Source organism: Lygodium microphyllum, chromosome 1 (assembly GCF_053477565.2).
Source record: "Lygodium microphyllum isolate KBCC chromosome 1, Lygodium_microphyllum_v1.1.10, whole genome shotgun sequence".
Taxonomy (NCBI): Eukaryota; Viridiplantae; Streptophyta; class Polypodiopsida; order Schizaeales; family Lygodiaceae; genus Lygodium; species Lygodium microphyllum.
In genome coordinates this window covers 59833083-59905171 of record NC_141135.1, presented here as the reverse complement: position 1 = coordinate 59905171, position 72089 = coordinate 59833083, and the positions used below count along the sequence as shown (strand labels likewise).

General features: G+C 40.0%; 1 protein-coding gene across 1 annotated transcript; it reads left to right on the top strand.

Annotated features, from left to right (window-relative positions):
* The first annotated feature begins 23654 nt into the window (after positions 1–23654).
* LOC148041164 (putative inactive purple acid phosphatase 27) lies at positions 23655–54714 on the top strand. Its single transcript, XM_087678675.1, has 13 exons — positions 23655–24007; positions 41838–41925; positions 43424–43690; positions 44669–44777; positions 45247–45358; positions 46550–46682; positions 52477–52664; positions 52853–53039; positions 53152–53219; positions 53451–53562; positions 53657–53845; positions 53933–54013; positions 54195–54714. Exons 1-13 carry the CDS (start codon positions 23655–23657, stop codon positions 54249–54251), a joined length of 1944 nt encoding a protein of 647 aa, XP_087534801.1. The 3' UTR covers positions 54252–54714.
* Positions 54715–72089: the final 17375 nt, after the last annotated feature.

Sequence of the window (72089 nt, the reverse complement as noted above, 5' to 3'; positions counted from 1 at the left end):
TGATCAAGGGCCATAAGCAAAAAATAAAGTTTCATGGATTAGGACCATTGAGGGTCCAGCATATTAGTAGAACCAGCAATGTGGACTCAAAACCCTAGATGGGGAGGGCATATGCTTCTTTAATGAAAGTCGCATTAAGAAATACTACCCACCTACACACCCACTACACAAGCCCCCTATGCTGATGCCACTCAAAAACATACAAGTAGTATCAATTACTAAAGTTGAACCTTGAGATGAGGAAACCATTGCACTAGCCTACTTTGGGACTATGTGGTACAACCCAAAAAGACCATATCCTTGATGCATTGATCAATGAAGGTGCTGATAATAATATACTCATGCACAAAAATTGGGCCGAGCAACCCCAATTGATCCTAACCTCGGCCAAAATTAAGCTATATGGGGAAAAATCATACTCCGTGCTAGGAAATTGCAGAGTCACGATCACCATTGAGACTAAAAGCCTTCCTGTTATTTTTTTATGTACTTTCAAATGCAAAGTGAGTGGGATAGGAAATATTGTTGGGACGAACCTTCAAGAAACAAAATCAATACAATGTTGACTACATTGACCCAACGTATCCACCTCGCTCTCACAAATGTCAGAATAATAACAGCTTTTAGCAAGGGCACCTAGGCCTCAACCAAGTTTGCACTGCCACACTGAGATTTTGATTTGCCACCAACTCTAATGAGAGGGATAAACAATACTACATGACTTGCAACAAACTCAGATGGCCAAATAGAAACGTGTAAGCGAGCTAAGCTCTGGTCAAATTATCCATGCCAAGTGTGGTTCTGACAGAGTGTTCTTCCTACAAATTTCCAACTCTAGTAAGAGGGATAAACAAATACTACATGACTTGCAACAAGCTTAGATGGCCAAATAGAAACATGTAAGCAAGCTAAAACGTCCATGCCAAGTATGGTTTTGACACATAGTATTCTTCCTAAAAAACTCCAATCTCAAAACCACCTAAGTCTCGAATCCACTATATGAAAACCCAACGAAGAAGTTGGCGCTATGGCAAATGAACACGTGTAAAGCTGTGATGGGTTCTCAAGGCCTTGCTATGCACATAAGGGTATTATGAAGGCAACTTTTGGGTATGGCTACCAAAGAATCCCACCATGAATCACTTTGACAAATGTACAGACCAAAGGGAAGTCAATTCATTCTCATGTTGCTAGTTACATCGGTGCTAAACTAACCATTGTGCTTCCCTTTAGTAGCTAGCAATGCAACAAGCCACCTAATCCGATGCCCAAATGGAATGATTCAATGATGTTACAATCAAGGGCTAGACAACCTTTGCATCATCAACCACCACCATCTACTTGCAAATGGACATCTAAGCACAAGGATCCTGCTACCCTCACACCAATATCAATGCAAGCTACACGAACAGATACCAACTATCTGGACCTAAAGGTAGCTTCTTCTCCATCCCAAGAAGATTCAACAATTGTCTTCCTTTCCAATCTGATTACCCCACAGGGATAGTCCTCAACTACCCCATAACTACTTTTGAGTGCGCCCAACCGAATGACAACCAAGCAAATCCTCCAATAAGGTCAAGTATAGGTATATCATCGTTGAGTCATGTTAAACCAAAACCTCCTACTGATTTATTGCCCACATACTTCAGATCTTCCATAATGGACCTCGTAGCAAACATGGTTATCAATACAACAAGTGATAGTATAGTTGACAGCATCCACTGTCTTGACAATACATTCACCTTGTTTGCTTGCAGCTATGACTGCTTGGACCTAGGTATGTTTGCTTGCAACTATGATCACTTAGACCTAGGTTTGTTAGATGAAGACATTGCAATGATAGTAAGAGGCCTCCCTTGCTCTCAAGAAGAGTATGAATTCATCTTCACCAAGCACACCTCTATTGTCAAAGAACTCATAGCCACAAAAATTAGCAAAGAGCAAGCCATACATGGTCAATTAATCACATCTTTTAAGCATAGCCACATAAAAGCCTCAAAAATAGAAATAACAAACTTAGAGAAGCTCGCTATGTCAAAAACATACATTCCTTCACAAGCGGTTCACTTTGCATGCACAATGGTAACAACTTGATTATCAAATAATGACTAACGCAAAACAACGACGAGCCATCGAGTCCATTGAGTATGACCCCACTTACACTACACCCACTTCCTTCTAGGTGCTAGCCATCACCCGAAAGACCCCTCTGGAAGATCATGTGATACTACATCCATATTTGGATAGATTACTATATGTAGAGGAGCTACATATTGCTAGCCGCCTAAATATGGGAGATTTCCTCACATATGTTCTCATGTATATAAGACATATGCGCATCGGAACAACTAACATGGCCCATTATGCTATCATAGAATAACACTTTATGAGGGAATTTGGGAATTTCCATGCACTTTGGGAACCCCCAATACCTTCATTATTTGGCCACATGGTTAAATATTGTTGTCTTACTTAAAGGTGGAGTCAACCCTAAATACTATATAAGCTACCTTCCCAAATCCCACTTTCAAATATGGATCAAGATTTAGCCACGTGGTCAAATATTTATCACTTATTTGAAGTTGAGACTTGGAAAATTTTTTAATTCTCTAATATGGTGTTGAATGCAATCCTCATTTTTATGATTGGTTTCTATAGAAGGGTGGGACACCATCTCCTTAAACTCCACTATCATGTGCATCTCTATCAGTCACCATAAGACATATAAAAAATGGCAAGAGGCGACAAGAAGTTTGTTCGTGAGAGATACGAGAAGCCACAAATCCCATTTACATATATAGAGCAAGTGGAATACAACATGAATGCTAATATCTTAAGAAATTGGTGCGCAGATCGGTCGATGTATGCTCGCGTAGTGAATGCCGGAAGGTCCCCAAGAACAATGAACTCTACTTTTTGCACAAGTTACAAGGTAAAAAGGATGAACGACAAGAGCAAGAGACCAATTGGGTGCAATCTCCCCCCATGCCTTGTGTGAGCGCTTCACAAAGCATGTATTTTATGTATATTTCTTCTTCATGCTCAATAATAGCCCAATTTGCAAAAATATAACAAGCTTTTAGCTTTTGAGTTTGCTTTTACACAAAAATAGGAATAAAGCTAATGGACGGTGCCCATAGAGTCTGGCACGCCCAATACAATGTCCAAATAGAAATAACATAACCGTGCGCCCATGCGCATACAAAATAATAATAAATAATCGATGCCTCAATAAATAGCATGACAAAATATAGGCGTGGCGCCTATCAAAATATAATCCATAGATCAAATACTCGCTATCCTCCAATGCTTTCCTCTGCCACTGCTGCTATCTCTACACATCAACTGAAGCATTCACAATCGTTAGTAAAATAATACAATTAAACCGACAAAAGTGAATACCTAGCAGTCTTCAGCTACATAAATAAATCAACTGGTTAGAAATAAATCCTAACCTTAATTTATTACGAGTGCGCACTCTAAACTCATAAACGTTTATTAATTTAATATGCATTTTGCGGAATTACCCGCTATGGAATCACCCATGTACACACTAAATTAATGAAACGCCCGAAAAGGACAGGCGTCCCCATCAACTTCTCGCACAAAGAATCCACTTTGTGTATGAGCCCCGGTCATCCGTGGAATATGCCTCCTGGCATCATACCCCTGGGGTGGGATATCAATTGACCTCAATTGCTATTAGCTCAATGTGGAGCTAACAGAGTGGGGAAAGCATTTAAGTCTCTAGCATGCATCCATTGTGCTTCCTCTATAGGATGATTCTTAAATTTAACTAGATATCTAGAATACCTTCAGCCAGTTCTAGTGGTCAAAAAGTCAGTGTCTATGATAGCTTCGGGTTCAAGTATTTCAGTCTCTTCCTCTAATAAAGGTGGGTTTTTCATAAACAGGGTGTACATGTAATTGGCCTCTAAATGGTCTCAATAAACTAATGTGAAATGTATTGTGAATTTTCCAATGAGGTGGTAATTCTAACTTGAATGCATTGTCATTAATTTTATTAATGATCCTAAATGGTCCATAGAATCTAGGGGCTAATTTGACAACTGGATGTCTATCTACACTTTGCAGTCGACGTTTTTCTATTCTCAGCCAAACATAATCATCAACTTTGAAATTCATTGCTTGTCTTTTCTTGTTGGCTTGTTTAGTATATGATTGCTGGGCTTTAGCAATCATATCTTTAACCTGATAAAAAATACTGTTATGCATACTAGCAATATCATCAGCACTTTGAATTCTATTAGACAAAGATGCAACAGGTGTAGATAATCTATATCCATAAATGACTTCAAATGGTGCTTTCTTTGTAGATGTGTGTGGTGTATTGTTATATGCAAACTGTAATAAATGCAAATGTGTGTCCCATGTCTGAGGTTTAGAAATAGTATATGCACGTAAAAGATCTAGAATTGTGCTGTTAGTGGCTTCTGTTTGTCCATTTGTTTCTGGATGAAATGCAGATGAGAAATCAATCTTTGTGCCTAGGTTAGCAAACAGAGTAATCCAAAAATTGTTACAAAATCTAGAATCACGATCTGAAATAATAACTTTTGGCAATCCATGGTTAGTAAAAACAGTTTTCAAAAACAATTGTACTGCTTGTGATGCTGTTAAAGTTTTCTTACATGAAATGAAATATGCTTGTTTACTAAATCTATCTACAACTGTCCAAATCATATCATGGTTAGATTTAGTATTAGGTAAACCAGTAATGAAATCCATAGAAATTTGTTCCCAAGGTTTAGATGGAATAGACAAAGGCATAAGTAATCCATACTGTTTACCATGATGTCTCTTAACTCTTTGACAAATCAAACATTCAGAAACAAAGTTAGATACATCAGCATCCATATGCGGCCAATAAAAATCTTCAGTTAATGTACGTAAGGTAGATATGATACCTCTATGACCTTGATATGGGGGACAATGAATTTCATTCAAAACAAAAGATCGGAATGGAATTGTAACACACAATCTCTTTTCATAAAACATAAATCCATCATTATATGACAATGAATCAATAGGAATCAAATTATTTTGAACCAATTTATTCCAATCAGCATGAAAAGTAATATCCTGATGATATGTATCTTTCATAGCAATCAAAGAATCAAAAGATATGACAGAAATATTATGAATGGCAGGTCTTCTACTCAATGCATCAACCACTACATTTTCTTTTCCGGGTTGGTATTGAATGATAGGATGAATACTTTGAATAAAGGAGGCCCATTTGATATGACGGTCAGAGATTTGAGGTTGGCTAAGTAAATGTCTAATACTTTGCTGATCGGTCTTAATCATAAATTCTGAACCCATTAAGTAGTATTTCCATTGTCTTAATGCTTGTACAACTGCTAATAATTCTTTGTCATATGTGGAATATTTCAGTTCAGAGGGTTTCAACTTAGAACTAGAATAGGCTATAGGATGATTGTCTTGCATAAGTACAGCTCCTATTCCTGATCCACTAGCATCGGTCACTACTAAAAAGAATGGTCTATTAAAGTCAGGCAACTGTAGAACAGGGGCATGGGTTAATGCATGTTTCAGTAAGTCAAAGGATTTCTGTTGATTTTCGGTCCAATGATAAACAATTCCTTTCTTCAGAAGTTTGGTTAATGGTAAAGCAAGTAATGAAAAATTACGTACAAACTTCCTATAAAAACTAGCAAGACCAAGGAATGAGCGTAACTCATGCATGTTTTTAGGTACAGGCCAATTCAATATTGCATCAAATTTCTTAGGATCAACTTTAATTCCATCAGATGATAGAATATGACCTAAATACTCAATTTCTGTTTTAAAGAATTCACTCTTTTCAGGATTTGCATACAGTTGATTTTCTTTCAATAACTGAAAAACCAATGACAAATGCTCATAATGTTCTTTCTCATTTTGACTAAACACCAAAATATCATCAAAGAAGACAATTACACAATACTGATATTTTAGAAATATACGGTTCATCATTCTACTAAACGTAGCAGGTGCATTAGTCAATCCAAATGGCATGACTAAAAATTCGTAATGACCAAACTGTGTTCTAAATGCAGTCTTGAATATGTCAGACTTATCTAGTCTCACCTGATGATAACCAGACTTAAGGTCTATTTTACTAAATATAGCAGATCCTTGCAGTTTGTCCATAAGGTCATCAACTCTAGGAATGGGATACCTATTCTTTATAGTGATCTTATTTAAAGCTCGATAGTCAATGCACATACGGTAGGTATTATTCTTTTTCTTGACTAACAGAACAAGTGCACCGAATGGAGAACTGCTAGGTCGAATCAATACTCTATTTAGTAATTCCTCAACTTGACTCTGGATTTCTTTTTGCTCTATCTGGTTATGCCTATATGGTGCTTTGCAAGGTGGTTGTGTGCCAGGGATCAAATCTATCTTATGGTCTTCTGGACGTGAAGAAGGTAAACCAGGTGGTAGGTCTTCTGCAAAACAGTCCTTAAAATATGCAAGAAATTCTTTATGCCTAGGATGCATATGACTTTCTTTTACTTGCAATTCATTCACCCAAATGAGATAAGATTTACTACTCTTGCATAATGCACGTTTAGCTTGAGTATGCGAAAGCAATGGAAAAACATTAGATGCATGCATACCATATAATGTAATAGATTTTCCTTGAAAATTAATATTCATCGAGTGTGTGGAATAATCTATATCTGGGTTATGCTGGTGACGCCAAGGCATACCTAAAATAATGTCACTCGACTGTAATGGAACAACTAAGAAATTTTTTCTTTCAGTGTATGGACCAATTTGAATTTCTAAGTCTTGCACTTCTTGTGTACCATTATACCTAGTGCCTAAAAATGCAGCTTTTATGCGATAATGCGTAGGTACAGTCTGTAATTTCAATTCTTTTACTAATTTTGCTGAAATAAAATCATGAGTACTACCGTCATCATGCAAAATAGTTTTTTCCATTCCATGCACCAAACATTTCATAGTCAATAATGAATGTGGGGTAGGCATACCTGGTAAAGTATCGGAAGTGGTAGTAGTAGTGTCATCCTCATCTTCAGTGAAATCAGGCATAGCTTCATGTTCGTCTTCGTCCATTGCTCCAAAGTAGTTGATATGGGCTGGTGGCTTCTTTGAATGACAATTTGCTGCTAAATGTCCAGGCTGGTGGCATTTATAGCATACTATTGGCTTGGCTTTGGTTACATTGCAATGGCGGGAAATCTAGGCACATTAGGATTTGGCTGTGGAATAGGCTTAGGGTTTTGATTGAGATTGGATGGTAATGCAGGTGGTTTTGCCCAATTTTTACAGAAAGATGATGAAGAGAAACGTCCTGGATTAAATCTTCTAAAATTGGAATTGAATTGTTTAGATCCATAATTACCATTGGCTTGGAATTACTGTGGACGTCTGTCTCTACCTCGTAGCTTATCTTCAGTGTCGTGAGCTAGTGAAATAGCGTCTTCAAGGGTAGCAGGCTTGAACATGTTAACTTCAGCGTAGTAATGCCCAAGGAGTCCAGACATATACTTACGCTTGTGTGTCGCTTCTGGTACGTCTTCAAGCATGCATAATTGGAGTAGTGCATTCCAAAAATGCTCTGTATACTGAGGTATAGGCTCACGATCCTGTTGCTGGAGAAGATCCCATTGCTTAATAGCTTTCTCATGAAATTGTGGTGGAAGGAAATTCTGCATGAACTTCTTCTTGAAATCTTCCCAAGTAGCAGGACAATGTATGCTCTTGCGTACTACAATCCACCAAAGAGATGCTCTGTCTACTAAATGATTAGTAACACACTTGATTTTATCTTTTTCTGCATAGGTTTCCTCATGGAAATAGTCGTCAAACTAACTAATGAATGCTAGAACAATTTTTCCTTCTCGTATGCCATTGAAAGTACGGAATTTGAAACTTCGTTTACTTATCTTTGATTCCTTGCGGATGGTTTGAGCTTCAAGAGTTGCGTCGATGGTACGTCGAATCAGATCTTCAGCTTGAGGTTCTTCTTTGTCGGTAGACGTTCTTTGTAAATTTGCCAGTTGAGCTTGCAATGCTGGCCTAGCCCTTCGTTCTTCTTCCAATTGCATCATGATTAAGTCCAGCTTTTGCTCCATCGTAGGCTCAGGTAAGTCTTCTTCGGCCATAAGATCATCTGTATGTGGTTCCGTCATCCTGCAAAACTAAAAAGACCTTTCTCACTCAAAATCAGGTTAGCGGGATGAGCGTAGCTCAAGTTTGGGAATACAAGGCTTATGTGTTTTTGGGTATAGCTTTCTCAATCTTCGGAAAATCTGCGATTTATCCTTCTTCGTATGCTGAAAATGCTTCAGCAAACCTGCGTATGGGTAGAGTACCTTCCAACGAACAACTTTGCAGTTGGGAGTTTCTGTGCAGGAACAGTCCTTCTAGGAGTTTTAAGTACAAGTCAGTTCTGACTCGAGTTGACTAGTCTGACTTGCAGAGTTGCAAACTTATGTGACTTGCAGACTTGCAGAACTTAGTCGATTTATGGAACTTGCAGAACTTGATCAGAAAATACTTGCAGAACTTGATTTTGTTGGGTGTGACCTGAAGTTTATGACTTGCAGAATTGACTTGCTTTAGAGGACTAAGCTTGATTGATTAAGCTTAGGCTTAATGAAGTGAAAACGGCGCAAATCGTGGGGGGGAGGGGGGCCCGTTTTTTATGGCGCGCGTGATTTTCGGAGGTCTTCAGAGGCGTGACGGATCAAATTCAAAGCTTAAAGCTTCTCCTAAGGTCTCTAAGCTTTAAAGCTTAAAGCTTGAAAAGTGGGAAATTGATGACTTATCTCTCTGTGTAGCCATGACTTGATGAAGGAGATGAAGGAGTGGTCCTCCGCCTTTGTAGCTCGGTCCTTCGCGATCTAATGACAGAAACAGGGGTTCTTGATCGCCAGAAGTCTGCTTGTATCGACGGTTCGCGACGAGATTGACCGTAGAGCCCGATCGTTCCAGGAGCTCCGCCTTCACACGAGATGGGTAGCGATTGGAAGCTCTTGATCTCAGCTCCGCTCTGATACCACTGGTGCGCAGATCGGTCGTTGTATGCTCACGTAGTGAATGCCGGAAGGTCCCCAAGAACAATGAACTCTACTTTTTGCACAAGTTACAAGGTAAAAAGCATGAACGACAAGAGCAAGAGACCAATTGGGTGCAATCTTCCCCCATGCCTTGTGTGAGCGCTTCACAAAGCATGTATTTTATGTATATTTCTTCTTCATGCTCAATAATAGCCCAATTTACAAAAATATAACAAGCTTTTAGCTTTTGAGTTTGCTTTTACACAAAAATAGGAATAAAGCTAATGGACGGTGCCCATAGAGTCTGGCACGCCCAATACAATGTCCAAATAGAAATAACATAACCGTGCGCCCATGCGCATACAAAATAATAATAAATAATCGATGCCTCAATAAATAGCATGACAAAATATAGGCGTGGCGCCTATCAAAATATAATCCATAGATCGAATACTCGCTATCCTCCAATGCTTTCCTCCGCCACTGCTGCTATCTCTACACATCAACTGAAGCATTCACAATCGTTAGTAAAATAATACAATTAAACCGACAAAAGCGAATACCTAGCAGTCTTCAGCTACATAAATAAATCAACTGGTTAGAAATAAATCCTAACCTTAATTTATTACGAGTGCGCACTCTAAACTCATAAACGTTTATTAATTTAATATGCATTTTGCGGAATCACCCGCTATGGAATCACCCATGTACACACTAAATTAATGAAACGCCCAAAAAGGACAGGCGCCCCCATCAACTTCTCGCACAAAGAATCCACTTTGTGTATGAGCCCCGGTCATCAAAGTTTACTGAATCCACCGTGGGATATGCCTCCTAGCATCAGAAATGGAGATTTGAGGTATAGATAGATACAAAACCTACAAGTGTGGTGGACAACAAATAGAAAGCCAAAGAACTGATGGAACTATGTTCCTTGGTTAAGTATGTGGAGAAATTTGGGGACAGAGTTAACCACCCAAAATGCACAAATTTCCTACCAAATTTTGATGAAAACAAAAGAACAAGGAAAATCATGATGAAGATGCCTGAAGGACTATAGAAGCTAAAGATTCCACTCTTAGTAGGATTGTGTGCCAAGCCTTAGGTCTACAACAACACCCCTACAAGCCAAAGGCACAAGAAAGATGTTGTGGCCCAATTTAATTTCACAAAGTAGCAAATAGGCAATGATGGCATCAAGTTTGAGGCAATCCCCCACTCTGGTCTGTAGTAATAGACCAAGTTCATCCACGCATTGTTCTCAGGTGCTCACCACAAGACCGCAATGAACATGATCCACCTTAACGTGTTTGAAGATTTGGTCACAAGAGATTTGAAAGATGTGGACCTAAATGCATATATAAGATGGTTGCATTTGGAGAGGTACTAACAACCATCATTGAAGAAGCATTGAATGATCCCAACATACCAAGAGATGAGATAATAGGTGCTCAAGAGGATACAACCACATTCTCAGCATAAGACAGGATAAGAGATCAAGGATGACGAAGCAAACACAAGAAGAAGAAGGGTCCCAAACCACACTCAACAAAAAGAAACAAAGGATACAAACACAAAGGAAAAAGAAGACTAAAGAAGAGAGGAGAGAAAGAGTAGAAGAAGCAAGGAAAGTAGAGCCAGAAGCCATTAAAAAGTAGAAGGAAGAGAAGGCTAGGAATGAAAAAGAGGCACAAAAAGATGACCATGAGAAGAACAAGGAGAAAAGCTTTACAAAAGTGGGAAACAAGAAGGATGCCACTAAGAAATAAGGTCATCAGAAGAAGAAGATACATTGGAAATAGCCATGGAGGAGTCGAGAAAAGCTAAAGTGGAAATACAAGCCAAGGAAAAGAAAGTAGAAGAGGAATATCTCCTCCTATATGAAACTCAATGGAGGAGATGCGTAGAAGAGAAGAAACCCTAATGGAAGCCCCACCCATGACCAATCAACTAGGCATCAACTCAAATAGAGTGGGGAGCACAACTAGTGGAGAAGGTCACAAGTTGATCAAGGGTAAGGGGAAAGAGCCAATCCATCCCTTATCTATCACCACCACCACAGCCTACCCAAGCACTTGAAAGAACCACACTATCTATTGCCCCACTATCGTTGCCAATGCTTCCTAGGGCAAACGGAGGTAGTCAGATCTCAAGTGAAGGCCAGCAATGGGCTAAAGCATTCTACTCATTTTTATCAGGAAGTCCATAAATGGGATATGCCCTTATAGGGTCAAAGAGGCTTGTAGTAGCAGAAGAAGTTGAACCAAAAAGGAGGACAAAGAGGTGCCACAACTAGAGGACACCTTGTCTCAGGTCCTAGTATCACTCAAGGAATTGGACAAGACTTTGATGACCTTCTCAAGACTTTGAAGAGCATAGGACAAAAGAAAGAAGGAAGGAAGCAAGCAGTGTTAACCTTGGAAAGGGAAACGGAAGCTTATGTAATGCTACCGCGATAGTAAACTAGGGAGGTTTACACTCTCACAATAGAGCTAGCCACCTTGGCTAGAAAAATGATGGATAATGATAGGTATGAGGAATTAATGGCACAGTATAGATAGGAGAAAGGGAATAGGGAAAAGGTGGAAGACCACCATGAGGAGACCTCAAAATTTATTACAAATTTGGAAGAGAGACTTAAGGAGCAAGACCAACAAATTGTGCAATTATGGCTAGATGATGAGCAAGTGAAGCTGATGAAGGAGAGGACCCTCAAATTGGTAGATCAGTGGGAGGAAGCCACCAAAGTATAGGAAGATCTCAAAAGGACTATAGCCATGCTGACCTAGGAGAAGGAGCACCTCCAATGGAGCAAGGAAGGACACATTAGCATCTTAGAAGCCCTAACAAAGTGGCAAGAGTGAGGGTTGGAGCAAGCAAGGAAAAAGATTAACCAATGGGAGGAAGAAAGCTCAAGGCCTATGGATGACCTTGCTCGCAAACTTGCAAAGGCTAAGCATGGCAAAGGTGTAGAAGATAGAGCCCAAATGGTAGAAAAGATAATGAGAATCCAACAAAAGAGTTTTGTAAAGATTCTCACAGAAGTCACCAACCCAGAAGAAGAGGACACAATGGAGGGATTGAAGAGAAAACTCCAAGTGGCCAAGGAAGCCCTATAGAACATCTTGGGGCCACTACCACAACTATCAAAGTATGAGCCCACTCGAGATGAAGTGGCCTAGCAGCTTGAACAAGAAGGCCTCATAAGGGAGTCACTAGTAAGATTCGGATTCATGATTCATGAGAAGCATGGCACTTCATTACCACCAATTGATTGGGATGTGGAAGATGCTTCCAAATGATCCCACACACAACAATAGCCAAAGCACTCACTCAAAGAGTCATCCTCTTCAAGTGCAAATAGTGACCCAAAGTAGCAAAGGCAAAAACAATAGAGCCACAACAAGTGTTGAAGGTGTCCTTCTTGAGAGAATTGCAAGAAATCAACATACACTAGAAAGAAGAGCTCTTAGTCCTAGAAGAATGGAGTCATGGGATGCACGGATGACCTTTGTTTTCAACAAAACGGCAAAGCTCAAGCAGATACTCTCAGTGAATATCATAAAGTAGGTGATTGAGATTGATGGAGCAGTGTTATGTAAGAGATGGCTAGATCAAAAGCTGTAAGTTCCTGACTCATGCCAAAGAGAGGAGGCAAGGTATTGGCAGAACAAGGTGTTTGAAAATCCTAGAGTGGTGCTTGGCTTCGAGTGTCACAGAGTTAGCTTGGAGAAAAAACTATCTTAGAGGAGAGCAATGAGGCATGGATGGCATTCTACGGAGCACTACCTAAGGAAAGAGGGGATCCTATGAATTTACCTTACCCATGAAGGCATGGTGTTGACTACAATCCTAACACACATGCAAGGTACCACTTTCCCCTAATATTCAATGTGAAAGCTAGTCGACCTAAGGACTACCTCAAGTTTCAAGAGTGGGACATGGCACCTTCATTCAAGAAGTTTTTGGACACATTTCAAAATTTCCAAGATCTAGCCTTTGTGACAACTTGTAACTATCTAAAGCTCTTGATGTTGTTGCTAAGTCAAAAGAAAGCAATTGAGGGTTACATAAATGCAAGAATAGATGGGTATGCCTTGGACAGGCCCGAGCTATCATGCTACTTGCCTACTACCTAAACCTTTTGGAAGACATGAACGAAAGCATGTTCACCAATTGTAATCATCCCTTCTTGCCCTCAACAACGGTGAATACCTGCTTGTTGATTAAGGTATGCATGATGAGAAAGACCTTCCTTGAGAAATCCATGAGGCCCCTACTTCCATCAACCCAAGATCAAAGGAGAGGCAGGGAATAGTTACAAAAAAATAAAAATTAAAAAAATAAAACACTCTTAGGGATTCCCACATGGGAAACAGCCCATGGTCGTGATCCACTAGCCCCTTTCCAACCTCCAAAACCTCCTTCCCTCTTATTTCAAATCCCCACTTCCCTCACATTCGTTCAAGGTCCTCAAGGGCAAGACATCCCAAGAAATAGGCAGACCTATTGTTGGGGGTAAAGGCACCTCCGCCTAGCCGCTCGTGTATTACTATACTGACAGTCACCGCCACTACACTCTGCAGGTGGCGGGCACCCATCACCATCACTTTATTCTTTATTCTTTTAGTGACATTTTGAATAAAGGAAGGCCCGGTCACACACCGTGACTGTTGGAGTTCCCATTTCTTGTCTCTCTCTTTCTAGCTCTTGCTCTCCCGCCATAGCTCTCGAGTGCAAGCTTCGATCCTTCTCACCTTTCAACTGGTATCAGAGCTCAGCTTCCCGACTCTTGAGCTTGGCTCGTGGCATTCTTAGCTTCCCATCGACTCCCTACTCACATTGGGTCTCCTTCCTGGCAGCCATATCCGACTCCTTTGAGCTCCCGTCACTCCTCGGCTTTCCGAGCCTCTTCTCGACATTGTTGGGCACCTTCAGGGCATTATATTAGAGGTATTGCTTCATTCTCCATAGGGTTTTATATTGTTTTTAGGTCACACAGGTTGTGAACAGAAAGGGGCAGCCACCATTGAAGCTCTCTCTTCTTGTATCTCACTTGGTCTTGGAAGAGACTTGTTGGGGCTCATTGTGGGCCACCATTGGCCACTCCTCAAGCCCCCTACCACCCCTTTTATGGCCACGCTGATTAGCAGCCACTCCAGCCCTATCCACGCTGTTTGCACCTGATTCTAGGCTAGTCTCCATCTGCATCACAGGGTACTACTCAAGCTCTAGGCCATTGGGCACTTAAACAGGCTTCATTTGAGGCATTTGCACATGCTTTGATGCTTGATATCGAAGGTTTGAGCATTGACATTGCTTATGGTCTGATTTAGCACTGTTTTAGGATTGTTATAACAGTCCACAGGTAGTTTATAACAGTGCTATAGTAACATTTGATGTTTATGCTTGCCCGACATTGTCATTTGATGCCCGGTTGGTCCTATATGATGCCTACATGTTAGGGAAATGTATGCCTATTGTTTGGCAACCATTTGGAGCTGATTTTTCATGTTGAAATTTCTCAGTTTTGACAGTCATTCTTGGCTATAATAAAAGTGGGGTGAAGCTATTACACATGCCTTGGGTTATGCCTATTGGTTCTAGCCTACGTCTTGGATATATGCCATGAAGTATTGATCTTCGGGGTACGACTTCGAGCCAGGATACAGGAGTCGTGGGGTACACTGACTCTGATTATGCAGGACATGCAGATAGTAGGAAGTCCACTTCCGGCTATGTATTCACATATGCTGGAGGTGATGTTTCTTGGATGTCCAGGGTGCAAAAATGCACGGCCCTTTCTACTACAGAGGCCAAGTATGTTGCAACCACTGAGGCTTGCAAGGAGGCCATTTGGTTGGGTCATTTGGTTTGCTGAATTTGGTATTGATGCTCTCCCTATACTGCATTTGGATTCTATGAGTGCTATTCAGTTAGCCAAGAATCAGGTCTTCCATGCGAAGAAGAAACACATTGAGGTGAGGTACCACTTCATACGTGGGGTCGTTGAGGACAAGTCTATTGATCTTGTCAAGATCTCAACTGACTAGAATCCTGCAAGTCTGCTCACAAAAAGCCTCTCTACAGAGTGCTTTGCCTTCCTCAGGAGGTTGATGGGCGTGGGATGAGATGACGTCTTTCCTCATCCTATTGTACATGTGTACATGTTGTACTGTCTTTTTTCTTTTGCTTTTCACTCCTCACTAGGGCAGATTTGCCTTTAAGTGGGAGGTTGTTGGGGGTAAAGGCGCCTCCGCCTAGCCACCCGTGTATTACTACACTGACAGTCACTGAAAATGCACACTACAGGTGGCGGGCGCCCATCGTCACTTTATTCTTTATTCTTTTAGTGACAGTTTGAATCAAGGAAGCCCCAATCACACATTGTGACTATTGGAGTTCCCATTTCTTGTCTCTCTTTTTCTATCTCTTGCTCTCCTGCCATAGCTCTCAAGTGCAAGCTTCGATTCTTCTCACCTTTCACCTATTACCCTAAACACCACCTCACTGCCTCCAAACCTCTCACCAATTGGGTCCTCGAGTGTGGAACAGAAGTAGGCAATCTCAGTTCACCTAGTGCATACCCATCTCCCAATCACACATCCATCCACTTACACCCTGCTCACTACACACGACTTTTTCATGCAAGTATTTTGAAGAGCGAGAGAAACCACCAACAACCACCCCTTCCTTCCTCAACACGTGATCTCTTACCTTCCCTCTGACCATTCAATGCAAGTCCCAAGTGTCTTCACCTGGTAAAGGAACTAGCACTTGTCTAAGAGAGGGGGTAATGTTAACCTTTTTTGCAAAAGAGCTACAAATTCTTTGTAAAATCATTCTTGAGCATCATGCTCACTCCTGCAAATAATTTTTTTTACAAAAGAGCTATAAAAACAAGAAGTAACAACCAATGAGCATATAAAAAAAGAAGTAATAGAAGTAAAAAGTGGGATATGTGCAAGGATCAAGGACAACCCAAAAGTGGCAGCCTTGAAGATACACTGACTGCATCCAGTTGGAAGAGATCAAAGCCTTGAGTAAAAAGCACTCGTCAAGAGAGAAAAAATACAAAAATAACACGAAGGCATTACACACTCTAGAAAACTCAGGAATTAAAATCAATACTAAGAAAGTTTTAAAAAAAATTGTAAAATCATTCTCAAGTGTCAAGCTCACTCCTATGCAAATTCTAAATTAATGTGCATTTAAGGACACGTGAGTGGAGTGAGTTAGGATGTCTAGACAGGTCACAGGACTCAACATGCAAGCATGAGTAGACCACGAGCAGTGGGCACCCTTGAAACATAGGCATAGCCCAAATCTTAAATCAAAGGTCACATATATATGGTGAGAAAAACCTTATTGTAACCATTTCATCGACTAATGCAAAGCAAGCTTATCTCTTTTCTTCTTCATAGTCTTGTTTTTTTCTCTATGTGGCCATCTCTTGCATGTAAGATCTCAAAGAGACAGGGAGAGTCTTGTGAGAGCTTGTGAGTTTGCTCTTGGTTACTACAGCAAAACTCTATTGCTTCCCCTCACCTTCTTAGGATCTTCCTTATTTGAGAGGTGGAAAAGAAAGACTTTTTTGTAGAGACAGAGAGCCAAAGGAGGCTTGGGAGAGAGAGTGAGAGAGAGAGAAGAGGCAGACTTGCATTGACTTGGAGGAACATCCGATAGAGACCGACTCTTTGTGTACGAAGGACAAGAAAATGAGAAGTGTGGAGCTTGTGGTAGTGTGCATCTGCGAAGTTGGCAGAACTTGGGAGCTCTCAACAAACATCTAGACTACACACAATGAGTTCCCCTGCATCGACTATTTTTCTTTGGTTGTCTTCTTGCTTGACAAGTTACGGATTCTCATCCATGACAAGTTGAGTGAGTGAGATGAGATGGTAGGAAGCCTCACAAGGTGAGAGATTGTGAGTAGACTTGGCTTGAGGGAGCTCATGAACTGATATACATCTTTCCCTCTAGATTCGGCATGTAGGCAAAGTGAACCTACAACATTGCATGCCAAAATAGCCAACTTAAGACTCACTCTTGAGGCTCTTTTTCTAGATTGAGTGTTACCAACCACTAAATGCCAATTTTTTATGAAATTTGGATTTTCACAATGAACCACAAGCATGGTCTAGATGGATTGTTGGAAGAAACCATGTTCTAGGCTTTGAGGATGGATTCAACTACATATATATAAATTATTGGTAGTACTTACTACATTTCCACATGGTGGGACTCTACTTTAAGGAGGTCTTCATGCTTTAATGCAAACCTTTTCTTGTTAACTTTTAGGTTCATCTAATTTCATAGATAAGCTTACTAAGCTTATTAGTCTTGTCAAGCATGTTGTTTTTACCATTTTGAAGTGTGAGGGGGAGCCCATTATTTATAAGTTATAAGGCCGATATTTAGAGCAGCTACAATTATTGAGAGGGAAGGAGCAATTACTTATTAAGCCCCCTTTCCTGCACAACCTTCTTCCAAATCTTTCTACCTCTTATTTTTGAGATGGTTGCTCCTACATGGGAAGTTTTAGATATATTTTTTGAGTCGAGAAGATCATCTTTCAACTTCAATTGTTGCAAATGAATCTAGAAAGTCAACTTTGAAGTTAACTATAAGTAGAGAGGAAGTCAATCCCTCTTGTAGACTCAATTTGTGGAGAGAGTTAGAGGCCTTCAAAAAAGGAGCTCAATTTTCAGAGGCTAGAGCTTGATTTTGGACTATGTTCTATCCATCCTTTCTCAAGCTTGATTTTGAAATTGAGTCTCCAACTCCCCTCTTCCTAGGTTCAATCTTAAGATTGAGCATGTAGTTACTCTTCTAAGATTGAGTTTTGTGCTGAAACTTGTAACTCTTCTCCTTCACTAGATTGGATTTTAAACTTTAGCCATTACGAGGTCTCTAACTCATATTTTACCATGCTCAATTTTGAAATTTAGCCTCTACAAGGATTGTAGCTTCTCTTCATAGGCTTTATCTCAAAATTGAGTATGTAAGAGGGCAAGTCCTCTCTCTCTCTCTCTCTCTCTCTCTCTCTCTCTCTCTCTCTCTCTCTCTCTCTCTCTCTCTCTCTCTCTCTCTCTCTCTCTCTCTCTCTCTCTCTCTCTCTCTCTCTCTATCTCTCTCTCTCTCTCTCTCTCTCTCTCTCTCTCTCTCTCTCTCTCTCTCTCTCTCTCTCTCTCTCTCTCTCTCTCTCTTTCAAAATTGAGCCTATAAGAGACCCCATGCTCAATTTCAAAGCTAAGCCTTCCAGTTCTCCCTTCTCAAGCTCAAAAATTAAGCCCTAACCTCTTCAATTTGAAAACTGACTCTTTGATCTTGAAATTGAGTATCTAATTTCTTTGGCCCTTGAGTACACTCCAAAATTAAATATCCAATCATTATGAAAGGGTATCTTTGAATATGGCACTTGAATATATGTAAAAATTACTAAATTTATCTTAAGTATGCAAAAATTAGAAATGGCATATCATATTGTATGTCTAAGCCCAAACGTCATATAGAATTCAGCAAGTTGAAATCTGGCATGTGCCAATCATCTAATAATCTCATAAACATCTACAGTAGGAGACTCTATGATAATACCTTCCAATTAAGATCTCCCATTAGATACTTAAGCTCACCAGAGAAGAATCCATATAGATGTGGATCTTTATGTGTGTCGAGGGAGTTGAAAAAAAAGCACTCCTTATGGTTCAAAATTGTAACTAAACTCCAAGGGTGACTATAATTACATGATTATACACAAACACAATTTCCCAACTTAGACAAAACTCTAAATCTTTATTATTGCAATGTCACTAAATTTCTAATTAGATTGATAAGGAAGAATCGTGACATCAATTACATTAAGGTTAACGTATGTGAAATACTCCATATGTAACTTTCTTGTACTTCTCAACTAGAGAGATATGTGAAGGTCAATTATATGGACCCTATGTTGACTACCTATTACTAAGTATGGCCTATATATAATGTGACATGAAGCATAGGAAAGAAAATATTTAAAAACCATCTCTAACTAACACGAGCTCAAAGATTGACTTATCAAAAAATAGAGCACTCCTAAATTCTATCCATTTAGTGTGATAGAGAAGCTTATTGTGCATGTAATGTGCTCATTTGAGTTTTTCCATATCCTTACGGAGTGCTATTTCCCTATGACCATGTGCAACCACAAGCATGGTACTTAGGAAGAACTCAATCAAGAAATTCTCTACAGCTTTTTGAAGTGTTAGAATACTTATTACATGCCATTTCACATTCAATGTCAAATTGCTACAAATTTCTTTCACTACTCTTAAAAAAACTTTTCTTATTTCCCTTAGCACAACAATCTTTCATTTGGAGCTCTTCCTTTGACATTTTCCAAATTATATGTGCATGAGGTTGCCTTTCACAAAGTTTTATTCTCTTATCTTACCTTCAAAGGATGCTATTTTTACCCCTCTTGCTATGTATGTTTCTAATATTTCAATGTGGTATTCTTGTTCTTTCCACTGGTGGTTCACTCTAGCCATAACATGAGGAAATAGCAAGACCAATCTTTTCTTGTGGCTTAGAGAGAAAAAGAGTTGCACTGAGAACCCTAGACTTTGTCTATGAGATATATATGTGGGTGTATGAGAGAGAGAGAGAGAGGGGGAGAGAGAGAGAGAGAGAGAGAGAGAGAGAGAGAGAGAGAGGGGGGAGGGAGAGAGAGAGGGAGAGATTTAGGGATAGACACACACACACAATGATCTACAGTGAATAGATTCATTCTTAACCAGTCAATCATTTGCACTATATAGAATTCTATAAAATATAAGAGGACAATAAGCATTGATTGATGGATGTTAAGTATCACGTTGGGTCTTTAAATTTTTCTAAGCATAGATATTGAACATCTAGCATCAGATTTGATAATTTGGCACACTGTGTCTTATTACTGGTTTTTCCTTTGCTACAAGCATTGCCCCATGGTTTTTCAATCTCTCTCTCTCTCTCTCTCTCTCTCTCTCTCTCTCTCTCTCTCTCTCTCTCTCTCTCTCTCTCTCTCTCTCTCTCTCTCTCTCTCTCTCTCTCTCTCTCTCTCTCTCTCTCTCTCTCTCTCTCTCTCTCTCTCTCTCTCTCTCTCTCTCTCTCTCTCTCTCTCTCTCTCTCTCTCTCTCTCTCACATTAATGCTCCACCTCTCATGGAACTACCAACTACACTTTAACTACATAGGTAATTGTTGAATCTATTTTTGTAAGCAACCCATATGAGAAGAAGGCATTTATGAACCTATTAGATATCGACTTCATGAACATATGCATTGTCCACAACTCAAAGGCAACAAGCTTTATAAGAAGAAGAACAAATAAAAAGCAATGCACATGTGAAGGCACTTCCTTTGGAATCTTCTTCTAAGTACTCGGCTATACAAATTAGCCATCAAATTGATGAGCATGAGTGTCATTTGACTACTTCACTATGGCAATCGACACCTTTTCCTTATGACTTGGTCCATGTACATGGTATAATCAATGGACAATGAGTTTGCATTCTGGTGGGGGTGACAGATAAACTCACAACTTTCTTAATTATGTGTTGGTTACAAAGTTATATTTTCTTTATGTATCCAATACTCATACCTATGTAGTCTCTCTCATGAATGGGAGGATATGTCAGAGATGGAAGTATATGATGTTTCATTAGAGGTGCAAGGGTGTATTGTGGAACTAAATTTCCAAGTTATGAACATGACTGCGGTTTATGTGGTGTTAGGTTGTGAGAGGTTGGACAATTTGGGCATCTTAAAACGTAGCTATGAGCTTAATATTATTGCATTTGAGGATAATTTTGTGTATTTTTTGGTACTACGTGAGTGGAATATTCAATCATATCTCTTATATGCACATAATATTCCATCATCCCTCTTATATGTACATCTAAACTTAATTATTTGGCCAAATATAATGAAATAGAATATGTATATGTTTGGTATGTATGTCTTCCTTTGTTTCTTTGCATAAGTTTATGTCTTATATTGATGATGTTGTGGATATCTCTTTACCAAAATTTGTATCATGCTACATTTGAGACAACTTTTGCATCAAGAGAGTATTAAGTGTTTTACTACCCCAAAAGTATTTGAAAGGAAAAAAGGCTAGATGGGCTTCATTTCTTCAAGAGTTTAACTACATGCTATGGTATCGGAAGGGTCAATATAATATTTTCACACTGATGCTCTAAGTAAAAAAGGATAGATGGGCTTCACTTCTTTAAGAGTTTGACTACATGCTATGGTGCGGAAGGGTCGATATAATATTATAGCTAATGCTCTAAATAGAATTCCTAAATTGACACTCTCTCCTTATAATATTAAAGAGCAATTATTAGAATCTCTACAAGACAAATGTGAGCATGATTGGTCTTATGCAAATGTGTGTACCTCACCAATCCATGCACAAAATGTGAATTTCACACATGTGATGAGCTTAATCGATAAAAGAAATTTACCATTGATGATGGGTATTTGCTTCACAAATGTTGGATATTGTACCCATAACTCAGGCATTCGGTGCCAAACTCTTTATGAGTGTCATGACAATCGTAGTGCATATCATCCATGGATCAAAAAGACATATGTACATGTACGCAGACACTTTTATTGGTCTAGAATGCATAAGAATATAGAATAATATATTATCCAATATCAAAAGTCTCAAGTGAATAAAATTGAGTATGTAAAGGCAAGTGGGCTTTTGCATGCTTTAGAGATTCCTAATGGCAAGTGGGAAAGTCTCTATATGGATTTTATTGTTGGAGTACTTTCCTACTACCAATCATGGCCATGATGCCATTTGGATAGACTTATTAAGATGTATAGGTTGATTCCAACAACAAAGATAATTGTTCAAACTCACAAATGAACATGATTATTTGTAGAGAATATTTATCAACTATATGGGCTGTCAACCAATATCATAAGGGATTGTGATCAAAAGTCTAAGTACCATTTCTGGAAGTGTATATTCAAAAGATTAGGTATTATGCTCAATCTAAGTACTGCAACTCACTCTTAAATAGACTAGCAAACCGAGTGGGTAAACTAAGTTTTAGAGGCATGCTACAAGAATATGTAAACAAAAAGCAATCTAATTGGAAATATTATCTACCTATCTTGGAGTTGGCTTACAATAGTGTTGACTACACGATTTTCTTCATTTAGGCTTATATATGGATTTTAACCTCAATCACTAGATACATTGGGATTAGCCAACAAGAAAATATAACATATAAAGGAATTTCTTCAAGATCATTTTGATACGCTATAAGGAGCATGCTTGAATGTTAAGCAAGCTCAAGACCACTATAAGAAATATTTAGATGAACATAGATATATTGTCACTTTTAAACAAGGTGATAACATCCCCATCATGATGACCTACTAGGGGAACTGGCATCATTGGTCCAGAATGAGGACATGCACGAGGAGGTTCGGCAAGGTCTATTGAGCTACCCCTTTGAGAAGGTTAGGCTTCATGTTATGGCAAGTTTTGATGAATAAAATTCCAACCAAGGAAAGGATTGGAAAGGCAATAAATAAGGGTTCCCTCCGTTTCTCTATTCTATAAGAGAGAAGCTTAGACTATTAGGCATGTTTTTTGGGAATGTGTAGAGGTTAGAAGGTTATGGAAGCAAGTTCAAAGGGGTTGAGAAAGGTAGACTTGTTTGAAGCATGTGATGCCAAACTCACACTTTTTGGTGATAGGGTTACTAAGGATGAAGCTTCCATTGAGATATGGACATTATTTGTTAGGAAAGAAGTTTTGATAGCTTTGAGTTTTGGTGTGAAGGGCAAGGCCTATGACGTGTTCTAGAAGCTTCTAAAGAAAGCATGGTGCTTTCTTGAAATGGGCCTACCAATGGTACTACAATGCCCAATTTTTTATTTCTGCTTATAATAATATAAGGGCATTATTTATTAAAAATCGTTTTACGGCATAGGAAAATTCGTTTTAGATAATAGAGAGGAACTTGTCCGTCCGGATAGATCTGAGTCTAAGGTTCAGACGAGCAGTGGCAGATATATATCAAAGGGGCATGCTTTTGATGTGGCATCTCCCAAATGGTTGAGACTTCCCTTCTCTTTCCGCCAGACCTACCCTCTTTCTACCAGCCCCTCCCTCTCGGAAGAGCCTTGGCACTAAGAAAAAACATCTCTTTACCTTCTTGTATTACATTGTGCCTCCGGCTTTATTGTTCACACAAAAGAGGGGGAAGGTTGGGTCATAGTTTGGAGTGCTGCCACCTCCGTCTGAACCTAGCCTAACCTAACTTTCAAGGCTAATAGCGCGTAGTATCACCATGACCGACATTAGACAAATGCGCCGACCCACCCGCCGCGTGACAGCTTCTCTTGTTGAAGTCGGACGATGAGACAAATGCAATGGAGGAATCAGGATGTGTTTTCTCGGTTTGTTGCACCGGTCGGACAATGACAACGTCGGACGGTGGGGGCTATAAAAAGGGTGGGTTTTATTAATTATAAAAATATCTAGTAGGTAGTCTTCTTCTTAGCAGCTACCAGGAATACGCAGCCTAACGCAATCATGGAAGGTCGCCACCTTCCGTTCACGTCAAGTAATTGCAGCTGCCTGCTCATAGTTCTCGTGATCGGCTTCAGCTTACTCATACTGGAGCCGGCGAGCAGGCAACCAATCAAAATCTCCAATCGCCACCCGGTTGAGTACGTGGCAGCAAGGCATTCGTCCGGCCAGCTGCCGCATTGGATTTCCCGGAGGCGCCAGATGCTGACGTGCCCCGACCCCAGCCCGTTCATCGCCATCTCCCACGACGCGGCAGGACCCCTCCAGGACCATCAGAACGTGACGATCACTGTGACGGGCGTCATCCACCCCGGTGACGATGACTGGATCGCCGTCATCTCTCCCTCCTCATCTAAGTAAGCTTCTCTCTCTCTCTCTCTCTCTCTCTCTCTCTCTCTCGCGCGCGCGCGCGCGCGCGCGCGCGTCTTGCATGCATGATTCCCCATCATCAAAACATGTAGGTCACAATACAAAGTAGAAATAATTTATCAGCAACGATGTAGACTCCATCAACCTTTAAGAAAAAAATCACCAATCTTCTTAAGTTCACATTTTTTAAAAACCACACCATGACCCCTAGCATGATCTTGCGTTTCAATGAACCATGGTCAGTTTGTTTAGTCGAGATTTCTAGGAGCAACTAATTAATATTGTTTTTGGAAGTTTGGATAGTCATCCAATATAATCGCTTCAAAAGAGTTTGTGAGTCATGGTGACTTGTCATCCATTGTGCCATGGAGGTTGCGACTCCACCCCACACAGCCATTACACTCAACCTATACACTCAAACCACTTAGGCTACTCAGAAGATTACTTAGGCTACAACCTACAACCCCAATATTGGCATGATTACCTCTTATGTATAAAACCTACTTGTGACATAGTTTTGAGATATGCAATCATTAATGATCCAAAGCTTTAATGAGCACAATATCCCAAGTCCTCTTTGTTCGTATATGGCTCACTAGGTTTTCCTTTTTTGGGTGAGTATGTTTGAAGGACATGAGATTTTCCTTGATCTCCCAACTATGCCACTCTTCTTTTAGATATTCAACTCAGAACACCCTTAGTACTCCTTGTTGTTCTAAGCTCTTCTAAAATTTCCTTGAGCTTGCAAATGTACTTGTGATTGGCTAATTAATTCCCTTGAATGTGAGAAGTCTCCTATTTTAATGGGCTAGTTGTATACTCTAGCCTTCATGAATTTTTTGCCTATGCTATAACATTTACTTTCTAGATGTCCTCCATGTATCTATGCCTTCAAGATTTCCCACCAAGTCAAAATTCACAAATAAAACAAGTGTTTTCGTGAGGGTGTGGAATCCTCGTGGAATCCAACTAGATCTCATTTGGACATATACCAATGATCTTCAAGCGAATGCTTGGACCAAGGTTCTATCTATTGCTAGCTTCTCCAAAGACTACTCTATTTACTATAAGCATTTCAAAAGAACATTGGTGATCACACTCACAATTCACAACCACCAAAGTCTCCAAGTTGCGATGATTATCAGTTCTATGATATCCACTTGGGGGGGATCAATCAAATCTGCTCACTCCTTAACCTCCTGTATTCCAAAAATTTAGTGTGATTACACATGCCAAGGGAGCTACTCGCTAGTATATTGTTATTAGAAACCACTCAAAATGATGCTCCTATGTGGTGGATACATCCCCCTTAACATATAGAAATACGTTTTATGCCCTTTGTATCGGCCATCTTATTTGCCCGTTCGGATGGGGAGATAGGTTCCTTCCCCATAAGTTGTCCATGGACTTTTTCGTAGGGCCCTACTAATGGATTCTACTAACCATTATAAGACAAGGTCTAGAATATTCTTTAGCACACAACTAGTGAGTAAATATTAACTAAAACAAACTTACTGGCCATTTCAATCGCAAAAAGTTGTCTATTGCCTTGTGTGATGGGAGGTAGATGATATAGTTGCCACCATCCACTTATGTATGCCTGCAAAAAGGCACACAAATGGCGATGCTCATACAATGATGCTATCATTCTAGTATTTGAAGTCGCATGCGAGCAATAATATAAATTGACAATACCTCTCTTCTCCCACCATCTCTAAGATTTGACAATATGGTATTGGCTAACTGCAATACTATCATCACAAATACCTTTGTAGCTTGAGGATAGAGTCTAATTCCAACTTCCAAGAGTGGATATTGTCTCAAACCTTTATTTTTGCATTAACATGCTCAATTCAATGATCTAATGTGATAATGATTTATAATTATCCTTGCCAATGATTTTTATTTGCAATCAAGGTAACAGTAACACCATGCTTGATGTTTCATTTAATAATCCTTTACTTGTTTCATTGTAAGCCTCGTTATAATGCAAATTGTGTTTCAAGTTTGTCACACAATTGGCATATTATCCTAATTAGCCAAGTAAGAGGTACACTTGTGATGTCTCTTAGGACAAGAAGCTATCATACTATGTTAAAGCTAGTTTTAAATGCATATTTATCTATTTCACTGACCACTAGGATTACCACAATCATTACATTAATAATGGTAGTTCATTTTTATTGTATGGACGTTGCTATCAACTATATTGAAGTGTCTTCTCTCTAAACAAATTCTTTATAAATTAACCTAAGTATTCACCTAATATTTATGTTAAAAGCCCCAAGTTTGAGACCATTGTAGCTTAACATACTTGCAAGTGTTAAGAGCCACTTTACTCAAAAGGGTTAAGAGCTAGGAGGCTAGAGCCTACTTGTAGCATAGAGGTCAAGTTTGGAGTCTCAAGTCAACACCCATTAAGAGTTGAAATGTGATGCACAACTATTGGGCTACCTATGCATTCAACAATAGGACAAGTGGAACTCCTATTCTTTTAGGAGTTCAACCTCCTTTGATGAACTAGCTCTCACCTAGTTGCTCTCCTCTCCTCTCCAAACCAATAAGCAAGCAAACTAGTGATTTTGATTTAGTAGACACATCTTTGTTGTTGTAGTCAATTTGATTTAGAGTTGACATGGTCTCATGATCCTTCTATAGCCCCCTTCCACCTCACTTGACCTTGGTCTCATGCAACTTGAGTGCAATGATGTTTGTCCTTTCAGTGGTGGTGGGGAGATTCTTGAGGGAGCTCTCAACTCGAGCCAATGTTGTGAGTTTGTTACACTCGAGTGGTGAGGGTGCAACAAATGGCATGAATAGTGAGTGTATTGGAAATTATGCTAGTATTGGGTTGTCAAATTGATCACTTCCAATTTATTCCCATTCCCTTCTTGACATAGTAAGCCCACTTTCTCATAAAATGCACTCATAATATAGTTGTCTTCACTCTTTCATTTCGAGTGATCCTTATTTTTTTCCTTCCCTCTCTTCCTTTCTTATTTACCTACTCATTGTTTAGAGGGCTCCAGCCTCAAGTCTCGAGTGCTCGAGTGCTCAAGCCTTGAGTTCTCGAGCTCACTACACTTGATTGAGCACAATCAAGTGTAGCCCAAAAGATGGGTCATTCAAAGAGCATATTTCTGCTCTATCTTGCTTGATATTTTTACCCAAGTTTTCCTATTACCCACAATGAATGCCTCATATAATATCTCTATGCCAAGTGCCATCAAACCTCTTTTCCTAACTTATTTTCCAATAAAATAGCATGCAACAATACTCCATTGCTTAATGACCCATGTTTTTCTATTATACCCAATTTGAATGCCTCACATAATATCGTGATTTGACATACCTAAGTGTCATCAAACCTCTTTTCCTAGCTTATTTTTTGGCAAAATGAGATGCAACAATATTATGTTTATCATCAAGCAACCATTATCCACATTCTTCCACTACCTAGTCTGACCATGTTTTTTTCAAAGGCCTGTCTCATAAGCTCCTATTCCTAAGCATGATGGAGAAGTGAGCATCTTGGTCGGTTGATTCTGCTCATGTCATGGTAGTGGAACCAAAAATACCTACGCACTACATAATGGGATATGAGTAAGCCTACATCTCAAGATCCATGCCAAGATTGTAGTAGACATACCTCCAAATCCATGCCATTATAGTCATTCTAATCCTAAATCAAGATGGCCTCACCATCCTTGTGTAGCGCCTTTCACCTCAAGAGCTTGATATATGCTTTAGTCTACTTTAAGCTCCAACCACCATAGCAAGTTGAGATGATGGATGAACATGGAGATGGTGAAGTAGAAGAATGCTTCACCCTTCTGTGTGTGTGTGTGTGTGACACACACACATGCAATGGAGGCAAGCAAGAAGAACATGAGTAAGAGAGTAAGAAGCTTTGGCACACATGCAAGAATGATCCTTTCATTACTTTTTTAAACTGATATACATGGACACTTTTTGGAGACTCTCTTATATTAGGCACCCATTTCCTAGTTGTGGCTTTTGCCTTAAGGCTCTTGCACTTGGGACTACAATTGCCTCATCTCGAATCCTACTAGACTCTCTTTGCACAGGTTTGATGAGTCTTACAATGGATTACATGATTGATTAACTGTCAAGGTGCATATGAAAAATTCAGTTGCCTCCTTTTGAGTGTTGAACCTTCTTCTTGCTCTTCTTCTTTCATTTTTGTTCTTCTTTTACGCACTAACTTCCTTATACTTTTCAACCATAGCCAAGGGTTAACAACAATGAAGTGAGCAATGTCTAAAGAATCAATCATCCAGATTGACCATCATGCACCCACCACCAATAATAACCATCTACACCCTTCTCTGATAAAGGATTTTCAAGAGCACTTGAAGGATCCGTCATGTCCTCATTCTCTCCAACTTACTAGCATGGCATCCTACAATTCATTAGATGATTTGTTAAAAGCTAGCTATGCACCCACCCAAAGCTTGTATAGGAAAGAGTGTCTTTGCTACACTCTCGTTACTAGTAGGATTAATGTGCACAAGTAATCCACCACCAAAAGTAATATAATGCATGGGTGAAGAAACATACTCGTTTTCTCTCTTGCTCTCTTGTTAAGGGGATCATATGGCAAAATATGAAAATTTACTTTGGTTCTTTTACTCTACATTGTTTGTTGGAAAAGATTACTAGCTATTTAATATATGAGGTTTGTTTTCAAACCTCCTTCTTTATACTCACTTCTATGACCATGAATAAAGCCAAGGAAGAGGGAACTTACATGATCATCATCACGCACATAAGCATGCTTATAGTCATCATGAAACTATGAACTTTCAACAAACACATATATGCAACTTACTTTTCATACATCATAGATGGCCCAATTGCTCCACGTCTCCTTTGTAGTAAACGAGTATTTTGGGGTTATTGTGCATTCTATTTGGAAAGCTTTCCTTTGTATGGGAATTTTTATGTTATTACCTCAACCATTAGTATTGTGATGTCTATTTGATGTGTAGGTCATGAGTATAACATGTGCCCAGGTTGTTAGGCCGAGTTAGCAAGGTTGTTGTAACCACAAAGTGTTATAAATAAAAGTACCATCAAGACTTGGATAGGCTCAGTTTGGTTTTACTCTCTCTCTCTCTCTCCACTCTTTCATGTAACATTGGTGGAGATGTGGAGCAAGGTAGGTCTTTTGTTGTTCTTACTAGCTATGGCTTTTCCTCTTCGACAATTCTAGCCTTTAGGCCCTCCTACCAAAATCTTTTCTTACATCCCTTAGACATTGTCAAGCCGATCAATTTCTCAAGTCTGAATGATCCAAGCCCTCTTCATATTTCTAGCTATGTCTTGTTCTTCTTCAAGTGTAGGTTAGTACCTTCACAAGAGAAGGAACTACCACTCAACACCTAATCTTTCATGCTAGACTCTACCCATCCACCTATAGATGCCTGATGCTTTTGTTTTGACATATGCAAATGTAATGCAGGAAGAAGAACCCAAGCTTAAATAGGAGACCCGTGTTGCATTTACCAAGGTCCAACACTAGCCCTTCACCTTAAGTAAGTGAACTTGTTGCAAGAACTTCTCTCATTCTCTTTAACAATAGAGCATCCCATCAACAACACAGAAATCACACCATTTGTAAAGATAATTATCTTTTCTAATGCATTAATCCCAAAAGAGTCTGCATCTATACTTCAATAAGATGTTTTGCTACTCGTCATCCTCTATTTTGCAAATTCTATGATGTGGATTCGCTAGTCTTCACTTACAGCCACAAATACCCTCTTCTATTGTGGCATTGGCACAACTAAAGATGCCATCCTTCATTCAATTCCCTGGCAATGATGCTCCCATCCATGACCTCTGTAAGACAAAGTTATGCATCCTATACCATTGAGACCACAATCTTTGTCAAACATATTGCTTTGTCCATAGGTATATATAAGTATGATGGTATATCTTGTTGATGAATTATTCAAAGTGTCTCTCTAGTTTGTATATTGCATTGGTATATCTTGACAATAAAGCAGTTTATTGACTACACAACTCCACATCAAAACATAGCTCAATTCTATCATTAGAAGTGGATGCATCTCAAATGGGTGATTTTGACATTTCTTTCATGCATTATGTTCAAATCATTTTCAATTCCATGATATCAAGGATACTTATATGGCTCATATGGGTAGAACTTTTGAATTTTCTACCTTCGGTACAGCGTTATTATGGATCAAAGGTTGAGGAGAGGTTGAGATAGTCTTAACAACAAACCATTCCAAGCAGCTCACATGATGGAACTTGTTGTTGTTGTTGCCCTTGCTTTTGCCTACTTTAGCTCCTCAGCCTTGTCCTCTAGCACTTGGGAAACATATTAACACCTTTCCCTAGGTTCTTAGGCATGATCTTGAGCATTGTTTGTGCAAAAGAAGGTTACCCATTGTTGGTTATTTATTAGGAACAGACCTATTGTCATACCGTATGGGCTAGATATATTGAGTTGCATAATACTTCTATCCTATCTTGTTATTCAAATGTTGAATTGATGCTTAAAGGAGCTAGTTGGGTAGCTTGGAGCTTGCTTAACTCAATTATTGCAAGGTTTACTGCCATAACAAAGTTTGGATAGCAAGCATTCAATGTAAAGGTTTATGTCTTTCATGCCTACATATGCTTCAAGGATGCTACATGTATGTATTGATGCTTAGCATTGATTCTTAGGCCCGGATATGCTTATCTTAGCTCTACATCTTGGATTTGAGCTTGGTTGGTTGCATTTGGATAGTGGCTATTTGCTTCAGTGATTTCCACTTGCAGGCTTGAAGAGATATTGTATGTACATGCTTCTAGATGTATTACTTTATGTCATTAGGCATCTAGATGCTATTAGGCATATGTATTGAGCATTGCTTTGCTCATTAACATTCCGATTTTCTTCTGTGAGAGCACTTTTATCTTTTACTCTTGAGTCAGTGGGAGACTCTTACTTGCTTATGTATATATGCTCAGTTGGTTATGTCTACATTGTTCATGTAGATACTGATGACTGTGGGCTAATTTAGCTTTGGTTTGTACACCCAATACTTCCTCCTATCAAACAATTTTGCTAGCTTGGATGCATTCTTGTTTATGTATTTAATCTTCATTGTTCATATGCAGTGAGTTGTTTCAAATTGGTAGATCTCTGTTGCTCTAGAAAAATCTCATCTACACATTTGGCTTATGTATATGCTACTCTCTTGTTTGGGATTGCATATATACCTCAGACATCTTTGGGTCTTTGACAATACCCGGTATCTTGCTTGTTTATACTCTATTTTACATGGCTAGTTGCACTATATATCCTGGTTGTTACCTAGATATTCGTAATAGTGAGAGCTTTACCTTTTGATCATTTGCCTACAATGTACATTCATTTGCTACAATTTCATGACTAGCTTTGAGCGGTTCTTTGAGAGCAGACACTTGCTATAGGCACTCTATGGTATCTACTTTGTGGACAAATATATCTTACATTATACCCCATCTCTTAGCAATTGGTTTTGGGCTAATCTTGGGGTTGTTTTATTGTTATTACATTAGCCTATTTACTCTTTACTTTGCAATTATCATGGCATTTTTGCCACTAGGCATAGTGCCATCTTTAACATAGATAATGAAAGGCGAGAAGGATCGAAGCTTGCTTGGAAGAGCAATGGCGGGAAAGTAAGAGCAAGAAAGAGAGAGAGACTAAATGGGAACTCCAATAGTCACAATGTGTGACCGGGCCTTCCTTTATTCAAACTGTCACTAAAATAATAAAGAATAAAGTGACGGTGACGGGCGTTCACCACCTGCAGTGTGCAGTGGCGGGTACTATCAGTGTAGTAATACATGGGCGGCTAGGCAGAGGCACCTTTACCCCCAACAACCTCCCACTTAAAGGCAAATCTGCCCGAGTGAGGAGTGAAAAGAAAAAGAAAAAGACAGTACAATGTACACATGTACAACAGGATGAGGAAAAACATCATCTCATCCAATGCTCATCAATCTCCTGAGGAAGGCAAATCGCTCAATAGTGAGGCTTTTCATGAGCAAATCTGTAGGATTTTTGTCAGTGGAGATCTTAACAAGATCAACAGACTTGTCCTCCACGACCCCATGTATGAAGTGATATCTCACCTCAATGTGTTTCATCTTTGAAGGAAGACCAGATTCTTGGCTAGCAGAATAGCACTCATAGAATCCGAATGCAACGTAGGTATAGTATCAATCCCAAGGTCATGAACCAAACGGCCCAACCATATGGCCTCCTTGCAAGTGTTAGTGGTTGCAACATACTCGGCCTTAGTGGTAGAGAGAGCCGTACACTTTTGAACCCTGGACATCCAAGCGACAGCACCTCTAGAATAGGTGAATACATAGCCAAAAGTGGACTTCCTACTATCTGCATGTCTTGCATAATCAGAGTCTGTGTACCCCACAACTCATGTATCTTGGCTGCCATAGCAAATACACATATCTGTTGTGCCTTTCAGGTATCTCATGATACCCTTCACGACATCCCAATGTTTCTTGCCAGGTGTAGCTATATAGTGTGCCACAACACCAACTGCAAATGCAATACCTAGACGAGTGGCTATCATGGCATACATCAAACTACCCACGGCTGATGCATAAGGGAACTTGGCCATCTCAGCCTTCTGCTCATCTGTCTCTGCAGACAATTAGCCTATGAAACCTTCACATAAGAAGGTAATGGATAGTCAATAGGCTTCACATCCTGCATGCGGAAACGCTCAAGGACTTTATGAATGTACTCCCTCTGTGAGAGGTAGAGTAGTCCCTGATGCCTATCGCGCTTAATGCGCATACAAAAAATGTGAGAGGCCTATCCCAAATCCTTCATCTCAAAGCTCTTCTTCAATTAAGATTTAAGAGCATCCAGCTCATCATGAGCTTTCCCTGCTATCATCATATCATCCATATAAAGTATCAAAATAAGCAATGAGCCATCATGGGCTGTCTTCATGTAAAGGCCCAAATCCATAGCACTCGTTGTAGCCCTGTGATTGCATAAAGGCATCAAACTTATGATACCACTCCCTCTGTGCCTACTTCAAGCCATAAAGACTTTTCTTCAACTTGCACACTAGGTGCTCCCGTCAGTCATAGTTTCAGGCTACTCGCCGTGCATCCTTAGTGGCTTTAACTGCAATTTTTGCACCAATACTTGCCAAACTTGGCTCTTCCAATAGTAGGCATAATTCGTACCATCAAGCTTAGTGATGTTGAAGATAACACTATCAATGGAAGAAGATGCCATACTGCAGTCCAAAATGGTGCCAAAAGTTCAAAACTGCTTGTTGTTTTCTGCTGCTATAAATAGCCAAAATACCACCAAAACCAAGGCAAAATTACCACGACTTGATAGCTAATGATGATGCCCACTAAGTACCATCAAAAGTACATAAAATCAGGATGATTTAGCATGAAAATTCCACGTCAGTCCATAAATAACTGCTTGTTGTAATAAATTACATCCAGGTACAATGAGAGCAAACTGTAGGCAAAATGAATGCACCAAGTCAACCACTGACTGTCAAAGCATAACCAGCATCAAGCGAGCATAAATCAGCAAGTGGCCGTCACAAAGACATCGAGAAAACACCCAAGCATGTCAAAAGGATTCGTCAGTAAGCCGGCACACCTCCTATGTAATAGAGCAAAGTGTACACAACACTGGCAAGACCTGACACAAAGAGGTGTATGCTCAAGGAGTGCAAAGCCCAAATCAACCCAAGGACATTTGTGAGGACCATGACATATCAACCATGCAACATCCAAGTGAAGATCCCAGTCTCAAGTATTCGAATGCTCAAGTAGTATAAATTACATGCTCAATGTCTATCAAGCGTATCAAGATGCTCCCACTAGCACAAAAGCCGTAAATATCAAGCAAAGAAGCTCAACAAGGGCATATTATAGCATCAGTGGTGGAAGATCCAAGATCAAGCATCAATAAGACCTCATGAGCATATAGACCGTGTAGCATCCATACATAGCATCCATAGACATAAAGTACATCCAAACTGTAACTCTGGCAAGTTGAGGAATAGCCAAAGTAAGCTTCGGTCAAATCAAATGTCAAGCCAAAGCAAGGCTCAGTAGCATCCAACTACAAACAATGTAACGGGCATGTAGTGGTGGCATAGGCCAAGCATGTCAAAACCAATCAGACATAAGCAAAGTACATGCCATAAGTATATCAGAGACGAAGATCCAAATGCTATGTGAAGCAAGATCAAGCTCAACCAATGATTCGAGAACAATTCCAAGCTCTATGTCAATCCCCGAGAGCCACTACATCAATGTATACATCCAAGACATAGCCCAAATCCAATAGGCATATCCAAACATAAGCAAAAGAGCTTCATTCTTGAATATTCCAAGAGCAAATAAACATCCAAAACTAAGCAAACAGTGGCTCAATCCAAGCTCAAAACCATAGACAAACCATAGGCATACTTTCCCATATGTATAGGCACCAATTGGGCATAATCGGGCATCAAATGACCATCACATGTACCTATAAAGATCAATGACAGGGAAAATGAGCTTCAGCCCTGAATATTCCAACAACAAATAACCTCTATAAACTGAGCAAATTAGTGCTCAAACCAAGCTCAAATCGATAGATAAACCATAGGCATACATTCCTTGACATTTAAGCATCATCCGGGGATAATCGAGCATCAAATGACCATCACATGTACTTGTAAAGATCAATGATAGGGTGCTACCCTATTTATGACACTCCATGGCTGAGCTAAATCAGCTCCAAGCTCAATGCCAACCATAAATATCAGTGCCCAAACCCAAAGCCAAGTGTTCAGAGGCTTCAACAAGCCATAATCAAGTGTCAGATAAAGTAAATGAGCTAGGGGCTGCTATAAATGTCTAGGACAAGTTGAAAAATAGGATTGCTACTATTTATACATCCAAGAGGAGCTCAAGATCAAAGCCCCAAGTCATATGGAAGTGCCCAAGCTCAATACCAATTGTCGGGGGGTCTCAATAGACCATAAACAAGTGCCAAGTGGGTGAGGAGGTGCTGCAGATCTTTGTCATGCTGGAAAAAACGTCTGTCAACATGGCGTGATTGCGTCAACTATAGATATGGGGCTGGGGGGCTGCTATGAAGGTTGCAAGGTGGGGGATCCCCAAGGGGCCAAGGAAGGCCACAAATTAAGCTAAGTAAGCAACCAAGCTCTCCAATGGCTCTGCCACAATCTCAAACCTTGCTGTGAACCTATGAGTTGAAAACTGAGTGAGAGAAGAACTCTTATACCTCATGTTGATGCCAGGAAGTGCTCACGAAGGACCAGCTCTGATACCAGTTGAAAGGTGAGAAGGATCGAAGCTTTCTTGGAAGAGCAATGGCGGGAGAGCAAGAGCAAGAAAGAGAGAGAGACCAAATGGGAACTCCAACAGTAACAATGTGTGATCGGGCCTTCTTTCATTCAAACTGTCACTAAAAGAATAAAGAATAAGGTGACGGTGATGGGTGCCTACCACCTGCAGTTACCACCTGCAGTATGCAGTGGTGGGTATTGTCAATGTAGTAATACACGGGCGGCTAGGCAGAGGCACCTTTACCCCCAACAGATAAGTTGGATGGTACCAACTTCAATTACTAGAAGACCTATATTTGACAGTTATTGGTGCAAAAGAAGTAAATTTGACCATTAAAATGCAAAGGTATAAATCCCAAAGGGTTTGATGCAGAGGCATGAGCTGATTTGGATGACCTATACAAATCCACCATTATCCTGTGGTTGTCCAAGCAGGTTTATTTCAATTGTTATTGAGACATAAGGTGGTGGATATGATTTATGGTAAAAGATATGTGATCTTTATAATAATCACAATCCTGCATCTCAATTATATTGGTTAAAGAAACTTGTGGACCTTTGCATGAAGGAGGATACTCCCATGTCTACTCATTTGAATGAGTTTCACTCCATTATCACTCAACTTATTTTTTAGGGAATTAAATTTATCACTCCATTATCACTTAGCTTTGCTCATAGAATAAGTGAATGGAAAAAACATTGATGTATCCCGTACTTTCCAAAGCACTTACAATTAGAGGCAAACATGATGGAAAAGGAAATAAAACAATGGTAGCGACTCCTAGCCCACCAACAAGAGCAAGTCTAAGGCTTGTGGGGTCAATCACACAGTAAGTCCCATGGTCCTAAGTCCTCTCTTACTTGTCATGATTGTGGATAGTAGGGTCACATAAGGCCACAATGCCATAAGATGCCTAATGATAAGCACAAAAGTGCAAGATAATGCTAAGTCTTCTAATGAATGCAATATTATTCCTAAGTCTAGTGTTAAGCTAGAAGAGGTAAATACATTAGAGTATGAATCAAATGAATACATACTTGCTACTTCTTCACTTGATGCTACTCAGTTGCTTGATATTCAATCTTCTTACTCTTAATGTTGTTGGCTTCTTGATTCGAGGGCTTTCTTCAATGTTATCTCATATCATCATTGGTTTTATACCTACTGCACTATTGCAGGTTTGGGCAAATTGGATGATGATCATGTATGTGACATTGTTGGCATAGGTGATGTGAGAATGTAGTTTGGTACAACTGCTCCATTTGTGCTGTATGATGTATGTCATGTTCCATCTTTGACTAAAAGCCTTATCTTGACTAGATAGTTGGATGATGATAGGTATTATGTATCTTTTGGTAATTCTATATGGAAGATTATACATAGCAACCTCATGTTTTATAGAGGTGCCAAGGTTGACAACATGTATCCCTTCCGTGTATCTGGATCTATTGATCATGTTTTGGCCATGATTGATCTTTCTCATGTCTCTCTCAACCATCACTATCTTGGGCATATGACCCTTAAAGGAATTAAAGTACTCACTCGTTTGCAATATTTACCACCTCTTGACTACTCGTGTTTTGACTCATGTGATCATTGCTCATATGGCAAGTAAACTTGTAACTCACATATAAATCTAGCTCTATATGCATGGCTAAGTTGTTGACTCTTGTGTATTTAAATATTTGTGGTCTCATGCCTTGTTAGTCATTAGGTGTTATTTGTAATATTTATTTATGATTACTAATACAAGGTGTAGGCCAATCCTATAAAGCAGAGTCAGATGTTTTGCCTTTATTTTAGTGTTGTCTTATTATGATTAAGAATCAGTTAGGATATAGACTGAAATGCCTACAATTTGACAATGGGATTAAATATGTCTCTAAGGCATTTGAGTTGTTTTGTGATGAGAGAGATTTTAAGCATCAGTTGACCGCCCCATACACCCTATCCTAGAATGGTGTTGCTGAGCACATGAATAGGACTATTTAGGATAGAGTTTGTAATATGCTTAGTTAGGTAGGCCTACCACAACATCTTTGGGATGAGGTAGCTATTGCTGCACTTTATTTTATTAATAGATCCCCATGCACTACTCTAGGTGGTAGAATTGTAGAGGAGGTATGGTTTGATAAACCTCCCTCGTATGTGCACTTGCAAGTCTTTAGATGTGAGGCTTTCTTTCATATTCCAAAGACAAATGTAATAAGCTGGATTTGAAGTTTGTCAAATGCATCTTTCTTTAATATGGTGATGGAGGTGAGATGGACTATCACCTTTGGGATCCATAGCTTCTGTGGGAGCTCACGCTCAACCGCGAAGACCCATGGACCACTTATTGTTTCAAGCGTTCCAAGCCGAGCACTAATGGCTACCTCTCACATAAGCGACGTGCCATTCATATCTACGGGTGTAGTGAGCTTACCTCCATGCTAGTCGAGTTACCTCCTCTCTCGCGCACTCTGGTAGCTCCACGATCCAAGTGCAAGCTTCAAGCAAGCTCCATCCTCAAGCTCCAAGCTCCAAGCTCCATTGCCATGAGCAAGACAAGAGAAGAGAAGAGAAGAGAAGAAGAGAGGAGAAGATGGAGAGGTTCTCCTCCTCGGACCCTCACCCTCACACACTCACTCCCTTACACTCTCACACTCCCTCTCTCAAGCACAAGCTCAAGCAAGCAAGAAGAAGAAGAAGAAGAGAGCCACTTTTGGCCACACACAAGAATGAGCTTCTCATTCACTTTTCAACTTTATATACAAAACCCTAAATCCCTTTTGGGCGATCATCCCCTTATCCCCTTTTTTACATGGCCGGCCGTGGCCTAGGCCCTTTTTCCCATTGTCCTTCTATCTTCCTAGCTTCCTTTCCACCGCCCGTCTACATTTACAAATTGCACAGGTGAGAGCCTGGCGCTCCTTAAATTAAATCATGATGCACTTGCACTCTTTTACAAAAGTATTGATTTGCGCTTTTCCTTGTGCGCATTTTTCCCTTATTTAGGACTTTTCTGCGCTTCTTGTGTTTCTAGATTTTTCTTAGCGTGCCTTCGTCTTCCGTTTCACTTTGCCTTGGCCTTTGTCTTCTGCTTTAGCTTTTCCAAATTTTCCACCTTGTTCGTCTAATGGTTAACATCTTCAGAAGGTTATTCCTAGCCATGATGTTGTCTTTCATAAGAACAAGATGTATATAAGACCAGAGCATGTAGTTGAGTTATGTAGGGTGATCTTTCAAGAGGAGTCTCCTATTTTAGTATAGCTAGCCCCAATTAGATAGTTTGTAATTGTTTTATCATGATGTAATGGCCAAGGATCAACATGTTGTGCAGGATCATGATCTTAAACAAAGAGGACATGCAATATAGACCCCACATCCAGCTTTGGAATGCTTTGCTAGAGTCTCACATGTTGTCTTGATTGTTTTGAGTCCTTTATACATTCTATCATGGTGACAGATTTTGGTGATCCTCTTACTTATGAGGATGCTACATGCACAGTTGATAGTCACTCTTGGGATAGGGCTATGCAGTTTGAGTTTGAGTTAATGTAGAAAATTCATACATAGGATTTGGTATCCTTGCTACATGGTAAACATGCATTATCATGCAAGTGGCTATATAAGTTGAAGAGCACCCCTAGTCACCCTGAGCTAGTATACAAGGCATGTTTAGTTGCTAAGGGCTTTAAACAGGAAAAGGGAGAGACTTTGATAAGATGTTCTCCCCTGTAGCCAAGATGACTTCCCTTTGCTTGGTTTTGGCCTTGGTTGTATAGATGGATCTCAACTTATACTAGATGGATGTTAAGTTGGCTTTTTTATATGGGGACTTGCATGAGGACATCTATATGCAACATCCTAAGGTCAAGTACATTGTAGCAATTGAGGCTTGTAAGGAGGCCCTATGGTTAGGTCGTTTGGTTACAAACCTTGGTATGACTATGACTCCTACATTGTATTCAGACTCTACGAGTGCTATTCAATTGGCACATGATCCAATCTTTTTTTCAAAGACTAAGCACATTGAGGTTGGTTATTGCTTCATTCGAGAGATGATTGAGGAAAAGTAGATAGAGCTTGTCAAGATCTCGACTAACAAAAATCCTATAGATCTACTTAAAAATGCCTCGTAGTGGAATGTTATGCCTTCCTTAAGAAGATGATGGGCATAGGATGAGATGACATCTATTCCTCATCCTATTGTACTTATATGTACACATTGTACTTTGTCACTTTCTTTTTATTTTCTCCACACTCAAGAACATTTACCTTAAGTGGGAGGTTATTGGGGATTAAAGACCACATGTGCCTAGCCACCTACATTTACTTGTACTTATTACACTCACACATGTATCCTCCAAGTGGCAGCCACCCATCATTGTCACTTTATTCTTTATTCTTTCTATGACAATAGCATAAGGGAAGGTATGTCACACATCGTGATTGCGAGAGTTCTCACACACCATCTTGCTCTCTCTTGCTTCCTCTTGCTTGCACATGTGCTCTCAACTCTTGCGCCACCTTTCAAGGAAAAGAATGTATTATGGTCTACTACGATGATGTAATAATCTTTTGGACCATTTTCAACCCATAAGACATTCATTTACAATTTAATATCTAAAGTTTGAAGGCATTTTAATCTCTAGTAATAAAAAAATGTAGCAATGATTAGTTTTAAAAGAATATACTATAAATCCAAAAAGTCACAAACAAAGCAATAGCCCTCCATGAATAAAAGGGTAATACCCACACAAAATCCCTACTTAGATATGGATGTATCCCATGCCTTGACACGGCCTCAAGTCCCTAAGCCATTGTAAGATCAGTCCCCCCATATGAGGCATTGGAGTTAATAGTCGTGTCTAAAGTCAAGTGCAAATTAGAAAAGATAAAAAAGATGTCCATATTATTTTTTGTTAGGGGAAGTGTGAAATGTGGGTCATGGGTATGCCACATGTCTAGGTTGTTATGCCAAGTTGGGTAAGTTTGTTCTGACCACATAGTGTCATAAATAGAAGTACCATCAAGAGTTGGACATGTTATGTTTGGTTCCATTCTCTCTTTCCACTCTTGCATGTCATACTATGACCCTATTACTTAATGTATTCTAATATTTACATCCCACAATTATGGATGTATCAACATTATGTCCAAAGCCACTTTGATGAGTTGGGTACATTCAATTGAATCAATGCTAGACTATGTGTCACTTTAGGATTTGACGATTGCAAGGTATTATTGTGTCATTGATTGGGAGTTATGAAAATGACCACTTTTTGTTTGCTCCTCTCACTTCAATATATATTTTTCTTTAGCCTCTCTAACTTATATCACACATGCGCATGTGCATACGCATACAAACACCCACAAAGTAAGAAAGCAAGAGGCTTACCCTCGAATATTCTAGACATTTTCTTGTATAGAGATTCCTAGATTTGGAGTGTGTAAGTGTAATGAGAGTCAAAAGTATATAGCTTTCCCTTGACTATTCTAGGTTGTTCTTCTATATGGCTTTTGAGACTACGTGGGGGGAGAGAGAGAGAGAGAGAGAGAGAGAGAGAGAGAGAGAGAGAGAGAGAGAGAGAGAGAGAGAGAGAGAGAGAGAGAGAGAGAGAGAGAGAGAGAGAGAGAGAGAGAGATTGTTTATTGCTCAAGTTGAGGCTCTCTTTATATCACAAACACACAATCTCTCTTTCCCACAATCTTATAAACTTATGTATGTATGTTGTGTGTATGTATGCATGTACGTAAATATGTATGAATAATTTTGTGTGTGTGTATATGTCTCACTCAAATTGAAATTCTCTACATCTCTCTCTCTCACTCCCCCCATTGGAATTCATTAGGTACATCTCTCTACCCTCTCTACCATGCTTGTCTGATAAGACATTAATTAATTTTAGTGACCAAAGGAACAAAGTTATGCATAGTTAAAAATAAAAAGATTCCCACGATTACAAATATAAATATCACATGAGTGTCTCTATCATGCCTACGTGTGCATGAGTGTGTTTGTTTCATACCCAATGCATTTCCAAAACAATGGGGCATGCACATATGAAACAATGCATTGTTGCACAAACGTGTAATGCTTGGAAGTACATGATGTGAAGGAGAGTAATGATCTATCTCTATTCGCTCCTCTTTGTCTTTATCTACATTAGTATGAAGTAGAGTCAACTAAGTGATGTGAAGTACAATAACAATCTATCTCAATCCCTTTGTCTTTGTCTTAGTCTACATCTCTATTTGCTTGTCTATATTTGTCTATGTGCCTCTGTCGTTTGATAAAGCTTATGTAACAATCAATGGATCTTATGGAATAATTAAGTGAACTTCATTATTTAAAATTTAATATATGATATTTCTTTTCATGATAGACTTTGTGATACCTTTGCTAAGCTAACACCATGTTTTATAACATATTGACAGCATTGATGATTGCTTGGAAAATGAGGTGATGTATGTAGAAACAGGCGACTTGGCATCACTTCCACTACTTTGTCACTATCCAATCAAGGTAGCTTTATATATTTTAGCAAACTCATTTTTAAAGGGCCTTTTACCTAGGATAAAAGTCGATGCTTATGATGTTTAAGTTAATGGTGGGCAAAGTGTATATCAATCATGCTTTATTATCAAATTCTAATTGAAATAAACTTCAATAATATTAAATATGCCCTAAAAATATCCATAAAGAGGTGCTTGTCCATCCCAATCATTGCACCTATTATGGCCTATAACATGAGTTCGTAGTCATACAATGGAAGGAGCACCCGAGCTGATAAATCCATTACAAGGCACTTCACTATAACTGCACCCTCAATACTAAAAGACATTGGGAACCTTTCAAACCTTCCTCAAATGTTGGAGCTTGATATAGAGGCTATGATAGATACACTACTACCCATGGATACTAGGTCATCTCATCCATTAAGAGAGGAGGTGTTTCTACTATTATATGATGGGTGTCGAGTATCTCAGTTGAAGGCGCTCCTAAAGTATTCAAGCAAAGTATGGATGTAGTGATGCAAATTGTGTGAGTAGAGGCCACTTTACACACAGTAGGCGACAATATTGTTAAGAGTCTCTTACCTAGAGTCAAAGATGATGTATGTCATGGTACTTCAAAAGAATCTCAAAGAAACAACTTTCCAGTTTTTCAATATAAAATGGGTATTAAAAGAGAAGACCACACCAAAATGCATTTGGAATTGCTTGGAATAGATTAATGTAATGGGCTTCTTACAAGGTGACAAAAAACTAGAGATGATGTGTCTCTTCTCTTTACTTGCCTTCTAATTGCTCAAAAGTGATTATGTGTTTATGTGCATGCTTGTGTTTCCCAATGAATAACTCAAGGATAGTTAACTCGAGGTTAACTTGAACACTCACACGTGTGTGTGGGTGGAGAGAGAGAGAGAGAGAGAGAGAGTCTGTGTGTGCACTCACATGCATGTGCATGTGTGTGTGTGCTGAGCCATGAATAACTAAATGGAGAGAGGCTAGTGTGTGTATTGCCTAATGAATCATTCAAGTGTAGTTAACTAGCGGTTAACTGAACCACCAATGCACACTGCTTATTGAATCAATTGGGTTAGAACTTATTGGGTTAGAACTTCGGGGGTTCAGTACCTGGGTGTGTGGCTTGTTTTGGGGGGCGGGGGGAGGGGACTTCTACCAATGCACAATGCTATGATCCACAAAGGTGCAAGACGGGCTAAATCGATTAATAAATACCGTGAAAAGGCAATATAGCAACACATTTAAAGAAAGTCGGGGTTAACTTGATCGATGTGGCTAAAAATGCACATCTAACCGATAAATATTTTTTGGTATTAATGTGCCAAATGACATGAAGGGCGAGCTCGAATCACGCAAGCAGAGTGTGTGTGCATAAACGAATAATAGTGTCACCTCACAACGAATGCTAAATGGAGACGAATAGGACAGTCTAGGTAGGCATCTCCCTCTCCATCTCCATCTCTCTGTCTTTGTGATGCTGTTGTTGGTGGCAGTTTCAGCGCTTGAAGGAGGATCCAGGCTACTTAGCCTGCTCCAACAAGGTCTGCTCCAAGCATTTGGGCCCCTTCTGTGCCGTCAAGACATGCAGCGGCTCCCTCACCTTCGACCTCATCAACATCAGGACCGATGTCAAATTTGTCTTCTTCTCTGGCGGTTTCCACACCCCCTGCATCCACGCCCAAACAGATCCTCTCAGCTTCGCCAACCCCTCTCAACCCCTCCGTGGCCATCTCTCTGCCGTCGATTCAACCGGCACTTCTGTGAGTACATCTTTATCACCATTCTTTCAAAGCAAGCTCCCACATTCATCTCGTAATTAGATGTACTTTGTGAAATCTGATCGTATCTTTTCTGTCATGTGCTTATAAGTGAAATTTGATGGTGTCTTCTTCCATGTTCTGCTTATAAGTGAAGGTTCTTAACTGCACATTACGAAATTTGATAGTGTCTTATTTCATGTTCTGCTAATAAGCAGTATCCTGCGCTATCGTAGGTCAGTTATACCGTCTTATTAGCTAGTTTTGGCACTTCCTGAACTGCACATTGCAGAATTTGGTAGTATCTTCTGTCTTTTAAAAACGGGATCCAGTGTATTGGTGCTGGTACTATCTCACCACCGATAGTGTCTTCCTTCATCTTCTGCTAATATGCAGTAACTTTCGCTGTCATATGCAAGTTAGATTTTCATATTAGCTCGTTTTGGTGAAGTACCTTCGCCATTGTAGGTGAGCTTTATTTTCTTATTAGCTAGTTTTGGCACTTCACTGTGCTTTTATACCAAAGGCTAATTCAATGGTAAGTGTGATAACGTTTAGCTGCCCATTGCCCATTGTCATAGAAAATAAGGGATCCCATGATTTCTTGATTGTAAATGGGTTGGTGAATGTAAAACATAAGGTATCCCATGATTCCGTGAGAGCAAATAGGTTGGTGAATGTAAACATAGGCATCCCATGATTTCTTGATTGTAAATAGGTTGGTGAATGTGTTGTTGATTAGAATCCAATAGTGTAGCATGTTTAATCTACATCAGCCTTGGACACTTATTCCTGTAGATAGCAAGTTACATTTGGATGTGGCCACCAAAACCTCCACCAAATGCTCTTGCCCCAAACAAGTCTTTAGCCAAAGAGAATTCTCTATGTCTGAATCTACAGAACTTTTTAACACTCTGTAGAACAGATGGAGTTTGTATGGACAGTATTCAGTTTAACGAGTTCTTGTATGGCTGATTGCAGATAAAGCTGACATGGATAAGCGGAGACTCACAACCTCAAACTGTTCGATATGCCGGTGGAAAATCTGTCCAATCGGCTATCACAACATTTCAGCAGAGTGATATGTGCAGTAAGTTTTTTAACTTGGTGCTTTTTGGAAGCTTGCAGACTTCTCTTGCTAAGACTTATTTTCCAGATCTGTCACGTTTTACACATGAAAGTATGGTCTTTGAATCTGAAATCGCATCTCGAGTTACTTAGCAGTTGAGTTTAACTTTGATTTTCCTTAAAGGCAGGTTTCCCAACCTTCAATTTGAAAGCCTATCTAATAGGAGGGTCTCTAAATAATGTTGCATTTGTATTTGTCATGTCGTTCCACATACCCCCACTAGTTTCTGTTGGAAACCTGAAATGCCTGTGATGCTATTGAAGGCCTCATGATCAGCCTTGATCAAGGCATATGTAAAAGCAGATTAGTGAGATGCCCCCAGGATGTCAATAACCATGAACTAATGTAGAAATTAAATATGTCTTTCCATGTTCCTTTTATTGCCTGATTTTTACAGCCCGTGTTTGATGTGTTTTCTTTATTGTTTAAGATAAAGCACCAAGTCCAGCATCAGACTTCGGTTGGCATGACCCTGGCTTTATTCATAGTGCCATTTTGACTGGGCTGTCAGCATCAACCAAGTACAACTACACTTATGGCAGGTATTATAAACTGAGAATTGTTCCTTTTACTGTCGTGATTCTATATCTGGGAATGCAAGCAGCACCGTAATTCTGTTGTTTGTAACACTGTGCTTTATCTTGTAAAGGACTCACTGTTAGCTGTGCATTCGGGCTGTTAGTTAAAGTACAAACTTTTGCACATAGAGCCAGTACTATTTTACATACATGTAATGTTTTTCCTTTCCAAAATCCTGATGACTGCTTTCCTTGTGTGTTCTCATTTTTAAGGATTCCTTTGTGGTGTATACTGAGATTTATTTGGCTGAAATAAAGGGTGAGAAAAGAGATAGTTCTCTTGTCAGTCGCTCATACAATTCTGTGAACTCATATTTCTGTTCTGACATATTTAGAGGTTCTTCCTTAGAGCCCCAGTAAAACTCTAAGCGGATGCATCCCATGGTAAAAGCACTGTTCTCGGATGGGGCCTGCAGGGAATAGATTCAGGGTGAAGGTGCTACTTTCTACTTAAACTGCTACTCCTGCATTGCTGCTAGTCTTGGATGAATTTGTGCTATCTTATTGCTGCTGCAGCCCCTTTTGATGTTTTTTCACAGGTTCTTGTCAATGACTTAAGAGTTCATACTGTCCTTATCATTGCTGCAGACACTTCTGACTTGTGTATTGGCTATTCACATTTCAAATGCTTACATTCTCAGGTGTTGGGGGAAAGTGCCATAAGAAACTAATACAGTGCAAACTATTCTATGCTGATTTTGACTTGACATAATGCTCATAGATTCTGTAACAGCTGTGTGATCAACTGACGAGGGACAACAGACAGTTTACAAGGACAGGTTCCATGGCTTTAAATGTCAGAATTCACATCTAAAATCATTTCATTGACCAAATATACAGATGATTTACCACCAATAATACCATCAGTACAACCAATGAGTTCTGCTGTCAATAAGACTGGATGAGACATTAGTCAAACCTGTGTACTGTGTGGAGTCGATCTCCTCCGAAATGCACCACATAGTTACTATCTGTGCCTAACTGCACCCTACAGAGTTTACATTCGGACCATTCATGTTTTGCTTTTGCTTGTTTGTTTGTTTTTATAAAGGGGTAGGAGAAACTTTCCCAATAATAAGTTAAAACTAATTCTTCTACAACACTTTTTATTAGTGTACTATCAAGCTTATTCTAACTTGAAGATGTGGTTGACAGTGATCAAACTGGATGGAGTCCAACTAAACTTTTGAAGACACTGCCTGCATCTGGCTCACCAGAAGTAAAGTTTATTACTTATGGTGATATGGGCAAAACTCCACGCGATAATTCTCTCGAACATTACATCCAAGTAAGAACTGACCCCAAGTATGTAATTTGTCTTGTTCTAAGATGTTTCTGTGATATATTGTCTACAAAGAAAATACACCATCACTAAAAACTTCTCAAGCCACAGTATCACCTCACCCATCTTTACACAGCCTTCTAAATCTCAACTTGGAGAGCATTGTATTAAGGCCATGCTCCCCTTGCTATAGATAGGTTTAACAATCAACCGCACTACGCGGAATACTTGCATACCCTCTGCATCTTGTGCACACCGTTTTCAATCCCTTGTGACTACTGTATTTCTTGGCCCTTGTTTGGCATGGCCAAGTCTTGTACTGTCTGAATGTTAGCCTGTCTGCCTTCTTGTGACACTGCTGAAATATTGCTTATGTGTTGCCATCTGTCCCTGGTTTGCCACTTAGGTGCCATCTAGTTTGATAGTCCTGTAGATGCCATGATTGATGAGCATAGAGATAAAACAATAGACGCGAACATACAAACATAAATCAGAGCAATGGAATCAAATCCAATAGTGTGTGACAAAAGCAAATACAACAACCATCACCATATCAAAGAGGAAGCAGAAACAGAGCAATCGAGAGCAAGGAATACATGCCCAAGGATAGCCCCTTAGGATGGAGAAGGGCAAATGATGTCAAAGGGAAAGGTCACGATGGCAAAGCCTTAACCATTCTCTTCCGATTGGCCTGTCGAATAGAATCGAAGTTAAGGTGCCCAAGAATGCAACATGGCATGTATGGAAATATTGGCATGCAACGCGGGTTGCAATTAGGCTCGAGCCTTGTATATGGACATGTGGGAAGCCGTGTAGAGCAGTATGAAATGCAAAGTTTAAGGGCTGGTCCTAATAACTCAAGCATGGGTGTTGCTAATGCAAATATAGGAGTGGTACTTCTTGTGCCTTCATATCTGCAGCCACGAGTTTATGAAAATTTGACACCTAAGGAAAAGGATAAAGATTACAAGGTTAAAGGTTTACCTCTAGGCATTTCAGTTGAAGCCAACCTTGGTTGTAGCTCCATCAGGCTCATCGGAGTGTAGATCTGAGGATTCCTTGATGTTCAAGAGGGGGGTAGCACTTTCACTCCTTTTGGTTAGCTACACTCAAATATCTCATGGTTGCTTGGTGTACTTTATGTTCACCCGAGATATTGTATGTTGACAATATATTTGTTTTGGGACCTACCATGATTAGTGTTCTAGACACCATGTATGTTGTTATGCAGTTGTATATGGATGCTTAACATGGCACTGAGTATCATACTTTTTGGACAATTGTGATTTGGATTACACTTCTGGACATGTATATGGTAGCAGCGGTGCATATGTTGCTTCATGTCCTTTTTTGTTACATGCCAATGTATTTTGTTTGATATGCAGAGTGTAGGGCACTAAATGCATGTTTGTTTATCTTGAATGGAATGCTTTTATGCTTAAGATGTGTGACCAATGAGGATCTCTTAGAAAGGCCATCACTGTAAGTCTTGTGAAGCAACATGGATCTCTTGGGATGGCAATGGGATAAGTCTTGTGAAGCAAACATGGCTATGGGTGTAAGTCTTGTAAAGTAGCTGTTATAGGTGACTAAGATATCTAGTGGAGCATAGTATTTGTGAAAGCGTTAAAGAGTGTGGCACGTGGATTTATGTATGGTTCTCTCTTTGGTCCTTGAAGAACAAGCAAGAGATGTGAGTCATTGTGATATGACACTTCTCATATGACGTTTCTTTGCTTGTGGACCATTCCTATGTTCTTTGGACTACACTTCAGGATATAGCTTCTATTTGCATTGTTGGCAAATGCATGTTTGCACAAAGTATGGCTTTGGGATGGCCACATGATAGAGCGATTGCATTATGACATGAACTATTGTTGTGCAATAAGTTACAACTTGCCAGAGCCTTTGTGTTCATGATCTATGGAAGTAGGTGAATCTCTTATCATGGCAGCTTGGTGTGTTTGAATCTCTGGCAGGAAAAGCATATACTATGCTGAGTTTCACTGTTGAATGGGATCTATTCTTTAAAAGGTATGGTCATCTTTGGTGTCAAAAAGTTGTGGTCTATAGTTATAGAACATCGACAATTTGATACTACCGAAAAAGCAGTTAAGACTTTCTTTGGCAAACTTTGAGAGAAGAGATGGATGCCTTTGTAAGGAATTTGCATTGCTTGAATGAAGCGATTGGGTCTATTGCACTCTTTTGTCGTAGTTGATAGTGAGCAGGAATGAAAGAAGATGAAGTGGATAAAGTGGATAAGCACCCTGCTAGAATAGAAGTCACTGCCATGATAGCATCAAGAGAGATGTTGCGCGATCCGCCTCGGGATGGGAAACCACCATGATGGAAGAAGAGCAAGCACTCCTAGGATGATGAAACAATGAAAGGAACGGTGCGCATCCCCACGTCTCTAGCCCAGGTAGGACTAAAGCAATCTGCAAGTTAGCCTTACACTAAAAGACAAAACCTTGCAAAAGAGATGAGAATCTGCAAATACAAGTTAGTGGTGAGATGCTCCAAAGCAAAAGATAATAGAAAGGAAATCTAACTCAAAATAAATGTAATGAATGTGTATGTATGTGAATAAATGCAGCGAAAGTCAAAAGAATGGAAAAGCTAAAGATAATGAATCCTATGGGCCTGACTCTAAGAGAGTGAAAAATGAATCCTAAACTAACCTAGGATATCCGAAAGAACCTAGAGACATGCGAATCTAAGAAGGTGGCCACCGTCACGTACGTCCAGTAGCAGGGTGTTGCCAAGGGAACGCTTGACGAGGTGGGGAGGAAGGTGAAATAGATGCATGAAGTGCAATGGGATCAGAACCTATAGACCAATCAGCCAATCCCTTAGGGGTTGTAAAAGAGATGGGTTGTTGAGGCTTTACTCGAGCCACATGTCCAGCAGTAGCAGCGAGCGCTGAAGGAACAGATGAAGCAGGAGTGGAAGGCATAGCCCCACTGGACTGTGCAGTGGTTTGTTGAGGCTTTTTAGGTGGAAGGCCTTGGGCCTTGAAGCGACACTCCTTGTCCACATGGCCGGCTCTCTGGGAGTGTATGCTAAACTGGTTTTTCTTAGGGAGTTGCTACCAGATGGGTTTAGATTCTTTGGTTCCATCTAAGGAAGAGAGTCACCCTTTGATTGGCTTGCCTTCGTATCTTGCGAGTTCTTGCCACTGGTGGTTTTGCCTCTCGAAGAAGAGGCAACCAACCCCCTTTGCTCTGAATAAGGCTGGGATGAGGATTTCTTGTGGACTTGATCATGCAGCCTTGCGTAACACAAGAACTGGCATTTAAACTCGTAGAAGGTTGGCAATCGAGGTTGGGAGATGATGATTGAAGTACTTTTCAGGCAACTTATTAGAGAAGAATGTAACCTGATCTTCATCTGAGTTTGGAGAGCCAATAGTGGTGAACTCGGCAAGTAACCGCCTATATTCAGCCAATTTGACTTTCAGATCATCCCCTTCCTTAATAGAGAACTCTTGCAGCTCAAAGTCGAGATTGATGCGCGGAGTACGATCACGAGCCGCATAGCGTTCGAGAAGGTGACTCCAACGCTTTGACGCGAGCGGGAAGTGCTGCAACTGAGAGTGAAACTCAAGAAGCAATTCTTGCATCAGCTGAACATTGGATGTGGCATTGCGGGCTCTCCATTGATGGATCTAGTCAAGGTGAGCTAGTCAAGGGTCCGGCATAGGCTCTAGACCAATGACAAGGTCCCAAGGACCCAGAGACTCAAGCACTTGTTGCCTGAAATTAGACCAAGTGGTGAAATTTGACCCGTTAAAATGTGTCTTATCCGTGAAGGCATTCTTGGCCGTTGCAACAGGAGTGGTAGTGCTCGGAGATGGATAGTGTGAAAAAGTATAGTGAGGGTAGGATGGGGTAGTGGAGTACACTTGGGAATGGGCCCCAAAGTGCCCACCAAGCATGCGGGTAGTGTGCAAGGTGGATCCATAGGTAGGGATGGGCTGACTAGGCATGGACATGGTAGCCACATGAGGAACCCAAGGAGATGGGATGGGAACATGGGGAGTAGAAGAAAGGAATCCTTGCGTAGGTGTAACCCAAGGAGAGTGTGAAGACGCACCATAAGTTGAGGATGGAAACCCCTGCGTTTGAGTGGTCATGTGAGATGTGAAGCTGGGGATAGTGAGGGGGATGCCCATCACAGTCGTCCCAGGAGTTATGGGTGTGCTCCTTTGCTGAAAGGTGAGAGGCACTTTGTTAAAGGTTGGCATTCCCCCTAATGAAGTACCATGGTGCAAAGAGGTAGAGAATGGGATGAAGGAAAAGGTGCTAGGAGCGGAGATGGAAGATCCAACCCCTAGGGTGTGCGATGCAGATGTGGAGTGTAATCCAAGGTTTTGGAAAGATGATGAGAGGTGATCAAGATGTGATATAGAAGAGGGTGGGATGGGAGGGAAGTGAGAAGTGTGTGTGATATGCTCAAATGAAATAGAAGCTGCAGATGTACTTGAATTCCGTTTGCTTCGCGAGCCCCCTCTATTGAAGTTCACATACGCAAAGCCATCTAGGTCCTGTACCTCAAAAGAAGAAACAGGCGAGGGTTTTGATTCATGCAACACAAAAGAATTGTACAAACCTGACATTGGACTTGGCTGAGATGATGAAGATGGATCGCCAGACGTTTCGAATGCCGTATGTCCTCCATGATTGGAGAGGTGGCCAGCCTCACCAACCGGTTCAGATGTGGTAGCAAAACTGGTAGGAGGGTTGTAAACATCACCGTACTTGTTGCAATAATGCTCCTCAAAGTCCTCCTCTGTCATGTTAGTGAAATCTGGAATAGGAGTAGAAGGTGAAGGTGAAAGTGGAGTATTGTCCTCGTCACTGAGTCCATAATGTTGTCTCAAGGCCTCCAATGATGGAGAACCTTGATAAGACATCATAGGAATTGGAGAAGAAGGTGTCTGGGACATTGTGATTCGGTTACGAGTCGATTGTGTGCCTCGCACAAAGACTAGGCTGTAGTCTCTCGTAATGCAGGATGGGTCTTGGTGGGCAGTTTGGACCTTGCAAGGCACTCTTACAACCTTGGTTACTTGAGCTCAGTGAGTGATGATCATTTCTCATCTGCAAGTAAAGTGGGTGGTTGAGAAGGGCGAGAAGTACTTGTCCTGTTGCAAGTGAACAAGCTCTTCCTGAATGGGAAGAAGTGCGATTTGTTCATGGTGTCAATTTCCTATTTGGGACACATTATTCGGATCAGTAATATGAACGTAGGTCTTGAGAAGGTTGAGGCAGTTGTGGAATGGCCTTGTCCTAAGAATGCATTGGAGGTGCGCATGTTCTTGGGATTGACAACATTTGAAAGGCAGTTCCTGGTGTATTATGTTGACGTGACATTGCCTCTCACTGATGGCACAAGGCAGGATTTTGAGTGGATTTGGGTGGGTGACATGGAGTAAGCATTTGACCTTGTTGAGATTGCTGGATCTCAATGAGTCATTTCTGGTGATTTGTGATGCCAGCAGTTGTGGTACTGAGCAGCAAGAGTTGGGAAGTCAAGGCGGCAGAATTGAATTACTCCACATTCACAAGTAGCTGTTGACTAATGGTTCATGCATGAAGAAATGGTGACATAATTTGCAGGACTTCTAGATTAAGGCAGACCAGTAAGGTTTGTGCCACCTTGTATGTTTACATAATCAGGTTTTTGGCCACCTTGTATGTTTACATATTTGTCTTGTGTCTGATTCTGAAGTGACTATTAAATGTATGTATGTTGTACATGCTATTGACATGTTGATGTCTTCACTATGATGCAGCCAGGAGCCTCAAGTGTGATTGGTGCTGTATCTAGTGAAGTTGCATCTGGAAATGTAGACATGATCCTACATATTGGGGATATTGCATATGCAACTGGCTTTCTTGCTGAATGGGACTACTTTTTTGACTCCATCAGTCCTGTAGCAGCAGCAGTTCCCTACATGACTGCCATAGGTAACCATGAAAGGTACTTTTTTCTCCAATTAGTTTGGTTCCCTATCGAACTGTAAATCTGATTCGATTCCCAAAGTATTATGGGGTTTCTATGAAGTCTTTTTCTTATCTGTATCTGGTGGTTTGCTAACAAACAATGTGGTTCTTCCTGCTAAAACTCAAACTGATGATCATGTGTAATGTCTGTGCATACTTTTACAGAGATTTTCCTGATTCTGGGTCTCAGTATGAGACCCTTGATTCTGGAGGAGAATGTGGTATTCCATATGAGAAGTATTTCCAGATGCCAATACAGGAGCAAGACAAACCTTGGTATTCGTTTGAGGCTGGGCCTGTCCACTTCACTGTGATGTCAACAGAGCACAACTGGATGGATGGGAGTGAACAGGCAAGAGTTTCAGCTGGACATTGAGGCATAGTGATGTTTTTTACCTTTCCTGTCCCAAGCTTTTAAGGTAGCAGTCATTATTAATGTTTTTCTTGTGTTCTGTTTTACGCAGTTCAACTGGATACAGCACGATCTTGCCTCAGTGGACCGTACAAAAACACCATGGCTTGTTTTCACTGGGTAGTCTCTCACTTCCCTGTTCAAGATGATAATAGTTCATGAAACTTAAGGGGTCCTCTTAACGTGAAGAGTACAAACTATGGTGACATGGATTCTGCTGTATGTGTGTGTGTGTGTGTGTGTGCGTGTGTACATGTCTGTGCATTTAGTGTGAGTTGTCTTAGAAGCAGGATTTGAGCATTGCTTTGTTTCCATTGAGTAACACACTGCTACCTTGTCAATGTTTTGCAGCCATCGGCCACAATATTCTTCGGTGAATGAAGCTGGGGTTAAAAGTACAATAATACCCGCTGTTGATCCTGCATTTCCTGTAGCAGTGGAGCCCCTTTTATTGCAGGGGCAGGTATGAAGATCATGTGAACACAATTGAGTTGACTGATATAATATGTATTTTCTAGTCTATCTTCACTCTTGAGTTTTCTGTTGATGTTTCACAGGTTGACCTAGTACTGTGGGGGCACGTGCATAATTACGAACGTTCATGCGCAGTCTATCAAAGTAACTGCCTCCTCCTTCCATCCAAAGATGCTAACGGAGTTGACACTTACCAAAGCAGGCCATACAAGGCTCCTGTTCATGTGATTGCGGGCATGGCTGGGTTTAGGCTTGATGATTTTGCTCCCACTGTAGGTATCTTCCAGGAAAGGTCAATGGGAACTTTTTGTCGCTTGCTTTTTGAAGCCAAAATAACGTCTTGTTGCTTGCTGAAACAGCATGGTAATTGGAGCTTGTGCAGATTCTCCACTTACGGTTATGGCAAAGTGGATGCAACATTTCAAGAATTGCAGTTCCAGGTATTCAGTCTTTTCCTTGAGCACTGATTACCTTGCTTGGATCAGTGCCAGTTAAGAGTGGGTATTACCTTGCTTGGACCAGTTCCAGTTAGAGTGGGCATGCATACATTCATGTGAGACTTTGGAAATTCTCAGTGAAATTAGAATTGGCTTAATGAGCTAACGCTCACTGTTATTGCAGTTTATTGGTGCTGATGGTGGCGAAGTACTGGATTCCTTCAAACTAGTAAAACAATAGGGTTTGAGTTGGATCCAAGACAAATTCAAGTGAAGGGTTCAATTTTAGTTTTGAGCCTGATCTACTCGCACTGAGTGCTTGTAATATGGCTTCTTGACTGGGTTTCACTTAGATCCAACATGCAAGGTTCAAATTTATTTTTGGTGGGGATCTAACTCACTGTACATGTGGTTTGACCACCCTTAGCAATGGTAGGAAATTAAGTGTTTGAAGTACAAGAAATGCCCCATGTAATGGACAATGTTGTTATTGGTAGGAGCGCATGATTGAGCAATGTGAAAGTTTCTTAGTCGCCTGCTTTAGTCTCGAAGACAAGGGTGTGCACAACACAAGATTAGTCTCCCCTTTGTGCTTCCACTATCTTCTATTTATGGAATTTAAGTGAGATAAGCCAAAAATTTATTGATATGTTGTTCTACTTATCAACAATTCTCTCTTTTTGAGATCATTTTCACTTCACTTAAGCCAAAAATTTATTGATATGTTGTTCTACTTATCAACAATTCTCTCTTTTTGAGATCATTTTCACTTGGTGAGGACTTGATACTAATAGTAACACTAGTTGGTGAATTGAAAAGCCTTACGGAGAGACATTGGTAAGACTTTTAAAACTAGAAGCTAAAATAAGGATAACACACACACACACACACACACACACACACACTCACACACAACACGCACACTCGTACGCAAGACGCACATACATTCATATACGGGCATGTGTCTCCTTTTCTTGGCTTATTCCACACACTCACACTCACATATGCATAGACATATACGGTACATATATACACAGGGCTAACATTCTCCATGCACACTTTTACTGTATCTTATGACTGTGATACAGGCATAGGCTGCTTGAGTACTCTTGCAGGCTATAGCGTAAGAATTTTCATGTGTACACATATTTACACATATGACTGAAATAGACAGTGACGCTTGCACTCATACTACACGACTTCGTTCTTAAGCATACAATTATACACACATGCTGATACCTACGCGTGCATGTGGGCACATACACAAACAAAATCTGTTAGAAATTTCTTGGATAGGGTAATCATGCCTCGGAGTCCTCACCTATACAGCTTGCATAAGGAGCTTTGATCCTGTTGATCAGTCCTTGGTAGTGGAAAGCGCTTCAATGTTGCATTGACACTATTGATCAGGCTCCTTGGACTCTCGGTGGGTAGTGCTCATCAAATTCTAGCCTATACTGGCTAAGGTAACATGCTTAATTCTGTTCAGGTAAATCAAACATTGATGATGTTTGAACAGCTCCTCTCTCTCTCTCTCTCTCTCTCTCTCTCTCTCATAATGGGCAATTATTTGATCACTTTAGAAGTACAAGAGCCATGGCAAAGTAGCAAAAGAGATTGCCTTATGCTAAGAAATTAAATCCTCTCGAGCAAGGGAGAAGGCTGGCTACCAGTGGAGATGACCCTTTGGCGTAGCTTGAACCACCCTAGAGGTTGATTCAAAACTTGTAGGCAGATAGATCTATATTGTGGGATTGGTAGTATGTATTAAACAAACGTTGTAGAATTGTTTGAAACCTTTGAATCATATCAAAGGCCAATTGCTAGCATACACTCACTTAGATCTTCCCTAAAGATTTACATTAGTGTTAATAATTAGTGATGAGGTGGATATTTTTGTTCAATTGCATGCCTCTTGTCCTTGATATGGTGATACCATTAGTTGCTCAGATGTAGCGTATCTATTAATGAGTTGAATGCGAAGAGACTAATCCCCATGCTCTAGACTTTTCACATGTATTATATGTTAACTATTGTCAATTTTTTGACAAATGCCACTTTAGATATTTACAAGGCTTCATAGGAATAGTTTCATACAATATTGGCTACCTTCTATGTTAGCTCACTAGCTCACTAGTTAGCTATATGCTTGTTAGGATTACAAATACATAATTTATGTTTCTTACTTACTAATTATTCTACGTAATGCTATGTCAAAATATCTCTTGTACATTAAATTCATTGACCCATACTTATCAAGTGCTCTTCAGAGTGAAACTCTAGTATGCTAAGCCTACTTAGATTTCTACTAGTGCTCAAAGTAATCTCTAGTATACTGGATGATTATTGTTCTCAATAGTTTGAAAATCACATGTGATGGGATGCACTCAAATGGTAATGATTTAGTACTTCTTTGTGTAGCTTTGACTTTCAAATTCACACTATGGTTGATAAGATTAAGATTGAAGACTTGATAAGTGATAGATTATGGTGTAGCAAATTTCTCTTATGACCTCAATATTGATAAAACTTGCAAGATATACTCTTTGATAATTATACTAGAATTGTCTAATAAAGCTTGAATATGTGGTTGATAATAGTTTTTGAAAAGAGACTTCAAGTAATTGCACTAATAGAATACAAGTTCTTCCTTGTTGAGCAATATTCAACACTATTGGGCAAAATCTTTTTTGAAGTAGTTCATAGTTGTGATTATGAGGTGTTTTGTTTTTTTTCATGATAAAATGCGTGCACACACACACACACATGCGCGCACGTGCGAATATATGTCTCCTTTGCTTGGCCTATTTCACAAACTCACACTCAGTTATGCATAGATATATACACTACACATATATACATAGGGGTTACACTCTCCACACATACTTTTTACTATATCTTATGACCATGATACACACAGGCTGCTTGAGTACTATTTTGGGTTTTAGTATAAGAATTTTGATGTTGAATCTTAGTCATGTATATATATTTACACATAGGACTAAGACACTCTCACACTTGCACTCATACTACTTGGCTTGGCTCCTTAGCTATAATAGCTCTCTCCACCTACTTAAGTACCCATTCACTTATAAGCCCCTTGATTGTGAAATGCTTAAACACATACACACATACTACGCGGCCTTCCTTCTCCTACAGGAAATTGCACATATAATTGTCACATACATGTAGTCATTAATAATTGTTGCTTTTAACGTACACATACATATAGTCTTTACATTGAGTCCTATATGGATGTTGACTTACTTTTAAAACTCTAATATCTTTAATATACGCATTGATGGGCTACTTGCATGCCTTTAATTATCTACTCAACCACCTATTGCTCATAAGAGATAGTAGATAGAGACTTATGAAGTACTACCATACTAATACTTCAAATACATTACACTAGCTAGTTAACTATGTTTACAAGATTCTTAGTTCTTAAACAAGAGATTGATAGGTTTTACTGTGTAAGGGTACATGAAACTTTTTGCATAGGTTGTCATGAGACCTATCCATTTGTTTCTTGCTACTTGTTGAACTATGTATTAGCAGTAGTCCTTATGGGTCATGTAATGGAGGGTGGATAATACATGGAGTCATAATATTGTAGGATGTTTATCAAAGTACCCTAGAAATGCTATAGGTTTTTGAGTTGTATAGTTGATTCTTCCATAATTGTGCAATACTTGTTTTGGCTTAGATTGATCCCAATGAAATAATAATTAGAACATTAGTATGGGCAAATTTAGTGCTTGTTATGTTTTACTTGTTTGGATTTGAATTGATGAAGATACTGCAGGTACGTATTATATTACAAACCTTTAGCATATCCTAATGTATTGTGAAATTTATTTAATCCTTTATGAGCATTGAACATTAATTCTTTTTTGTTAGTCTATTCTCCTTAAAAGAAAATATGAGAGCCTTACCTTACTTATGTGTTGCCTAAACCTATGGTACCTTTTTGTTAAATTTACTCGAAAGTTTTTTAATTGGATAAATGAATTAGATTTACATAAGTCCTTAGGGTTTGGCTTTTTCCAATATCTTTGTAGGTGCGATCTGGATGACAACATGTGACAATACCTATAATATGCATTACTCTTTTATATAGATGTAAATAATAGTTGGACCCTTCACTTAGGCCATGAATAACTACTCCTAGGAGAAAGGTGAGAAGGATCGAAGCTTGCCTGGAAGAGCTATGGCAGGAGAGCAAGAGCAAAAAAGAGAGAGAGACCAAATGGAAACTCCAATAGTCACAATGTGTGACCGGGGCCTTCCTTTATTCAAACTGTCACTAAAATAATAAATAATAAAGTGATGGTGATAGGCACTCGCCACCTGGAGTGTGCAGGGCGGGTACTGTCAGTGTAGTAATACATGGACGGCTAGGCAGAGGCGCCTTTATTCCCAACAACCTCCCACTTAAAGGCAAATTTTCCCCAGTGAGGAGTGAAAAAGAAAAAGAAAAGACAATAAAATGTATACATGTACAACGGGATGAGGAAAAACGTCATCTCATCCAATGCCCATCAATCTCCTGAGGAAGGCAAAGCGCTCAGTAGTGAGGCTTTTCATGAGCAGATCTGCAGGATTTCCGTCAGTCGAGATCTTGACAAGGTCAACAGACTTGTCCTCCATGACCCCACGTATGAAGTGATACCTCACCTCAATGTGTTTGGTCTTCGCATGGAAGACCGGATTCTTGGCTAGCTGAATAGCACTCATAGAATCCAAATGCAGCGTAGGTATAGTATCAATCCCAAGGTCATGAACCAAATGGCCCAGCCATATGGCCTCCTTGCAAGCCTCAGTGGCTGGAACATACTCACCCTCAGTGGTAGAGAGAGCCGTACACTTCTGAACCCTGGACATCCAAGAGACATCACCTCCAACATAGGTAAATACATAGCCAGAAGTGGACATCCTACTATCTACATATCCCGCAGAATCGGAATTTGTGTACCCCACAACTCCAGTATCCTGGATGCCATAGCAAATACACATATATGCTATGCCTTTCAGGTATCTTATGATACCCTTCATGGCTGATGCATAAGACAATATCTGGACGAGTGGCTATCATGGCATATATCAGACTGCCCACACGGCTGATGCATAAGGGATCTTGGCCATCTTGGTTCTTTGCTCATTTGTCTGCGGACAATAGGCCTGTGAAACCTTCATATAAGAAGGTAATGGATAGCTAATAGGCTTCATATCCTGCATACGAAAATGCTCAAGGACTTTATGAATGTACTCTCTCTGTGAGAGATAGAGTAATCCTTGATGCCTATCACACTTAATGCGCATACCAAGAATGTGAGAGGCATGTCCCAAATCCTTCATCTCAAAGATCTTCTTAAGCTGAGATTTAAGTGTATCTAGCTCATCATGAGCTTTCCCTGCTATCAGCATATTATCCACATAAAGTACCAAAATAAGCAATGAGCCATCATGGGCTGTCTTAGTGTAAAGACACGGATCCATAGCGCTCCTATTGTAGCCCTGTGACTACATAAAGGCATCAAACTTATGATACCACTCCCTAGGTGCCTGCTTCAAGTCATAAAAACTTTTCTTCAACTTGCACACTAGGTGCTCCCTGCCAGGTTCTGTAAGGCCCTTAGGCTACTCCATGTAAATCTCATCATGTAAATCCCCATGCAAGAATGCTGTCTTGACGTCCAAGTCAAGCTGCGCGACTAAGGCCAAAGCCAAGCGTAGGGTGGTCATCTTGACCATATGAGAAAAGACTTAATCAAAGTCAACTCCGTGCTTCTATTTAAAACCCTTAGCAATAAGTCTTGTCTTATAAGCCAACTTGGGGTGTCCAGGGGTACTTTTAAGCTTGTACACCCTTTTCCATAGCAGAGTCTTCTTGCCAACATGCAAGGAAACCAAATCCCAAGTCATATTCTTATGCAAGGAGTCTATCTTAGACTGCATAGCCCTCTCCTAGGAGTGGCTGTCACCCCTGTGCATAGCCTCATCATAGGTGAGAGGCTCTCCTGCATATGTAACCAAGACATAATGCATCGAGGGCTCAAATCGATTAGGTGGACGTCTAGCTCTACTAGATCGTCTCATTGCAGGCTCTGCTGCATGTCTAGCATCCTGTCCAACACCCTGGCCATGTGTACCAAGTGGCTGCAACAGGCTGTCCAACTGGCTATGTGTAGGAGCATGTGGCTCCTCTTGGAATATAACCCTGCGTATCTCTACTACCTTCTCAGGCTGCATATGCATCTTGTCTTCATGGAAGAGTACATCATGGTTGGGATGTTTTTTTGTGCCTATGGATCCCAGAGGCAGTAACCCATCTCGCTTGCATCTCCATAGTGAATGAAAATGCATTTGACACTCTTAGGATCCAACTTAGTCTGCTTGTCCTTGGGCACATGGCAAAATGCCTCACATCCAAAGACATGTAGATGCGCATAAGACGGAGGTTTCCCAGTCCATACCTCCTCTGCAACCTAGAAATCCAAACCACTGGAAGGTGATTTATTGATGATATGCACAACTTTACTGACTAACTTATGTGGTGGTAGGCCTGCATGGCTAAGCATATTGCGTACATGCTCCTGGATGGTTCTATTCATCCGTTCAGCCAAATCATTCTAGGGTGGGGTGTAGGGGGCGGTCAATCTGGTTCTCAACCAATGCAAGCCACCTCTGAAACATAGCCAAGACATCTGACTTAAGCTTAATAGGGTAAGCCCAAACTTTACACAAAAAATTATCAATGAACGCCACAAAATCCTTTGCACCACCCATACACTAACAGGGCATGGGTCCATTGACATTCGAATGTACCAATGCCAGGGGTTCACTCATGCGTGTCCTACCAGACTACTTATGCACTTTCCTCGTCTGTCAGCCATAAAGACAAATGCTCACATGAATCAAAACATGCATAGTTAAGGGGCGGTAAGTACTGCAAACTAGAAAGCATTTTCATTCCCTTCAAGGACATATGGCTCAAACGGGCATGCGAAAGAGATACATGTGGGATGGAATTGATTGACAAAACATGGTCAATAGAGGACCCATCAACTATAAGAGGATAGAGGCTGCCAGCCTTGTAGTAGTGGCATAGGCCAAGCATGTCAAGACTGGTCAGACATAAGCAAAGTACTTGCCATAAGTACATCATAGATGAAGATCCAAATGCTATGCGAAGTGAGCTCAAGCTCAACCAATGATTCGAGACCAAATCAAGCTCAAAGTCAATCCCGATGATCAATACATCAAAGCACATCTCCAAAGCATGTCCCGATTCCAAGAGGCATATGCAAACATGAAGTAATAGACTTCAGCCCACTATTGTACAACAGTGATTTATTATTCAGAATTAAGATTTTTCAGCCAAAAAATTAGTCCAAAGGCATGGCAAAACACTAGCATTACATCCACCAACCAATATGCATCAATGGCCTAGTACACAGGCATCAAGTGAAGTGTAGATGAGCTCCAATCTTCATGTAGAGATCTGTGACATACATAAATAGTAGGTTTGCTATATACACAGTTAAATTGGAGCTGAATATCAGTCCCCCAAAGCCTTTACAAGGCTCAAAGCATGCCAGGGATCAATGCAAGCAGTGCCACAATGCCCAAGAGACTATGCTTAATCATCAACAAGAGTAGGGGAGTTGTCTAGGGGCAGCAGGAAACATGCACAAATCACGCTAATTTGTTGATGACTTCTGCTGCTCCTGCTGAGGATAAACCAGAGATGAAAAAGGGCTCAATCTTGAGCCAATGAAGGCCTAATACAAGCCCAAGCTAGCCTAGAAAGGCTTCAGGTAAGGTGTGATGAGAACAAGCTCCAATGGTGGGAGCTATAACTGCCCCTAATCTTGCAAAGCCTGATGTACTTGTGAACATCAATGAAACCTTGAAACAAATGAAGAAAAACCTATGATGCAATGCACTGAGGGTGTCCAGAGGGGTCGGGTAGGTGCTCAGGAAGCTGGGGAATGACGGAAGCTCAAGAGAGTCAGGCTATGGCTACTGGGAAGGAGACCCAACGAGTGTAGGTAATCAATAGGAAGCTAAAGATGCTAGAAACCAAGCTCAAGTAGTCATGAATCCATGCTCTGATACTAGTTGAAAGGTGAGAAGGATCAAAGCTTGCTTGGAAGAGCTATGGTGGGAGAGCAAGAGCAAGAAAGAGAGAGAGACCAAATGGGAACTCCAACAGTCGCAAGGTGTGACCGGGCCTTCCTTTATTGAAACTGTCACTAAAAGAATAAAGAATAAAGTGACGGTGATGGGCACTCGCCACCTGGAGTGTGCAGTGGTGGGTATTGTCAGTGTAGTAATATACAGACGGCTAGACAGAGGCGCCTTTACCCCCAACACTAGGAACTATTTTTGCAAAATGAACATTACTTTTGTTCCTTCCACTTTGTAGATTAAAAAAATTTAATTTATATACCAAATTAAAAATGTACCTTTACTTTATTTTTAGAAAAATATACCAAATTCAATTTATTTGTATGAGTTTTTATTTTTATTTTATTTTTTGCAATCTCATGATGTAAATTTAAATAATGTATATTAATAATTTTTATGTTAGTTATTGAATGTGAGATAATTTCTTAATTTTTTCATTGTTTTGTATGGTTCATTTTTTTGAAGGAAAAGTGATATACACACATACACGCGCATGCGAGGCGCATCCACTCTCTTTTACACACACATTACTTTTCCTTGCTCCTCTACACACAAACACATGTGTATTGCTTACCCTTGCTTCTCCTTGCTCCTCTTGTACACACAAACTCACACTTATTACTTGGCCTTGCTTCTCCTCTACACAAACTCATCACATGTGCATTTGCACACATGCGCGTGCTCGTGCACACACACACACACACACACACACACACACACACACACACACACACACACACACACACACACACACAGAGCCACCCAGCCACCGACCCATCCTCTCCCCCATCCACCTTGGATATATTTTCCTAATTATCTCTTTCTTGCAACCACATGTACGTACACACACAAACTCTCATTCAAGGGTGTGCTAGGACCATCAAGTGGAGAATAACACACACCTGCCCTTTAGTTTCTATGACAAGTAGACTCACTCTTCTTTACTAGGATGTACATTTGGAAATTACATAGTTTAATATTGCCTCTTGTAGTAGCTTTCACACATGGAAGCGTATGCATTGGCACAACTCCCCCTTTTTTTCCGTCAATAACTCTAGCATGCATAGTAGATCATCTAAACTAGAATAAGAGCAACTAGAATAAGAGGTGCTCTTGTAAATGGATTATTCTCCTCCCCTTCTCCTCTCATGATGAATTCAAGGGAGGAAAGTAGGTAGTAGATCTTACATTAACATTAAATAAGTTGTATGTACTAGCCTCAAAATAATAGGGATTTGTACAAAGGAGGATTTAGTCACATAGTAACTTACTCAAACAATTATGGGGTCGAGCCTTCATCTAAAAATACTAACACTATAGTTAAATTGAGCGCCTTACACCTTTATTGGATACTCCATATGCTAGGATATCTACTACCATTTGGAAGTGATTTCTCAAGAGAGATACAAGCTTAGCCCAAAGCTCTAACCACCCCATTCCAACATATAATTAGGAAATGCTTTATCTGATTATAACCAGCTTAGTAAGACCATAAACAATTTTAGTAGAAAGATAGTTACCGTATCCACTATCATTCGGAGTAAAGGACATACACACACACACCCACCCACACACCCATATGAAGGTATTATCAAAACACTTAGCTGCGATTGCTATCGATAATTTATCTTCTACCCTATGGGCGTCAATTTACAGTATTTGCAGCAGCAAGTGGGCTATTTAAGCCATCCGAAGCTCAGCCTGGTAATCAGAATTGAGCCGCGAGCATTAACGTATAGGCGACGTCAGTGCCTATGAACTTAGATTAGAGAAGAAGACCAGGGGTCCGAGACCCGATTGGATACGTGCAGTATGATCATGATCATAATGAAAACACGAAAAATGGCAGTCATCGATATCACCAATTGCACCAATATAATGTAGCAGGCCCAGCTGGGTCTGTCGACGATTTGATCCATCCGCCATCTCCATGGCAGTGCTGCAGCTTGCTATTCTTGTTCAGGGCAATTCATAAAGAACACGGAATATCATAGGCCTGTCAGCCTGTCGTGCTCCTGCATACGATAATAGCCAGTTATACGACAGGCATGCCAATGTGCCATGGATCACCATCGCGCTTTGAAGAATGTACTAGCTTTCCAAACAGCTTCCCTGCACAATCAACTCAAAGAAGTGAGAGCCATTGATGGCAATATCATGGTCTTCTCCTACTTCACTTGATAACAAAACTAGTTGACTTTTTTAAGGTATGAATTAGCTTGCTCCTATAAGTAGTCGTGGGGCTCCTTGCCTTTTTTAAAGGTACTAATTAGCCTACTCCTATAAGTAACCCTTGCATCTCTCTTGAAAAAGCACTTCCGATGGTATAGTATGGGTATTTGCTACTTTCCTTGACAATAAAGCTACTTGAAAATTTTAAGGTGCTAATTACCTTGCTCCTATAAGTAACCCTTGGGCTTACTGATGGCAATTCTTATTATACGACTTTAGTTATAAGCATACCATAAAGACTACTATTTGGCTCAATCAATGGAATTCTTACTATGTACAAAAAGGACTTAATTTATCATACCATTTCATAAGGTTGTACTAAGGCAATGGTACACACATACTTGGATCCACTTTTTACAAATTTATACTTGTTGATGCTATGTGTATATCAAGTTAGACTTACAAATTGATCCTCCTTGTCTTTCATATCTTAGAAGAGGAGTATTAGTTACATCTATAACTGTTGCTTACTTAGGAGAATTAGAGGAGAATGACACTTTGCAACTCATTTTGAGAAATCCTTTTTCTCATTATACATCAATGTGATCGAGTTTTGTATATCTTGTTCATCTAGTTTTGGACTTGTTTTGGAGAGTGTTTAGTGCTTTAAATGTTTCTCATTATGTGGACCAATTGCCCCCCACAATGATTCTAGTGATATTGTATATGTTTATGGTGATGTATATGTCTATCGGTATAATCATAAATAGTTGTTTCATTAGGCTAAGAGTGTACATAGGCCTCAAGATGTGGCTGCATGTGGGTACATTGTTTGCTTAATTCACCCGCCCTAGCATCTATTTTTGTTGGTAGCTTTTGTACCCCGTGCAACCCCATCTAGAGGCTCTCTAGACTCTCCAATCCCATCCTAGAACTTTGCAAGGTAATATTCTCCAAGGCAAGAAGCAAGTGTTGATCATATTGAACCAACTTTGACATGCTCTACACCAATGCCCATCACTACTTTATATTACATTAACAACTAGGGAGGGCCAAACATCAACATCAACATTGATGGTAAATTTTATGTTGAGTCCATCACATGTTACAAACACGTTAAAATTTATTGGCCTAAAGTCTATAACTACTGTTTAATGGCCAATATCATGTATTTGTAGTTGCCTACACAATTCAAATAGAAACTTAAGATGGAGACACCATATTTGCATATACAAGCCATGTAGAAAGAGAAAAATATATTACTATTACAATTCTTTTTACATTGAGCAACTTCTTAGCTAGGTATAAGTGTATAGAGTATAAAAGCAATCAGTTGCTTTGAAGCGGCAACTTTTTTTATGGCTTTTGTTGCTTGTTTTTGGTGTCTCTTTGTTGTAAGCAATCACCCATGCACCATGCTAACTAGCATATTCACTTTTGGAGCCTCAAAAGGCACTCCCCAAAGCCACCAAGCTCACAATTCTTCCACATAAGCATGTGCCAAAAATGTGTCTCACCACTTCTCAACAAGGATGGCCTTGTTGAAATTTGGGGTGATACTTGAGACACATATCACCTTGGAAAGTGCTTTGAGAATTGTGAGCTGGGCATATGAGCGGTAGGAGTGAACTTGGTGTAGACCATAGCAATGTGTCTAGGGGGGATTCACCCTATGTATTGGGCCAAGGTGGCATCTCCAAATACCCCTTAATCCCTATCTATTAGAAAACTTGTTTATATCTAGCATGGCTTGCAATTAAAAGAAAAAAATAATTAGTGAAATTTCATTGAACTAAATAAAAAACACATATAATTTATTAAAATTTACATCTTGGGATTTGTTAGAGCCGCGAGCTTGGCCTCTTTCGCTAGGTCCATACTATATTTCAACTTATCTATTGTGCTAGGGGGTGGTACCTAAGGTGTGGTGGTGGGGCATCTCATCATATCCACCCTAGTGCAGATGGTCTCAAATTATTTTGCTCTAAATGTAGCTTGCTCCACATTGACAATTGTGGCCACTAATGCATCAATTACATCCTCAACTTGTTTGAGCTTAAGGGAGGAGGCGGGAGCCAACAAGGTTGGCATGGTGTCCAAAGGAAACTCACATGTTATTGCTAGCATGAAGAGTGCTCCTCCACATCATGGAGAAAAATGAACTTTGTAAGGTGGTTGACAAAGATTTTAGCTAGGCTAGACACCCTTGAGTCTGCATCCACACTCTCATCGACCTTGTCCCAATTTATGGAGTGAACTGTAGGTACCCTTTAAAGGGAGAATTCCTTAGAGGCCCTCTCCCTCTCATCACTATCAATGGATATAGATAAACCCTTGAGGGGGGCAAGGACCATGGCAATATCTTTTTTTGCTACCTCCTCTTCTTGTGCTTTGTAGAGCGACTCTCCTTAGGGTCTAAGACATCTTTCACTAAGCCACCAATCCCAAGTACCTTGGCTTCCCACACGGTAAGTTTCCTATAGAAGGAAAGAGTTAGCTTCCTTATGAACTTAGAGAGTTGTTTTGTGAAAAGCTTTGTCTTCAATGATATATATTTGTGAACCATAGGATAGAAGGTAGCATGACAACAAAGCAATCGACAAAGATGCACAAGGCAAAAAAAACAAGGAGAAGTGCAAATCAAGCGAAGAGTGCAAGACATATAATTTTTGGTCAAAGCCTACAATTATACAATTAATTTTAATATTATTTTGAAAGTCAAGCGTAGTGCTTGTGCAAGTTGTAATATTTTTCGCTAGGTAGAAAGAACCATAGCTCAACAAAGTTGTGGACTTAAGATTTCATTCACTTTCATGACAATTGGTGTAATCTAATATATGTATAAATTGAGAAAGACTAGCCAAGACAACCAAATATGAGAGACATGCTCAACTTAAGTGGAAGCACAAATTCCAAATCCTATGTATAAAAATTGAAAAGGGAATGGATAAGCTAATTCTTGTGGTGTGCACACTCGAGAGCATGCTTCTTCTTCTTACTTCTATTCTATCTACTTGTGCTCCATTGTGAGAGCGAGGGAGAGTGAGAGGATAAGAGCGAGGGAGAAAGTGAGGGACTCGAGAAGTGAAGCCTCTTTCATTTGCACATGCTTTTCTCTTCTTTGCCTTGTTGGATGAGAGGTAGATTACAGGATGGATTGGGTTGTCTTTCTTCTTCTTCTTCTTCTTCACATTTCCTCCCATGGATCATGTGCTAGTGGATTGGATCAGGAGATATGGAGTAGAGGTTGTGGATCAAGTACCATTGCATTGTTAGATATGATCAATGCCCCACCCTCATTAGGTGCTACCAATGATCCATGGTGCTCAAAGTTGTAAGGCCCCCATTATGAGGAGAAGCCAAGTGTGAGCCCGGACATTGGTGGAGTCCTGACTTGTATATCAGATGAGGTCTATGTGACCGGATGGCAAAAAGGCGAGGGTCCGGGGGCAGCGCCCCCGGCCCGATGGTAAAGGGAATATTCCCTGGAATATTCCTTGGCCGACTAGTGGAGGCTCATATGGTAGGTCGATCAGCAGGCCGACCTAACGACCTTTGCAGGCTATAAAAGCTAAACCCCTTCGCAGCCATCACACACTCATCTTTCACCCAGTCAGAGTTGTTATTCCAGCTAGCCTTAAGCTCTTCACCTATCTTCTGTCTAGATCGCCATCTAAGCTTCACACAGTGGAAGCGCACGGGTGGACAGAGCCATCTTTGTATCAGTTGTTTGGAGTTAAAGAATTTGCTGATTCTCCTCTTATCTGTTGTGTATCTCTATCTCTTTCTCAGATTCTGTTCGCTGCGCCGTGTAATATTTTACATGCATGGATTGTGGAGCCACCATCGAGCCTTCACTTTGTGGCCTTGAGGAGAAGGTAAGGCGGTGAGTTCATTATACTCTTGTCAATTTGTTTGTTCTTGCTTTTGTGTGGTTTGAGAGGAGAATGGATAGATTGAGAGGAGGATGTGTAGGCTATGTGAGAGGTTTCTATTACCAAATCAGATGTAGCACTTGAAACAATAAGCATTCCATCAAGTCTGATGGTTGAGCTTGCAAAAGCTTTGACATTTTGGTTCCATTTCTGTGACATAACGGAATCACATGTGAAGGTACACATTATCTTTATCATGCATCAAAATAGAAGTACTACTAAAAAATGAAATAGGAGTGTGGACTCTAACACACTTAAGGGGAATATGAACTCAAAAAGGGCCATTTAGCTTAGTATTTAATCACCTCCTTAATCACCTAGGATTGGAAGTGAACCAATAGGAGAGGGGGTGATGTGCATATTTTATCCAGTGTGGTGGAGAGAGGGTGGTTTTGGTAGAAAGGTATGCATTTTTTCAAATAGGAAAACATTTTTTTGGAGGCAAGTGGACAAACAAAATCTTCCAACTCTCCGATTTGTGAATAATAGGTAAGTTGAAGGCCTTGTGAAGGTGTGAGTAAACATGAGCATGCCATGTGGTGGAAAGGGCCTCAAGTTAGTCTTGCACGTGACACATATATAAAGTCTCTTTAATATTAAATATTTTGAATTTTGGTAGCTAAACATGTGGGCATAATCTATGTGCGGCACGTGGACTGACAGCTAGCAAGTGGTTACATTGACCCACTTGAAGCATGTGGAGATTGAACCCATGACCACCTAGTTATGGTTGTAAGGCCTTATCACTAAGCCAAAGGCCAATTGTGAAGGGCCACTTGAAAATTATTATTATAAATTCATGACTATGTATGTTTTCTCAAATTTTATTTGGAAAACCACTTTTCTAGGTACAAAACATGGTTACTTGCTATCATGACAATTGAGATCCATCACATGTCTAGGATTAGCAAAAGTAATCCCATAATAATCAAATCGTTACTACGAGGCCCTTTTGGAGTTCATATGCCCCCTAATTTGGATTAGGAGTCGGGCTCAAAACAAGTTTGAGATAGAGTAGGACAAATGGAATAGGGTGAATTTGAAAAATACTGGTTGAAAATTTTGATTTGAAGTAGATTAGAGAGTTAATGCAACCCTAGGAATAAAACATAGACAAGAAAAACCATTAAATATTCTAAAATTTTGGTCTCTATTTTATAGCTTGTGGGATGTGGAAAGGGCATGCTTGTGATTTTGAAGTAGGGGGCTTGTAGACTCTTGGGGGTTTGAGTTGCTATGCAACTCATTGTAGTTGTTTCAATTGAAGGAAAACCAAACCTTTGCATATTGAATTCTCTACTTGAGTTATTGGGGCATAGATTTGATGTACTTCATCTTATCATGGATTGCTCCTACTCTATCCTCTCGAATGCTTGCAGATTCCTCGAAATTCCTTAGAGTCCAATTTTAAGGCCTCTTCAGTTGGCCTATTAAAGGGACTACACCTTGATATAAGGACTTGGAAAAGGCCATAAGGCCAGAGGGCCTAAAGGCCATGCAAAAAGCATATGCCATAAGGCTTAAAGGCACATGAAGCCCTGGTCGAAAGGGTCCTAGCAATGGATTTCAAACTTCAAGACCTTTAGTCTTTACCACCAATGCATGGCTGAAAAGGGCTCCAAAAAGGCATATGTCTTATTAACATCTAATTGGTTTTAAGGGTTAGATATAGGCCATTCACCATACGTTTACCATTTGAACACAAGGCCAAGCCATAAGCCTAGTAAATTGGTAGCCACACCATTTGAACACAATTTGGATGCAAGGCCTTTAGACTTGAGATAATCGGCCACCGCACCATTTGGATGCAAGGCCAAGCCAAGTAGCCACCTTATATACAATTGGCCAATAAGGCCATCACCATCTACCCACTCAATTGCAAAGGCCACTATAAGCAACCAATAAGAGTGACATGGCTTTCCACTCGGTCGTAGCACTATGTCAAACCTTCATGGCCATGAGCACCTAATCTTCCACATACTTCATATTGACAAGGCCACTCTTTTTACACGTGCAGCCCAAGAGCACTATTTATTTATTTATTTTTCCTTTTCAGTGAGAATGATCTTTTTTCTCTTTCTTTCATGACTTTTCACGAGAACTCTTTGTTTTTTGAAAACTAAATTCCTCTCGACAAACTCCAAAGGGCTACTTCTGCCTTTGTAGGTCAAACAAATAGATCGAAAAGATATCACAAACACGATGGCTTCTTCAAACCCAGCATTGAGCCAACTATGGCTTGTGTCCTTCGCAGTGATACTTGGGGTGCTTGCCTACCTCCGCTTTATCTCCAACAATTAGGTGGGCCTTCTTGTGATCATGCTCTACTTGATATCTTGCTAGCACACTGCCAAGATCTAGAGGCGGTAACAACATCAGCAACAACAACCACTATGACATAATAGGGAGATTTCCCATGTCAAGAGGGCTTGAAAGACACATATTTCAACACATAAAGTAGATATTTCTATACTCCCTCCAATCCCTTCTATTTGAGCTTCTCTCTCTACCCAAAACATGTGCACAATCTATGTATTTGAACATAATCTGATTATGTTTGCAATCATTTGCTCTTAAGCACTAGAATTTTGGGAAGTTTTGTTGTATCATAATTCTTTGATTGAATTGTGAAACAAACAAATTTTGTGTTTATCTAATGTATTGAGGGTTATTGAATATGTGATGATGGTTCAACCACAACATTAATGGCCTCAACAACTAGTTCCTCTAATGGAAAATCAACAACAATAGTGGAACCTTACCAACTAGAATCAATAGGCCAAGAGTCCCAACAGGAGCTCTGAATCAGAATCAGAACAAATGACACTTTCCATCAACCCAAATAGTTTATGAGGTAATTATAGAGACTCCCCAAAACTCTACTCCAAGTGCTATAAGAGAAGAAAATTTGAAGGATTATTTGTCCAACTTTGTTGCAAATATAAAAAAGGAGCTGATGGTGTAGATGGTCTGCCTGTGTCATATGGAGCAGTAGAATGCAGGAAATTTGCATTTTCAGCAAGAAGTAGATGGTTGAAAATCTATATTCTTAAGCCCCTAGGTCTCCTCTTGAAGGTGACATTGAGCATCACATATGTACTTATTAAATTATTATGTTTTTCCAGTATCACAAAATTGAAGAAGCAAGAATCATAAGAAGAATGGAATCATCTGTGTCCTCAAATAGAAAAGCAATCACACCATGATTGATGTAAGCAAATTCAATAGGTATGGCAATGATGAAAGCCGTCATAGTCGAGTTGGCATGGTTTTTTTTTTGGTTAAGTCTCACAATTTCTAGTTTAGTATACTAATTATGTCACATTATGAAATTAAACAAATTGTGCAAGTTCAATTAGATGGGATTATTAAATTTAAGGGATTCATTATACGATTGTTGTGCCACAAGATTAATGTTGCAAGTCCTAGTGAGGTGGTTGCATGTGTCCTTTTGTAAAACTGCATTTGCTAGCTATTTGGCTTTTAACATTTCTATTATTTAGGTTGTGCAATAATTGATGTAGCCACAAGCCTAATTAGAACAAGAGAAAGTCAATGTAAATACTTTCAAATGTGTATTTATATCAGACTCAAGCAATAGAATGCATCTTGAATTAGGCATCCATGTGTCCTAATTTGAGCATGAGAATGCAGTCATGCTCTGCAATTGCTGCCCCTAGAGTGGATGATTTTAGAATTTAATATTGAAACAAGATGTTTGGTTTAAAGGGGAAATAGATGCTATAAAACATATCTTGTGCCTTGTAAGGCAAATA

What these genes read in the sequence shown, in the direction of transcription:
- LOC148041164 (XM_087678675.1), top strand. Translation starts at nt 23,655, where the DNA reads ATGGAAGGTCGCCACCTTCCGTTCACGTCAAGTAATTGCAGCTGCCTG. An exon ending in CTCTCGAACATTACATCCAA is followed by an intron (nt 46,683 to 52,476) that starts GTAAGAACTGAC and finishes ACTATGATGCAG; the next exon opens with CCAGGAGCCTCAAGTGTGAT. An exon ending in GCCATAGGTAACCATGAAAG is followed by an intron (nt 52,665 to 52,852) that starts GTACTTTTTTCT and finishes ATACTTTTACAG; the next exon opens with AGATTTTCCTGATTCTGGGT.